Source organism: Nelumbo nucifera, chromosome 5, assembly GCF_055504915.1.
Source record: "Nelumbo nucifera cultivar China Antique chromosome 5, China Antique-T2T, whole genome shotgun sequence".
In the NCBI taxonomy this organism is placed as follows: Eukaryota; Viridiplantae; Streptophyta; class Magnoliopsida; order Proteales; family Nelumbonaceae; genus Nelumbo; species Nelumbo nucifera.
The window spans coordinates 62,491,833-62,563,921 of record NC_142653.1 but is presented as its reverse complement, the minus strand read 5'-3'; the positions used below and the strand labels follow the sequence as shown (position 1 = coordinate 62,563,921).

Sequence of the window (72,089 nt, the reverse complement as noted above, 5' to 3'; positions counted from 1 at the left end):
TCACCACCCTCCGGAATAGGCAACCCGACACATAAAGGCAGGGCATGTTGAACAGCCTCAGCATAGGGCTGCCAAGTGAATCCATCAAGAGATGCCAGCTTCATGTTGATCTCATCCAACTTGAAGTCTTTGTTCCTGGAAGCCTGAAGCCAGCGTTTCCCCCTATAGACTTCGAGTTGTTTCTCCTCGAACTCATCACCCTTCATAGTGGCAATGGCGTCTCGAAGAGGAGACAAGCGAAGGGCGTGATGCTAAGACTGAAGCGTTCGTAGCAAAACATCCAAAAGAAAAGGAGCGCAAATGTAACTTACATGCCTCTTACAGCCTGGTCCATTATCTGCTGAATAGTATCGTCCATCTGCTCATACAGGTAACCTAGGAACATGGAAGCCAATGGCAGCTGATGACCACTAGCAATTAAGACAGCAAGCGGGATCAGGACCGTTCGTAAACCGCAGTTAGGCAACCCAGGAAAAAGGAACGGAGAGGATATATACAAGATAAAGGCAGCAAGGTGGCATTGATAATTGGCACAATGCACCATAACATTTGCGCCACCATGAGATTCAAACCAAAACGCCACCCAAGCCTCCAATGGCATCTTACCACGGGCAGTGGTGCGATTGACCCGAACTTCAAAAGCCACAATTTCGCGCAAAAGCTCGTCAAAAAGCCACCTCATATTGGCGAGAATAGACTCAACATGTTAAAGGTGCGGAGCAGACACGGCACCCCCAACCGGTAACCCTAACAGGACAACCAAATCCTCTACCCTAATGGTAAACTCACCAAATGCGCCCACAAAAGTATGGGTACAACAACACCGGTGCTCTAGAAGACGAGGAACTTACTTCACCCCCTCCCTACCGACAAGATTCATATAGCAGTCCATACACCGAAGGAGACCGCAATCCTGCAACGTGCAACAATACATAGGGTTCCTTAATATATAGTAGACGACTTGGAGCTGGTGGTCTTAGGCTCCTGACACTTATAAGTAACGGAGCGGTCAGGACGACGGCAAAGGCACATTAGTTCAGATCCATGGATAGGATTGAATATGCCCTCCACACCCCTAAACACGGGCACTAGAGGCCAGAAACCCTCCCCACCATCAGCAACCAAGGTTGCCTCCCTTTCTGACAGTAACTCGGCTGTGTCAACTTCTCAGACAAAATCGAAAAAAGGACACTACCCGACAGGACTGTGGGCAGATGCAAGATTAACCCATCAGGTATTACCCTCAATGATTTTACACTTAACCTCTCAACCCAAAATGATCAAACACTGCCCAACAAGAGAGGATATCTCCCTCGGCTGCAAGGTATAATGCTAAACTCTCTACTCACATGGATCTTGGGAATTAAAACATTTTGCAAACATTTTGAAACCATAATATATATAAATATATCTCTATATAAATATATTTTGCAAAACAAATTTCAATGGCTGAAAACGACTACCAGCAATTTTGGTTTCCATCAGAAAGAGTGCATCCCCGATCATTCACTTTGTCCGACAAATGAGTTGATCATTTCACTATGATCACCCACTCAGATTAATTCTCATACTGTCCCAACATACCCAAGTTTTGACCCTCTCTAAGGATCTCACTGATTGGCATATCAAAAACAACCCAATCTAATACCTAGTGTAGTATCATAATCGAGTCTAGGGGTCAGGTGTAACATTCCAATTTTGCCCATCTATCTCCAAGGTCCAGGGCAATACTGGAATTCTGGTCTGGTTCAGGGTTTCAAGAAAACCCACACTGCATGTACCTCAAGTCTCACCCTAGCAGCTGAGACAAGCCACCCCAACCAACTTGGCGACACATCAGTGTCAGCCTTGGCAGGATAAATCTCCCCAGATCTATCCAACGGCTGTGAAGATTCTAAACTAACACGAGTCTCATATGGGTTCAGTTTAAGGGTATTCCACAGAAGCACACCATAATAACATGAATCAAATATGTACTCTATTCATTTACATTCTGATTGGAGCTAAGGGCACACTGTCTAACAACTCTCACTTGCACTTAGGTCCAATCGGGTATAAGTCAGAGTCCCAGACTTTCCACGTGTTTCTAAACCACTTTCTACGTTAGTGGCTTAGTCAATGGGTCTGCACATTCTCTGCTGATGCTACCTTTTAACATCAATCTCCCGTAGATCCAGTTTTGTAACATAACAGGGGAATGGGTGTGTTAGACAGTTTTGTATGCCCTTAGCTTCAATCAGAATGATGTACATTATGAGTTTATTGTAAATGAATAAAAGTACAAATTAGATTCATGTTCCCTTTGTATGTTTCTGTGTAATACCCTTAAACTAGACACTTTATGAGACTCGTGTTAGTTTAGAATGTTCACAACCAGTAGGTCGGTCTGGGGGGACCTATCCTGATAAGGCTGACACTAATGTGCCACCAAGTCGGTTAGGGTGGCCTATCTCAGCTGACAGGGTAAGACCCTAGGCATATGCAGTGTAGGATCAATTGAATCTTTGAACCGAACCAGATTTCCAGTATTGCTTTGGACCTTGGAGATTAATGGGCAAAACTGGAAAGTTACACCCGACCCCTAGACTCGATTATGATACTGCACTAGGTGTCAAATTGGGCTGTCTTTGATGTACCAATCAGTGAGATCCTTAGCGGGGGTCAAAACCTGGGTATATTGGGACAGTTTGAGAATTCATTTGAGTGGGTGATCATAGTGACAGGATCAGCCCCTTTGTCGAACAAAGGTAATGATCGGGGATGCACTCTCTTTGATGGAAACCAAGACTGCCGGCAGCCGATTTCAATCATTGAGATTTGCCTTGCAAAATATATATTTTATATGAGATATAAAAGTATATATACATTATGGTTTCTAAAATGTTTGCAAAAGGTTTTAATTCCTGGGATCCATAACATTAATGGGCCTAAAACCCATTTCGAACTGGGCTGTTTTAATTAGTTAAACATGGGGCGAATTCTGAGATGGATTAGCAGATAGATTAGGCTCTTAATCCTATCCACTTAGAGAGTCCAGATCTAAATGTGATTTGGATCTGAAAACCTCCTAATGAGATTAGGAGAAGGCTGATCTAATCTGTAGATAAGATAAGGGTTTATCCTTATCACCTAAAGAGATGTCTGATCCAAATAAGATTTGGATCAACAACTCCTAATGGGATTAGGAGCTGATCCTTTAGGGTTACAAAAGAAGGAAGAGACAGCAGCCTTTAGAACACAGATATTCACATCCTCTTTAGTGTTGAAATCACAAAAGAAAGAATCAAGCAACCCTGCAGAATTCTTTCTTGCCGCCTACATTGCCAGTTCGATCTCCAGTTTAGTGGGAGAAGTCAAGATTTGATCTTGATATCAGCTCTTGGTGAAAGGAATGATAGGAAGTTGTGCTCACGTGCCATCCTACTATTTCTTGTGGAGGAATAGGTTCTTGGAGAAGAACACTACTGATTCTGCTCCACCCTACACTGCGTCATCTTCAGTGGGAGCAGTCTTTGGATCCTTCCTTGGGCGTGAACGCCTCCATTGAGAGATATTACTTCTCCGTATCAAGTATAATTCTCTCCTACTGCTTTTGTTCAGATCTGGTTCAGTTTATGGTTCAAGATTGATCATTGAAAATATGATTCTCTAAATAGGGAATTTGATTCCTAGTTGAAAGGGAGAGAAATTTTTTTTTGAAATTCGCCCACCTTATTCAGCAAGATTTGGGCATCCATACGATGGATCTCTCATACCTTCAATGGTATTAGAGCCATGGTTCAAATCTTGAACCAATTTGTTTCAGATCTGAACCTGCACAAATGGGCAGAAGGCGTTCTACCCGATTTGCGTAGATAAAGGGTTTTGGTAATTGTCCCAAAATTTATGGGCCAATAATCTGAAATTAATTTTTACATAAATCTGATTATTGTTTAGAGTTGTTCTTTATGATTTTCTTGATTTATGGGTTGTTCGTACAAGAGGAGAACAAATTCTTGATTTGCGCAAGGAACCTGCGATTTTGCAGTTTATGGATTATTTTATTACATTTGGTTTGTAAAATAATTTTTTTTTATTTTTAGACTGAATGTATAGGTATTCGATCTGATGTAATTATTAATAGAAATTAGGATTTCTATTTATTTTTATTTTTGGATCGAAGATGGTGGCGCAGAGAAGGAGATCTCGTAGATGGGAGAATCGCAATCTGTGGTTTGCAGTTTATGAAACTGCAAACTGTGATCTAACCTCTGTTTTGCAGGATGGATTGTGCGAACAGCCTTGTTTAACTGATTCTTGATTTTCTTTTTATCAGTATTTAATTTCAGATTATTTTCTTGAATTAAAAATTTAATTAAAGATCAAACCCTAGACCCATTCGAACCAAGATTGGTTCAAATTGTTTGGACCGAATCTAGGGTTCGATCAAGGCTGAATGTCAGCTATAATTTTCCCACTAATGGGCCTGAGGATTGATATTTAATTAAATGCTTAATTCGGCCCAACCTGTAAAGCCCAGTTTTAAGTTGTTAAAATTGCTAAAAGCCCACTCTGCAGATAAAGCTATATGGGCCGAACCCATCAACCCTAATTCGGCCCATATACATGGATTATATTAATGGTTAATATTATGGATTGAAAATGGGCTTTACAGATAATTAATCGATTAGATCAATTTATCCTTGCATGTGATGTATAGATGTGTGATATGCAACGTACATGGACCATAAGTGCTTGGCCCATGCTCAATCGACAGTGGCTCTTGCACACACCATGGTTGAATGCACATCATTGCCATGGTGTCCCTTTTGGTCATTGGATGACCTCCCTCAGTGGTGGGCCCCACACCTCATGAAGAGGTTACGTGCGGGACCCTAGCGATATGGGCCCACCGAAATCTGGCTTTATGAAAGCCAGTGGGAACCACTTTGGTTTGACCTAGAACAAACTAGGGCGTAATTTACTGTTCCCTCCAGCTAATATGAGTGCATGTGATAGGGAGATTCATATGATGAACTCTCTAAAGGCCTTCCATCATTAGCATGAGGATGGGTCTTTCAGTAATGAGGAAATGCACCAGAAAATGGGCTATCCATTTGCTGTTGGGCTTATCTGAGTGTTTCATAAGATGATAGGGGCGTCATAGACCGATGTGGGAGGGGCTTCACCAGAAAATGGGAACTCTCTCACGGTACCTTGGCGTTCACGAATATGATGGGTAAACACTCACTGGATAGAAAGGTTTACCTGAAAACGACTCTGAACCTTGTCTGACAGAGGCCAAAGGGAAAGCTCATATGATGAGTGGATATGATCCTTCACAGAAAGGTGGTGGGGTTATGCAGCTGAAACAGTTGGCTCCATGCACCCTATGTGATTTCCCACATTTCCAGAGACAACTCGTAATCTTCGTCACTGAGAGAGGAGGGAAATCTCAGAGATGAATAAATGGGAATGGAACGTAGATTAAAATTCATATCTATGTAATGAACATGAATCAAATTAGGTTGTGGACTGATGTTTGCTCTTTTATCAGAAAATGAAAAACAGACAATTTGCAAAGCTGCTTGATGACAACAAGATGAAGGGCCCAAACTATGTCGACTGGTACAGGAACCTTATGTTGGTCTTAACCTCTGAAAAGTTGGATAAGGTATCCAAGAATCCTACCCCAAATCGTTCGGGAGATAGGGCTTCTGAGGCCCGGAGAAGAGAATACCAAGAATGGGAGGAGAAAAACTCCCTTGCCCGCTGCTATATCATTGCCTCCTTGGACAACCCAATACAAGGGTAGTTCGATCAGATCGAACTTGCCAATGATGTATTGGACAGTCTCAAGACAATGTACGAAGAGCAGAATCGTTCTACTCGGCAGAAGGTCTTGAAAACAGTTCATGACCGTGTAGATGTCCAAGGGCCAACAAGTTCACGATCATTGTCTTCGGATGATAGGATATATCGATGAGCTGGAGGCTCTTAGATCCGGGCTAGATCTAGTAACACAGATCGATGCTATTCTCAACTCTTTGCCTCCATCCTTTAATCCATTCATCATGAATTACAACATGAACAAGCTGAACGTCAATTTGCAAGAACTCAACAATATGTTGTAGAGGGTTGAAGAATTGATTAAAAAGGATGAGCCCATTGCCATGCTTGTTGAAGCTGGGAAACTGGGCAAGAAAATGAATGCAAAGAAAAAGCCCCAGAAAAAAGCTGCCAAACCCAAGAAGCAGAAGAAAGACAAAGCATCGGATGCCTGTCACTTCTGCAAGAAGACCAGCCACTGGAAAAGGAATTGTCCTGCCTACCTAGAATCCAAGAAAGGTAATTTCGAATCTTGTGTTATAGAAACCAACTTATTGGTAGCTTCTGCATCTTGGTGTATTGACTCCAGGGCTTCAACTCATGCGTGTAACTCACTGTAGGAGGTCAAGGTAAGCAGAAGGTTTAGTGAATGAGAAGTTACGCTCTACCTGTGGACTTCTGCAACTGTTGCAGTCGCGGCCATAGGAACCATGGAGTTAATTTTTAGAGAATGAATCATTGTACTGAAATATTGTCTTTATGTACAGAATTTAAGGAGAATTTTGATTTCTGTCTCAAAACTATGTGCGGATGGTAATTCTATCTTCTTTAGTAATATGATTACTGTTAAAAGAAATAACAGATTTATCGCATACGGGGAACTGGAGAACGGTCTCTATGTTCTACATCCTTCTCTAAAAACTAATATAACCGAAACTACATTGGCTGAAATCCCCAAGAAAAGAGTCTGTGATACAATTAATCCCACGTGCCTGTGGCATTACCGACTTGGCAACATCAGCATGGCATACATGATGCTCCCTACGGCTGAGGCATAAGGAACATCTTTCATGCCCTCAATCTCTTCATGTGTCTTGTGAGACTTACCCTTAGAGAGAGTGACTCCATGCCTGAAAGGAACATTTCCTTTCTTAGAGTTCTCCATGCTATATATCTTGATTATTTTTTCAATGTAACTAGATTGGGATAGTCCTATTATCATCTTCGATCTATCTCTATAGAGCCGAAGACCCAGTATGTAGGAGGCTTCTCCAAGATCTTTCATGGAGAATTGCTGTGAAAGCCACACTTTCGCCGTAGTCAACATTCCTACATCATTCCCAATGAGTAGAATGTCATCTACATACAGAACCAGGAACGTAACATTATCACCACTGGTTTTTCTGCAGACACAGGGTTCATTCGGATTTTTGCTCAAAGTCAAACGATTTGACAGCAGAGTCAAAACAGATGTTCCAACTCCTAGAAACTTGCTTAAGTCCATATATGGATACCATGTGTTCCTGACCCACGCTATGAAACCTTGCGGTTGCTGCATATAGATATCTTCACTAAGATCTCCATTCAGGAACGCAGTTTTGACATCCATTTGCCAAATCTCGTAATCATGGTACGCTGCTATAGCTAGCAGGATCCTAATGGATTTAAGCATGGCCACCGGCGAAAATGTTTTCTCATAATCGATTCATTCTTTCTGAGTGTACCCTTTCGCCACAAGATGAGCCTTGTAGGTCTCAACCTTACCATCAGGGCCCTTCTTCCTCTTATAGATCCATTTGCAACCAATTGCTTTTACCCCAGGGGCGGATCTACTAGAGTCCAAACTTCATTGGTCTCCATTGAGTCCATCTCAGCTTTCATGGCATCTACCGACTTCAAGGAATCTATGTCCAACATAGTTTCCGTAAAAGTTACGGGATCTTCTTCACTGGTCATGGCTTCCACCAAGTAACTTTCTTGGTCATAGCCGAAACGAACTAGAGGCCTAGAAACTCGGGTATATCTCCTAGGTTGGTCATTAACTGGAGCTTGTGGAACATCTCCCACTACCCTTGAGCTCTCCTCATCAAGAACAACTTCTTGACGATGATTGTTCAGGATGTAATTATCTTCCAAGAAATGAGCATTTCAATTACAGAATACCTTCTGTTCTCCTATGTCATAGAATAAGTAACCCACAGAGCCTTTGGGGTAGCCTATGAATAGGCAATGGCTGGTCTTGGATTCCAATTTGTTAGCACTCATTCTTTTAACATGTGCCTGACAACCCCAAATCTTTAAGTGTCTCACACTTGGTTTCTTACCGGTCCAAAGCTCATAGGGAGTAGTGATCGGACCATATCGAATAAAGTCTGGTTCCTCCTCTCTGACACACCGTTTATTTGTGGTGTAGTAGGAGGAGCTAGTTGTGATACTATCCCATTGTCCTTTAAGTAGTCCTTGAATTCGTCAGAGAGATACTCGCCACTTCGATCTGATCGAAGGGTCTTAGTTTCTCTCCCTAACTATTTCTCAACCTCTTGTCTGAATTCTATGAACTTTTCAAAAGATTCAGACTTATGTCTCATTAGGTACACGTAACCATACCGTGAGTAATCATTGGTAAATGTTATGAAGTAAACGTGCTGGTTACGTGTCCTAACATTCATGGGACCATATACATCATTATGTATAAGGTCAAATGTGCTTGTACATCTTTCAGGCTTACCGTTAAATGGCCGTTTCATCATCTTACCCTGAAGGCAAGGTTCACAGGTTGGAAGATCTTCTACAGTTAGAAAATCCAAAGGATCATCCTTTACCAACATTGTGATACGATCTATATTAATGTGGGCAAGTCGGTAATGCCACATGCACAATTTTGAGACAGAAATCAAATTTCTTCTTAAATTTGGTACGAAAAGACAATCTTTCAGTACAATAATTCCTTCTCTGAAAACTAATTCTACAGTTCCTATGGTTGTAGCTGCAACTGTTGTAGAAGTCCCCAAGTAGAGCGTCACTTCTCCGTCACTCACTCTTTTGCTTATCCTGAACCCCTGTAGTGTGTTACACGCATGAGTTGAAGCCCCAGAGTCAATACACCAGGAAGCAGAAGTTACAAACAAATTGGTTTCTATGACAAAGGATTCGAAATTAACTTGTTTCTTAGTCTCCAGGTACCGAGGACAGTTCCTCTTCCAGTGGCCGGCCTGCTTGCAGAAGTGACAAGCATCTGATGCTTTGTCCTTCCTCTGCCTTTCGGTCTTGCTAACCTTCCTCTGGGGCTTCTTCTTGCCTGATTTGCTAGCTTCAACAAGCATGGCAATGGGCCCATCCTTCTTTATCAGTTCCTCGGTCCTCTACAACATATTGCTGAGTTCCTGGATGCTAACATTTAGCTTGTTCATGTTGTAGTTCATGATGAACTGATTAAAGGAAGGAGGCAAAGAAATTTGGGATGGCATCCACATTGGTGACATGATCAAGCCCGGATCCAAGAGCCTCAAGTTCATTGATGTATCCCATCATCTTATGACAATGGAAATGAACTTGATGGTTCTTGAACATCTACGCGGTCATGAACTATTTCAAGACTTTCTAACGAGTAGAATGATTCTGCTCCTCATACATCATCCTCAGACTATCCAAGATATCCTTGGACAATTCAATCTGATCAAACTGTTGTTGTATCGGATTATCTAAGGAGGCTATGATGTAGCAGCAAGCAAGGGAATTTTTCTCTTCCCATTCTTGATAGTCCCTCCTACGGGCCTCAGAAACCCTATCACCCGAACGTTCTGGGGTAGGGTTTTTAGCTACCTTGTCCAATTTCTCGGACGTCACGACCAGCATAAGGTTACGATACCAGTCAGTGTAGTTTGGGCCCTTAAGTTTGTTGTCGTCCAACAATTTAGCGAATTGTCCGTTTTCCATTTCTGATAAAGGGCAAAACAAATATTAGTCCACAACCTTATTTGATTCATGTTATCTATATAGATATGGCTTTTAATCAATGTTCCATTTCCATTTATTCATTTATGATATTTCCCTCCTATCTCAGTGACGAAGACTGCGAATTATGTCTCTGGAAATGTGGAAAATCACATAGGGTGCATGGAGCCAACAGTTTCAGCTGCATAATCCCACCACCTTTCTGTGAAGGATCATATTCACTCATCTTATGAGCTTTCCCTTTGGCCTTTGTCAGACAAGATTCATTGCCATTTTAGGTTAAACCTTTTTGTCCAGTGAGTGCTCACCCATCATATTCATGAACGCCAATGTACCGTGAGAGAGTCTTCCATTTTAGGATAGGCCCCTCCCACATCAGTCTATGACGCCCCTATCATCTTATGAAACAATCTAACAGATCCAGCAGCAAATGGATAGCCCAATTTTATGGTGCGTTTCCTCATTACTGAATGACCCATCTTCATGTTAATGATGGAAGGCCTTTAGAGAGTTCATCATATGAATCTCCCTATCATATTTAATTTCAGATCAATCGCCCAAAATTTGGGAACAAATTTCCCAAAAAACGCTAATCTGCGCAAATCGGGTAGAACGCCTTCTACCCATTTGCGCAGACCCAGATCTGGTTAATTTTGGTTCAAGATTTGAATCTGGCTCTAATACCACTGAAGGGATGAGAGATCCATCATATGGATGGCCCGAACCCTACAGGAAGGTTGGGCAAATTTTCAAAAATTTCTCTCTCTCCCATGTGAGAATCACATTCCCTATTTTAGAAAACTGCATTTTCAATGATCAATCTTGAACCTAAACCAGACCTGATCTGAAACCAAAAGGGAGTGGAGGGATATACCTGATACAAAGTAATAATAACCTCCAATGAAGGTGTTCACGCCCAAGGAAAAATCCAAAACCTGCTTCCATCGAAGATGACACGGAGCAGGATGAAGCAGAATCAAGAGGATGGTTCTTTAGCAAGAATCTGATGGAGGGCTAGTGAGCACAACTTCAGATTACCTTTTCTGCCAAAAGGTAATATCAAGAATTCTTCTTGATCGCTCCCACAGGTGGAGATCGAACTAGTGTGGCAGCAAGAGCAGGAGAGAAGGAAACAGTGCAGTCAAATTGTGTTGTCTCTCTCTGGAATTCAGCAGTCAGTCTGATGATTTCTGTTGTTCTGATGGTTCACCCTGCTCTCCTATTTATAGCCTTAAAGAGAGGTTCTCATAATCTCATTATGAATTTCCTAATCCAAATCTTGTATTTGGATCTGAACTCTCTTTAAGAGGTAAGGATAATCCCTTATCTTATTTGCAGATAAAGATCAACCCTCCTAATCTAATTAGAAGTTTCCTGATCCAAATCATTATTTGGATCTGGACTCTCTGAGTGGATAGGGATAATCCCTTATCCTATCTTCTAATCTAAATCCGAGAACCGCCCCCTTTTAATTAATCTCATTAAGCCAGTTCGAATTGGGTTTTAGGCCCATTAAGTCCATCTGCTCACTTAGCCTCCTAACTGTTGCCTAGATGGTTATCCTTGTATGGCATGGAACCCAAACATTGATTTACACATCAGTCACATGGGCTCAGCCTAGCCTTTGTTACAAGGCCTGGCCAAATTCACTATAGGGGATAGTGAACCCCTGAGTCCATCACCATGGGCTCTTAATGGGCCCAACATTTACACTAAATGGTCTCTGGGTCAAGCCACCTTATAAAAACCTAAGGACTATGGGCAGATGCAAGATTAGCCCATCATGTATTACCCTCAATGGTATTACACTTAACCTCTCAACTCATAATGATCAAACACTGCCCGACAAGAGAAGACCTTTCCTTCAGCTGCAAGGTACAGTGCTGCACTCTCTACTCACATGGATTCCGAGAATTAAAATCTTTTGCAAACATTTTGAAACCATAATCTATATAAATATATTTTGCAAAACAAATTTCAACGGTTGAAATCGACTGCCGACAGTTTTGGTTTCCATCAGAGAGAGTGCATCCCCGATCATTCACTTTGTCTGACAAAAGGGTTGATCCTGTCACTATGATCACCCACTCAGATGAATTCTTAGACCATTCCAATATACCCAGGTTTTGACCCCCTCTAAGGATCTCACTGATTGGCATATTAAAGACAGCCCAATCCGACACTTAGTGTAGTATCATATCATAATCGAGTCTAGGGGTCAGGTGTAACAATCCAGTTTGACCCATCTATCTCCAAGGTCCAGGGCAATACTAGAATTCCAATCCGGTTCAGGGTTTCAAGAAACCCACACTACATGTAGCTCAAGTCTCACTCTGGCAGTTGAGACAAGCCACCCCAACCAACTTGGCAGCACATCAGTGTCAACCTTGGCAGGATAAATCTCCCCAGATCTATCCAACGGCTGTGAAGATTTTAAACTAACACGAGTCTCATATGTGTCCAATTTAAGGGTATTACACAAAAACACACCATAATAACATAAATCAAATATGTACTTTATTCATTTACATTAAAATGTCATAATGTACATCATTCTGATTGGAACTAAGGGCATACACTGTCTAATAGTATTGGTACTACATAGACACTCGTGACCGGTTTACAACCAACCCTCCCCTTGCGATGAACCTAAAGAGTGCACCGCAGGACTACGATAAATCTAGTGAGACACCACCGCCAAACGGTGACGTCACCTTCGCCATGTCAGTTAAGTGAGGCATGCACGAGGCAGTAGCACACACGCATTATGAGGACCTCTGAGTGAAAGGGAAGCTGATCCTTGGATAGAGACACGTGTTGAAGCCCCAATAGTGCCCTTAATGACTGACAACGAATACAATATTCCCTTTCCTAGTAGAAAATGAGCACCTCTGGCTCATTCCTTTCAGGATCTCGGGATCTTCCCTATAAATAGAGAACCTTCTCGCATGGGAGGACAATCATCCAATCATTGGTTAACCCTATCATCCAATTCCCTCTTTATCCTCTCCGCCTCGACTTTCTATTTGGTTGCTCTTCCCTAGCCTATTCTGTCCTTCAAGGAGACCATTACCCTCACCCCCCTCACCACTTCACTCACAATGGGCAAATACCAGAAATCAATAACCAAACTGGCAGAGAACAGAACACTTCAAACGTTCGGTAAATCGAGAAGCTTCTACCGATCGGTATACACAGGGGCCTCCAAAGGCCAAATCCTGGGAATGAAGGGGACTGATGAACAAATGGGGCCTTCAACGACAATTAAGCGCAAGGAGCCTCTAAGAATCCTTCCAACGGCCGCTAAACCTAGTAGCTTTGAGCTACCTTCCAACGGTGAACGAAGGGAGGGGGCCTCCAACGATCAAAGCCTGAAAATGAAGGAGACCAATGAACAAATGGGGCCTTCAATGACCGTTGAACACAGGGGGCCTCTAAGAATCCTTCCAATGGCCGCTAAACCCAGCTTTGAGCTTCCTTCCAATGGTTGGTGAATGAAGGGTGTCTTCAACGGCTAGTGAACGGTGAACACAAGAGGGCTCTAAGAATCCTTGCAACATTCAAAAACTTGGGAAGATGGAGAGCGAAGAAATTTCTTCTTCTTTTTGAATTCAGGGGTATAATGGGAAAACAACCAAATTTTTCGTTGACGTGTGAGACAGGTGGAGTCGCCCATAAATACTAATTTGTTAAGTGGTGTCGATGGGGGCTTCGAATGCTATACTGGGCTACTTGAGATTTCGTTTTCTAAGGTTGACTTGGTTGTAAAAACCCCTATATTTTTTAGGGTTATATTCGAAAATTGTTAATCGGGACAAAGTATGTGTTTGGTTCCTGGGCATTTATTAAATAAACATTTGTACTTAATTTGGTGTCAAAGCTGAGAAAAATGGTTGGTCCCTTTATTGACAACTAGTGCCCATTAGGCGCCACATTAGCGGAATAGTGAATAAACGCTTAATTGTTGGGTGAAGGAAACATTAAAACGAAGTTTCACCCAACGGTTGACGTACACATAAATCAAGATGAACTTTTATTAATACCATAAATGTTGGATAAATACTTAACTGGTGGAGGAAACATTAAAACAAAATTTTACCCAACTATTGACACATTCATAGTCGTTCGGTTTGATTGGTAGAAGTCCGATCCCTTGTGGAGATAAAAGGACTATATAGTCATTTAATAAAAAGAACAAGGGCAAGTGGGAATTTAACTGAAGTAAATCCAAAGAAAGTGATGGTGGCGTGACTGGCGTCAAAACAACAGACAAAATCCGGCGTCGTCGGGCGTCAAGCCTAACGTCAAACTTCAAAAGAGGGAAGAAAGATGAAAAATAAAAATTAAAAAAGGCCGACATGAAAGGTGGAAGAAAGACAATCAGCAGAGTTATCGAAAGGCGAAGCCAGAGAGACAGATTGTGAATAGCTATCAAATTACCATCTCAAAGCTCTATCCTTCTCTCCATCACACACACATCTTTGGATCCTTCTTCCTGTGTCGTACAATCTGGGGAGAAGCTACAATGCATCAATTCTTCTCGGATTCTCTCTTTAACTCTTTCCAGGTCGGTGAGACAAGATCTTCGAAGGATCTGCTTAGAATCTTCAACTATCTAGGGCTGTCTTTTGATCAAGACATTTCTGTTCTCTATCTATTGCCTATGAAACTAATTAGAACCAGAGAATTATAGATGAGTCTCAGTCTGTAATGCCAAATGATGGAATTATTTATTGTTGTTTTCAATTCTAGTTATGTGATTTCTTTGAAAAAATGCACCAATATCTTAACAATCTGATCGAGTAAGTTTAAATTTTTGCTGGAAGAATTAAAGCTTCTCTGGCTTTAGTTATGCTGTCAAAAGGAATTTCTTGTTTGGTGGTGCAAAAACATAGGCAATTTGTAAACATGGGAGGTCAGGCAGTTTGACAGAATTCCTCACTTTATGTTACAAGCTATGTAATATATTGCAAGTGGTCCTCTAAGAATTTAATTATCCTTGACAAATGCTATCTAATTGTTATGGGAGAGAGTCGTTACTTAAATTAGTTACATGTTTCTTTTTTTTATATGTATAAAATCTCCAGTTTGGTACTGTTAAGAGATTTATTGCGTTTCCTTTTAAATGTGTCAAAGATTTGGAAATTGGACGAGAAATTGGCAATGGAAGAAAATCAATAGGGTGTCTAAAGTTAATGGTTACAGTTCTCAGAAAAGCAGGATTTTATTTCCTCCTTGAGGGTAAGTGGTATTTGAAAGATAAACAAAAAGAAAGAATTTGACTTTGCCGTTTAATTGGGGCCTCAACAGTAAGTAAAACAAACTTCAAATTTATTATGAATGACATATATCTAAGTAAACTTGATACATAAAATATTTATAGTTCATTCTTAAAAGGAGCCCCACATCACTATGGAGTATGGCTCAACCCAAAGATCCACTGTTGGGGCCTCAGCAGTATCAAATTCTACATGTTTAAAAACTACAAACAGAAAAACCGGTTGCAGAATTAGCAAAAAGTCTCATTTCATGGTCCGGTGTGCTAGTGTGTACAAAGCATTATCAAAGGATTGGGCACAGAAATAGGACAACTTGTTTAGGAATATAAAGAATATTAAGCGCTCTAAGATGATACTTTAGAGTTCAGAGTAACTAACTAAGAAAGGTTATCAGAATTCATAATAAATATCAACTGAACTTGTTAGGATCTTATAACATTATTGTGATATTAATACAATTCTACTGTTTATTATTGAAAAAACCTGTTAAGATCTTATAGGCTATCGGATAGTGGGCTGGTCTGTTTCCCTGAATTGCCATTCTTCAAATAGTGCAGTGAATTGATCTTGTTGGGATTTTAATGACTTAAATTGGAAAAAAGTGAGAAAGCTTGTACAGTAGTTTAATCCATGGTGATGAGGCTTTTGTGGAAGGGCATTTTAAAGCTTGATGGGAATTTTTCTTGAGGTACTGCTTTTTAGGTAAGGAAAGTGAAAAAATTATAGGCTCAGTAGGAAATCTGTTAGTGTCCTTCATCTTAGCAATGGTATATCTGTATGTTTAGGCCAGACAAAGATGCAGATGTTGTAACTGCTACTGTACATGTTTGCTTGGGGTCAGATTTTAGGACAAAACTGATCATTGTGGTTGCTAATGTTTACATTTTTTTTTCCAGCTTGTTGTTTGTTCAGTTATGATTTTCTCTAAGTGAAATCTCTTCCCCTTTGTATCATTTATTTTTTCACTAATTTCACTACTATAAAGGCAATTTGTAGAGTTCTAAATGATAGGCGATTAGAATATATCCTTGAACTTTTTTTTTGTGGCTGGAAGAAGAGTCAGTGGACCCTAATACAAATGTTAATCAGAGTTGTAAATGGAATGAAGTGATGGCTCTTTCTCTCTTTTGATTGGTGATAGGAATCAGTGATTTAAAAGGCACGCCTAGGCACTCAGGCGAGGCACATTTTAAGGTATGTGCCTCGCCTAGGTCCTAGGCGCAGCACTTTCAAAAGGCGCTTTCCTAGTGCGCCTTTTTAATTTTTTTGCACCTTTTGTTCTTTTTTGAACCTAACGACTGGGCCTGCCCAAGCCCCTCGAGGCAAGCCCAAACAAATCCATGTTTGGGTCTTAAATTCTCAATCCTTACACAAAAATAAATGATTTTAATGTTGTTCATTCATTCATCCTAGTAAAATATCTTCTTAAAAGACAATTTATATTATAAAATAATTATTTTTGTGTAAGGATTGAGAATTTAAGACCCTAACATGGATTTGTTTGGGCTTGCCTAGAGGGGCTTGGGCAGCTTGTAGAATCAAGAATGCAAAATGTTTTACATCACATTATCTATTTGAAGTAATGCAATTGAGGAAAAAAAGAAATTGTGGGTTTTGCATGTTTGAAAATGTTTTGTATGTTTGATTTTATTTTTAAATTTTCTTTTGAATACACTTTACATTTTATGTTTATTTTTTTGAATTTTAGATAATAGTTTTTTTCAAATGTTTATTTTGAAATTAAAGTTTATATTTTTATTTATATTATGATTAGTATTTTTATTAATTTTTTGAATTTTTTGACATTTTTTTTATAGTTTTGCACCTTGCTTTGAAAAAGGTGCATGCCTCGCCTTCCCCTTCTGCTTTTTTTGCACCTTGTGCTCTTAAAACACTGATAGGAATGATGATTTCTTGGTTAAAGCATTCTTTGATTAGATCATGTATGACCATCCTTTGATTTTCCCTCAAGGAAGCAAGTTAGCAACTGCAAACATCTTCTAGACATTCAATATAGCACTTTATTTGGGATTAACTGATTATTGTAAAAAGTTACTACAATGTTTATTTGTTTGGTGTTAACTGATTGCTCTAAAAAAGTTAAAATACAATCTTTTCCTTTTTTTTTTCTCTTCCCTTAATAGTCCTTAAGCTCTTTGGCTTATTTGAGGTTTAGAATCATTTTGTAAGGTAGCTGTTTCTAGTTTAATATATTTTATAACTTGGTTAGAATCAGAAATTTAGATGCAGCAAGGTTTTTTGATATCTTGAAGTGTGATAATTCTCTTCCTAAGATTCTATAAATAAAAAGACACATATTGGCTACATATTCTATCTTTCCCATTGAGTCCTAATTTTTGTAGAATATGTCTTCAGATCTTTCTCAGTACCTTCGTCTAAATCATTTTGGGCCTGGATTTATTTCAGAGCATTTTCTGGACCAGAACTAATCCATTTATTCTACTTCTAGGAAAAAAAAAAGAAAACTGAAGACATTCACTATCTTCTAAATATTTCTTATTTATGTTGCCTTTTGTTTTTTGACTTTAGGATGCTATTGTCCCATCAGGAGGATTGTTGCCTGGACAATATGGAGTGAAGAATCATAAAGAATAATAAGAGTGTAGCAAATATTAGTGTCTGCTTACGAGGAGGCATATTTAATGGCGTCCACTGATCTAGGACATGGTGGTGTAGGCAGTTCAAGGGCAGCGAACAGCTTCAAGGGGTCATCTAGCTCAGTTGACTGGCTTGGGAGAGAGATGCTGGAGATGAGGCTGAGGGACAACAGGCTGGATCAGGATGATGATAAAGTAACATTCTGTTTCATAGTTAATTCTTCATGTAACTATTTAGATGGGTTCGACTATGATACCAAAAAGACATAATATCCAAAAAACTTATGACCAATCAACCAGTATCATAAACATGTTAATCAATCAGGTGGCATTTATCAAAATCCATAGGTGGTTTTTGATTTGTCAAAGCTCTTCTAGTACCATGTCTTTCTGGCATCATAGATTTTCCCCTATTTAGATATCTTGTGATTCTTTTTACATTTTTTTTTCTGGAATTTCTTTTGAGTGTGCAACCTACCTTTAATTTTTCCCTTGTTTAACATGGAAAACTTTATTTATTTGTGAGAAAGAATAGGTAATATTTACAAAAAAAGTAGTGCTTTGCACCACATATATTACATCAGGTATCCAACAATGTGATCCCTGTTGGCCCCTTGCTTTGTGAGAAACGGTTTGGAAACTTGGGTAATCGAAATGCAGGAGCCTTTCGCATTAGCTTGTTTACTTAATTATTGTCATTATTTCTGTTGCAGGATAGTGAACCAGATATAATTGATGGCAATGGTGCTGAGGCAGGACATGTAATAGCAACAACTATTGGTGGTCGAAGTGGTCAATCCAGGCAGGTTGAAAGCAAATTACCTTTGAAGAGATTTATTCTTTTGTTCAACACATGCCATGATGATCTTCCTTGATAAATATGCATTTTAGTGATGTCTCGACCTCATTGACAGACAATTAGTTACATAGCAGAACATGTGGTTGGAACAGGTTCTTTTGGTGTTGTTTTCCAGGTAAGCAGAATGGAAATTTAGTTTCTTCACATCCTTAAATTGTTTATTCTTTAGATAATTCATTACTACTGTGTGCAGGCAAAATGTAGAGAAACTGGAGAAATTGTTGCTATAAAGAAAGTTCTCCAAGACAAACGCTACAAGAATAGGGAATTGCAGATAATGCAAATGATGGATCACCCTAACATTGTTTCCCTCAAGCATTGTTTCTTTTCAACAACAGACAAGGAAGAACTCTACCTAAATCTTGTACTTGAATTTGTCCCTGAGACTGTTAACCGTATTGCAAGGCACTACAGTAGGATCAACCAGCGAATCCCTTTGATATATGTGAAGCTCTATACCTATCAGGTTGGTACATCCTTCCTGGTGCCATCCAACATCCCCCCACCCCCATCATTGGCTGCATGAATTCTGTTTTGCTGGAGATAACAGTAACTTCTTGTTTATTAATAAATCCTGTTGCAAATTCACCTTCTTTTAATGGTAAATGGTTGTTACTCATCTACTTAGTTCTTATAGCTCCTCCTTGTCAACATCCAAGTGTGCTAGTCTTGAATGAGGCAACCCCATCATGATAAAAAGTTATAAAAAAATTGTTAGAATCGACAGTACAAGGGTAGTTAAGTCTTTTGTCTATCTAATTAAGGTTAAGTTGTCTATTTTATCTGGGTTTAAGTTGTGTGTCCCAGACTTAATGAGGGACAACTCTATCTTTTGTAATCTAATACAAAGAGTATAAATACAAATTGGGTCGGCTGAAAGAGGTGACTTTTCTTCTTCTCAGACCGAACCCTTTCTCCTTCTCTCTCTCTCTCTCTCTCTCTTTTCTTCCTCTTCTTCTCTTCTTACTTACTTAAGACATAGAACTGAACTAGGGTTTAATCGAATTATTCACATGGTATCAGAGCCATAGGAAATCAGTTTAGAACTCAGTTTTATTTTCTCTCCCTTCGTCCTCTTGATATCGCCATATCAGAACTTCTCTTTGAAGTAACTTCTAAATGAATTGGAGGATCGATAAGGGACCAAAAAAGAGTGGTCGTTTTTCCTTTTTCGAGGTAAATATGATGCTTCCAGTTGCTGTGGTGGTGGCCATTGTGGTGGTTTGCTAGAAGCCCTTTACTCAATGACACGAAGGGAGCTGGTTGTGGACAGGTGTGAACAGAAATCTCTAGTCGACTAATAGTGGAGTGTGTTCTCTTCCTTTTGGGCTGGATTTCATCCATGTGGTAGTGTTGATTGGTAGATATGCATATGAACCTTTTTCTTTTCTCTGTTTATGTCTGGATACGTGTGGTGATAGTAGGGTTTTCAGGTGCTGAACCCATGACAGCAGCAGTGTGGTCATAACAGTACTGTATTGTGTGGTGTGTGGTGTAGTGCTGAATAGTGAAGGGCGATTTTTTGCTTATCATAGTTGAATTCTTTTATGGTGTGAGGTGATTTTGTTATGATAGCAACAACTGGAGAGGGTAGTGATAATAAGATAGGTGTTATGATTTCTCCCGGTTACCTGAATGTTCAAATGACCTCTATCAAATTAAATGGTGAGAACTATGTGCCTTGGGCTAAATCTATGGAAGTGTTTTTGAGAGCCAAGAAAAAGATGAAACATGTGAGAGGAGAAACCCTCTTCTGATTCTTGAGGGTTTAGTGAGTGGGAACAAGAGGATGCGTAGATTATGGCCTGGTTGTGGAATAGCATGGAACCTAAAATTAGTGTGAACTTTATGTTCTTGGATACAACTAAGGAAATCTGGGACCATGCTAAGAAACTCTATTTTGGCCAAGATAATACCACTAGAGTGTACCAACTTTACCAAAGAGTATTTTAACCTGAAGCAAGGTAATCAAAGCTTGGAAAAGTACTATGCAAGCATGAGAAACCTCCGTAATGAGCTTAATGTGTATCATCTTCTAACTCCAGATGTTCAAATTCAGTAGCAACAGTGAGAGCAACTTGATGTGACAAGGTTTTTTGTGGGTTTAAAACCTAAATATGAATGAACTTGCTCGAGCACAAATATTGGGTGGATCTGCTCTCCCCTCTCTTGAGGAAGTGTTTGCCCGACTTTGGAGGATTTTTATTGACCCTACAGAGTCTTCCTCTATCTTGGACAGGTCTGGTTTTGTGGTGACAAGAGGGGGGGGGGTCGTGGAAATAGAGGTGGTGGAGGTGGTCTTGGATTTCCAGGGACCCGAGGTGGTCTTATGTTTAATTGTATTGGTGGCTGCAATGGAGGTTGAGAGTTAGGGGGAGGTCGTGGTGTTATGGGCCCGCGAATAGGATCTCGTCACGGGTCGGTCCACGGGGAAAACCTCCTGTTTTCCCTTGTTCCTCCCTTTCCTTGAAGAACCTATCTTGCTGCCCTAAAGGTGATTTGTTCAAGAGATCACCAACTCTCCTTTGCTCTCTTTCTTGATTGAAATTTTCGATACCTTTATTGAATAATATCAGCTCCTTAAATAGGAGATTACAAGAGGTAGAATCCTACTTTTAGGAGGACTCCTTGCTAATCTACTACTCTATCCTATTAAACTGATAAGATAAGACTCCCTTAATCTATCCTACTGAACTGATAAGATAAGATATGATAAGACTCCCTTAATCTATCCTACTAAACTGATAAGATAAGATAAGACTCCCTACTAATCCATACTACTGAACTGATAAGATAAGAACACTGAATAGATAAGACTCCTACTAATCCCTGCTACTGAAAACAGATAAGGTAAGAATACTGAATAGATAAGATAGGATGAGAACACTAAATTGCTGCTGCTGAGAACACTAAATTACTATTGCTGCTGCACTAAATTACTGTTGTTGTTGCCGGCGCCCACATCACGTGGTAGAGAAAGAAGTACTAGTACTAGGAGATGCATATACTATGGATTAGAGGGACATACTGTTAACTTCTGTTATGACTTACATGGTCCACCCAACACTTGGGCTAATCATGTTGTGACTAGTAGTGGTGGTACTGCTAGTGAGAATTAGCAAGCTGATTAGACCCCCTCCACATCTATTGGTGCTTCTGGAAGGAAATGGTGAGTGTCCCATGTAAGGTATATGAGAAGTTTCTTCAGACATCCTCTCAGCAGAACACAACTACTCTTGCACTACTCTTGCACATTCAGGTATGGCTTGCTTGGCTTCCAAACCCTCATACTGGATCATTGACTCTAGAGCCTCTGATCATATATGATTGGGACCTCGAGTGTCTTTTCTTCACTTTCTCAGTCTTCTACATCCCAAACAGTTATTCTTGCTAATGGTTCTACCTCTCCCAATTGTGTTGTTGGTGATATTGATCTTACCTCCTTATCTTTACCCTCTGTCTTATATGTACCCAAGTTCCCTTTTAATCTTATGTCTATTAGTAGATTAACCAAGTCACTTAATTGTTCTATAACCTTTTATCCATCTTCTTGTGTGTTTCAGGATCTCAAGACGGGGATGAAGATTGGTGGAGGGCATGAGGCAGGTGGATTGTATTATCTTGATGGTGGTGGTCCGAAAGCAACTCTTTAGTCATCTTTTACTCCTCTCCAGTGGCACTGCAGACTTGGTCATTCGTCGCTCAAGGCTCTGAAGTTTTTGGTCCCGTTTTTAAGTCGTCTTCCACCGTTGGATTATGAGTTGTGTCAGTTTGGGAAACACCATAGAGTCTCTTTTAGTCCTAGAGTTGATAGTCGTGTTTTGAGTCATTTTTCTTTAGTCCATTCAGATGTTTGGAGTCCAAACAAAGTTGTGACATACAATGGTTATAAGCATTTTGTAATTTTTGTTGATGATTTTTCAAGGATGACATGTCTCTATCTTATGAAAGGCAGAAGTGAATTGTTCTCTATTTTTCAAAAATTTTATGCTGAAATTCGTACCCAATTTGGAGTTCATATTAAACTTCTTCACTTGGATAATGCAAAAGAGTACACCTCAACACCATTTCAGAAATACTTAGAGCACCATGGGATAATTCACCAAACTTCTTATTCTTATACCCCACAACAGAATGGCGTGGCTGAACAGAAAAACCAACACTTACTTGAAACTGCTTGGTCAATTATGCTTGATATGAATGTTGCAAAGCGTTTTTGGAGTGATGCTGTCCTTACATCAAGTTTTCTCATCAATCGGATGCCCATGTGCATCATTGGAAGTCAATCTCCTTTCTCAATCTTGTTCCCTACTCTTTCTCCTTTCTCTTACTCTTAAAGTCTTTGGTTGTGTTTGTTTTGTTCAGAATTTAGGGTCTGGACTAGACAAGTTAGATGCACGTGCTACAAAATGCATTTTCCTTGGTTACTCCAGAACCCAGAAAGGGTATAAGTATTATAACCCTAGCTCTCATTGGTTCATTGTGTGTTCTGATGTCACTTTCTTTGAGTCGGTCCCATTCTTCTCGAATGCTGATGTCCCTCCTTCTGCTCCTATGTTTCCACTTCCAGTCCCAGTTGAGGACCTTCTTCTTATGGTTCCTATTCTATCTTAGTCATCGTCTTCTCCAATGCAGGTTAATACTACAAGGCCACCAATCACACAAGTGTATACTCACAAAAGAGCACTAGCTCCTCCTCCAGTTCAGCCCTCGTTGACGGATCCTGTGGTTGCACCTCCTCCTTCTGGCCATGATCTTCCTATTGCATTGCAGAAAGGTAAACGTAGTTGTACATCTCATCCTATTTCTCATTATGTTTCTATTGTTCACCTTTTTGCTTCCCATCGACATTTTATATCCTTGTTATCATCTATTTCCATTCCTAAGACTGTCCAAGAAGCCATCACTTCTCCAGGGTGGCGGCAAGCAATGGAAGAGGAATTGTCTGCTTTGGCACACAACCACACATGGGAACTTACCACTCTCCCTCCCAGTAAATATGTTGTTGGATGTAAGTGGGTCTACAACGGTTGAAAGATAGGTTAGTGGCCAAAGGCTATTCTCAGTTATATGGTGTTGACTATACGAAGGCATTTTTTCTTGTGGCTAAATTGGTTTAGTTTAGGTGTTGATTTCTTTAGCAACAATTTATGATTGGCCTCTCTTTCAGCTTGACATAAAAAATGCCTTCTTACATGGTGATCTATTTGAGAAAGTATATATGGAGCAACAACCACTAGGGTTTGTTGCTTAGGGGGAGGATGGTAAAGTTTGCAGACTTAAGAAGCGATTTATGGACTGAAACAATCTCCACATGTGTGGTTTGGCAGATTCAGTGGAGTAGTGAAGAACTTTGGCATGAAACAGTGTCAAGTAGACCATTTTGTGTTCAATTGTGAATCAGAAGCTGGGAAAATCTTGTTAGTGGGGTATGTGGATGATATTGTCATAATTGGTAGTGACAACAATGAGATTGACAGGTTGAAAAACTTTCTACAGGATCACTTTCACCCAAAAGATCTAGGTAAGCTGAAATATTTCTTGGGAATAGAAGTTGCAAGGTCAAGGCATGGAATTAACTTGTGCCAAAGGAAGTATGTCCTTGATTTACTTGAAGAAACAAGGTTGTTGGGTTCCAAACCAGCTGAAACACCCATGGAACCGAATGTTGAGTATTGATGCAGGTGAAGAGTTTGATGATCCTAGAAGGTACAGGAGGTTGGTAGGAAAATTGAACTATTTGACTATTACTCGGCTAGATATATCATTTGCTGTAAGGATGGTGAGTCAGTTTATGCAACATCCTCGACTCCTGCATTGGGAAGCAGTTCTAAGAATAGTTAGGTACCTGAAGGGAGCTCCAGATCGTGGACTGTTATACAAAAATGGAGGAACTCTTGACATAGAGGGGTACACAGATGCTGACTGGGCCGGATCTATGTTTGATCGGAGATCCACTACAGGGTATTGTACATCTTCCTTGGTGGCAATTTGGTAACTTGGAAGAGCAAGAAACAAACAGTGGTGGGAAGAAGCAATGCAAAAGCTGAATACAGGGCTATGGCTCATACTACATGTGAATTAGTGTGGTTGAAAAATCTTTTGTAGGAAATGGGGTTCTCAATTGACAGGCCCATGAGATTGTACTGTGATAATCAAGTTGCTGTCCACATTTCTTCTAATCCAGTCTTTCATGAGAGAACAAAGCATATCGAAGTTGACTGCCACTTTGTAAGAGAGAAAGGTGATCAACGGAGTGATAAATACAACTCATGTGAGTTCAGGAAACCAGTGGGCAGATCTGTTTACAAAAGGGCTGAGTCGGGGAAGGGTGGATTACATATGTGACAAGCTGGGACTATATGATATATACTCTCCAGCTTGAGGGGGAGTGTTAGAATCGACAGTACGAGGGTAGTTAAGTCTTTTGTCTATCTAATTAAGGTTAAGTTGTCTATTTTGTCTGGATTTAAGTTGTGTGTCCCATACTTAATGAGGGACAACTCTGTCTTTTGTAATCTAATACAAAGAGAATAAATACAAAGTGGGTCGGCTAAGAGAGGTGACTTTTCTTCTTCTCAGACTGAACCTTTTCTCCTTCTTTTCTCTCTCTCTCTCTCTTCTTCTTGTTCTTTTTCTTCTTCCATTCTTACTTCAGACCTAGAACTGAACTAGGGTTAATTGAATTATTCACAAAAATGATGTAATCATTATCAACCAGTTTGTACGAGTGTAAATTTGGTTGGTTTAGTAAGGTGGAGGAGAGGAAGACTGGTAGTTTGATTGGATGTTAGGAAGGTGGGGGCAATGGAGGAGAGGATGAATGTCCTCCAGGCGAAGCTAGTTGGGAGACTTGTGGGAAATGAGCTGGGTGCTGAGAAGGTTGAATCTTGGGCAGTTTTGGAATGGGGAAAGGAAAGGGTGATGGGGGGTGAGGAGACTAAATGGTGGTCTCTTCTAGTTTATTTTCATAGTAGAGAAGTTGTGGACTGGGTTCTGGACACAAAAAGCAGAAATGCAGAGAGATTGATTTACGTTTGGGGAAGTGGTTCTTGCCATCAGGGATGGTAAGTGATAAAAAGAGAAGATGTGCAATGTGGCTTGGTGTGGTAGCATCCCTCTGCATGCATGGAGCATTCTCACCTGTCAGGAGATTAGGGAATGCTGTAGGAAATCCCCTGCATTTGATAGCAGAAATAGTGCTTAGGATAAGCTGGACATGGCAAGAATCCTGGTGGAGGTGAATGAGGTTTCCTGTATCCCAAGTGTGTTGACACTTAAGTTTGCAAGGGAATTGTATGACCTCAAAGTAGTGATGGGAGGGGAGGATGGTTCTTCATCTAGACCAGCTCGTATAAGTATGCCATCCCTCTTGTTACCACAACTTCTCCATCTACTGATGTTCCTACCTTATGCCGTCTTACTAGAGTTTCCAGATCACCTGACCGCTATGGTTTTCCCTCAGACCATAATTCTTTCTCTGATGTGTTTGTCTGTCACAAATATTCCCAGATCCTACCAGCAAGCCATTTTCTCACACACACTGGAGAGATGCAACAATGCCAGAAATAGGTGTAGCATCAACAGGAATAGAAACATTATTGGGCACAGGGGCCATACCTGTATCTCTATCAGCTCGACGTGGAATCTCAGATGAGCCAATGGGAAATGTAGGTTCCTCTACTAGATATGGGGCAACAGGTGGCGATTCCCTACTTTGGCTTTAGCGAACCAGTTGGAGCATCAAAGGTTGCTCGTCAGGCGGTAGAAAGAATTTCTGGATCTTTCTGGATTCTGGGTTCTATTAAAAAGCTCTCAAGGTGTTTTGTGAGGGGATACAAGAGAAGAATAGCTTGAATTTTCTTGGGAAGATAAAAAGAAAATAAGGTCTTCAGTGGCTGGACGTTAATGAAGGATGGAGGAGAGGTTTGGTTCTGGCTAATAGGTGGAAGAAGTTTTTTGTTGTGGAAAAGAAGAGATTCCTGTTAAAAGAGACAGGTGGTAGCTCGGCAATCAAAATCAGAGAAGACAGAAAATCTGTAGTGGTGTTAAGTGGGGAACCTTCAAGTTGGTTGAAAGGGTTCATCGATGGCACTTTATCTTCCATCACAGAGACTGGATGGAAAGGGGAACTATATCTGCAAATGAAAAAATTTATTGTGGAGAAGAGCAATGATGGGAGATTTCATTCAATTGACAGAAATGTTCAGACCTGGTAAGAAGCAGATAGTTTGTATTCCTTCTGGAAAAGAACAAGGGTGGCTGATGTTTGCGGAGGCCCTGGACATTTATGAACAGAGGATGTGGCTTCTGGAGAACTGAGCAGAACGCATGAAGGCTCCTATGGTAATCCCCAAGTTGAGACACTCGTCTGAGAATACCTACGGCGCGAAGAAACCGGTAGGAGGAGGAGGGATTTGTGGAAGTTCCATATGCTCGAAATTGATGGCTGAGGGGAGTATGGAGGAGTGAAGAAGAAGAAAGGTGGTTAGATTGGATAGAAAGGTGGCTGACTGGGGAGGAGTTTTGCAGGATATAATGTTCTTTGTTCCGGCAATAGAAGGGGCAGCCGATTTGAGAATCTGCTCAGAGCTGCCACTAGAGAGGGAATAGCAATGGTAGAAAATTGGAAACCCTCTTGCAACGAGGTGGAAGTAGAGTGCGACATCATTAGCCTGAAAATAGTGGGATCCCTCCTGCCAATAAAATTGTAATCTCTTTTCTATAACATTTGATTCATAAGATCTTGCTGTTGCATAGATGGTTGAAAACCTTTTTAAAGATACCAAATCAACCCAAACGTGAAAGTTTTAACCCATTGATAATAGGCATAAATAAAACTGGAAGAGATCAACTTCATTTTATCCAAAATTTAAAAACTCTCTATAATACTTTTTAACATGTTTTTTTTTATTCACTAGACTAGTTAAAGACACTTATAACAAGTTTAAAGTAGAAAAATACATAAAGAAAGGTCATTACCTAATGTTACAAATTAGAAAACTACACAGAAAAACCAAAATTGAGAAAATATAGAATATCCAAAAATTATAGAACTGTCATTGCTGACATTTTCCTGGGTTCTACTTCTTTCATATCCTAGTCCTGTATCACATATGCTTGTAGAAGAGGGCATAATTAGTCAAATGAAGTTAATTTTTGGTAGAAATGCTACAGTTGATCCTTTTCTTTAATTGGCAAAAACAAGAAAATATTCCTTTGTTATTAGTCTATGTCAGAAAAGAAAGGGAAAGCATAAAATGAGATCTTGAATGGTCTCTTGAGAATCCACTGAGTTATAGAATCAATCATGTCCAGCACAAATGTTCTTTTTATTTGGTAGAGTTGATCTGATACTGGCGTGAATACATTCTTACCTTTTTCATTGATATACAGGCTTCAGTTCTCTCAGTGCTATTCTTTTTCCCATTTTGGTTTTGGTGCAGATCTGCAGGGCACTTGCTTACATACATAACTGTGTTGGTATTTGTCACCGTGATATTAAGCCCCAGAACTTACTGGTATGGTGCTTCCTACTGCACTGAGTAAAATTGTTGCTTTTCACTACCATGTGTGTATACTTGAGTGATGCAATTTCTTTTGAATTGGTCCACATTTCATTGGTTTGGTGGCTATATTTTATTTTAAATTTCCTTCTAATTTCAAATTTAATGCCTTAAGCAGTGCGGCTCCTGTCATTATCGAAAATTGGAATTGGGTGTTTAACTCTTAAGAGTGCAAGTCAATGTGCTATATTTACTTACGAATGCAAGTCGATTTGTTGCATCTTTGCATGGTAATGTAATGTTGGGAGTGAAATGACTTTATTTATATTCAGAATGGAAACCTTGAATCAAGGTGGCGTGTGATGAAGGTTATAACCTAAAGATGGAATATGCAATTAAATCAAAGTCCTTATTCTGTATGCAAATTGCCATGTACTGAATGCTTTTGTTTCCATTGAAAATTGAAACCATTTTGAAGAATATGATAGTGGAGAATTTGGACTTATCATTAATTTCAGGATGAAGAATATGATCTTTCCTTCTCTTTTGGTTACAACTTAGAATGCTCTGGGTTGGATGTTTCAATCTTTTCCATAAAGAAATCCTTGTAGGGATGACACATAGGGAGGGCAATTTTCTTTTAATCTTTTTCTGGTGGGTCATTTTATTAAATCCACCAGAAGAAAGAAGATGAATGGGTTTCTAAAGAATGGATTATTGTGACACTGGTAAAGGTCAGAAATTTAGGTGGAGGTTTGTTTATTTTCATTTTTTCTTGCAGGGAAGAAGTGATGCAGAGCATCAACCCTGCTACCCCAAAATAATCGATTGCAGCCCATTCAACCTCCATCAGACCCTGAGGAGGCCACAAGTCAGTTCTTTAAACAACGGGACCACCCCACGGGGGCTAAATTGCATTCTCAAAGGGGGCAATGCCTGCCCTGAGGCGTACTTGTTAGTTCAACCAAGTGGACCTATGTCATCTTCGGTTTCATTTTTGAAAAGGCCCTTTTAGGTGCCAACTTATGGTTCTCATTATAAGAGTTATTTGTCAAGTTATTATTCCTATCATAAGAGTTATTTTCAGTTTCGGAGTCTTATAAGAGTTATTTGTCAGTCTATGATTCTTATCATAAGAGTTATTTTCAGTTTAGGAGTCTTTCTAATTGTTTTCTAAGTCTGAATTATTTTCAGCTTAGTAGTCTTTCTAATATTGATTTCCTAGTTGTTTTCCAAGTCCAAGTATGGTAGGGTCTACTTAAGACAGCTAGAACAGATTGTAAGGCAGTTTTTTTTTTTTTTTTTTTTTTTTTTTTTCTGGAAGGAATAAATACAGTTTATTTATTTATTTTTGCTCTTCTCTTCTCTATTTTCCTGCACAAAACCACAGGATATCAACCCTGGTTTCTGTCAGATTCTTCATATATTAGCAGTTTGGACACTGCTAGAACTCAGCCCCTTCTTCCCTAAGCAAGTAGCTTAGGGATTGCTTGGTGGATTGTATAGCAGGGCTACTCTCTTGATGGCTGCATTAAGAAGCAGGGCTACCCTGCTTGTTATACCATAAGCAGTAGCTACATCTTGATTACTGCATTAAGAAGCCTGTAAAATTTTGTATGGGGAGTTGAAGCAATATTGCATGCCTGAACTTAGAATTAAAAAGTGTGAGAGGAATTTCTAAAGAAAGTGCTGAAAATTGGTTTTCAAAATTTTAATACAAAGAAAAATCTATTTGCTCTTATGAAGAGCAAATCTCCATACACGAGGGATGTTTTCTCTAGGACTAGAACTTCTTTAAGCAGCAGAATCCCCAACCCAAATTACAGCAATCAATTCAAGTTATAACTTATGGAAGAATACTTTTTATGAAGCTCTACAAGTGCAAAGACTTCCAGTGGTGTTCACACTCAGTCTAGCTTTAAATGTGTTGAGATTGTCATCAGATTATTATGCTTTTTTGTTTCTATGCTTTTTCCTTGCTAGCCATATGCTGTTTATGTCAGTATGATATTTATTTTGTTTTGTTTCTTATGTTTTGCTGCCTTGGGGCATTTATGTCTTTTCACCTGTAACTGAAGCTCAAAAACAAAATGCAGAAAGGCAGTAAGAAGAGTACTTTTTTCAATAAAGTTCAGAGTAAGATTAAGAAGAGTAAGGTGAAAACGAGTTCTAGTTCTCAAGATGAAGGTTTGTGTATGGATGCAGAAGAAGAGAAGAAAGAGAGTGAGATTGGGGAAAAGGATGATAAGAGTCAAGAGGAAACGCGGTGATTTTTGATAGAGTGAGGGAGGTAGAGAAGAATGATGATTTGGAAAAAGTCGTTGAAGAAGAGGTCCAAGTAAGTAAATTGTTAGGGCAGAATTTTGTGGGAGGGGAGGCAGTTGCAAGGAAATTGTTTAAGGAACTGGAAAGGGAATATCCTGTTGAATACTTATTCACTAGAGAAGTTCATATTTTTTCTTTCTGCATCTAGGGGAAGGCCTTGATTTTTGGGAGTTGGATGTGAATTTTGAATTGGGGAGTAGTCGTGGGAGGCTTGTGGGCAGACTTATTTTTCTTTTGAAACATCTGGGCAAGGGCTCAATTTTGTACTTTGAAAGTTGTTTTGGTGGGTGGTGAGCTTGTTGTTTTTTCTTTTGGTGATATCTTATCACCTCTTTCTGTACTCCTTTCTCTTTTAAATGGATAAATTTTCTTTTTAATTTATTACCAAAAAAACTATATGGTAATGACCTGACTTTGTAATTCAAACATCCTCACATTAGTAGGAATTGTCCATAGATGTAGACAGCCAAAGAAGCTTAGGATAATGTCACAAAGACTTATTCTCAGGCTCTAAATGTTTCAAGGGCCTACTAGTGAAGTACTGAAGTGAATAATTTGAAATAGGCAGAGGAACCTTAATTGGTTCACTTTTCTATACTGAACTCTTTTTGCAGGAGATTTATCTCTTAGAGACTGTTTTGTGGGAATGTAAAAAAATGCAGCTACAGACAGGAAGTTACTGGAAAGGAATGAAGCCTTTGAGTTTTTGTCTGGACTTAATGTATTGTGTCGTATTGTCAGGTAGGAAATTATTACTTGTGACAATATGACTTAGGGGTTGTTCTTTTGGTCTGTTTTACATGTCTGAAGTCTGAAAAATATTATTTTTTTTTCGGACTTCAGACTGTTCTTTAAAGAGGTCTTAGCACTTAAGTTTAGACAACAGACATGACAACATTCTTATTTTTTATCCCCAAAATGCTCTTCATACATTTTATTCATACTTTATTATTAGTAATACACTCTGAGGAGAATAGGTGATGGCTCATGTTGCAAACCCCTTTTGTTAATTCTACAGCTCGTGCTACACAGCTATAGTGAAACCTAAGGCTCCCAGTTAAAGGAAAAGGAGAGCAAATGGGAAGATAACAAGGAAGTTGTATGTGACTACTCAAAGAAACTAATACATACTAGGGACACTTGTTGGAAGTTATATTCTCATTGGTACCAAAGAGACTCTAGAACATGAAGGGGAATGCTATTCCTGCAGTTACTTCAGATTCTTCCCCTGGAGACATTAGCAGCAGTTAGAGCAGAGGTAGAGGGATATGTAGAGAGATTGGGCCAAATGGGCCTTAGTTTGGTGGCCGAATGGGCCTTGCTTTAGTTCAGCTGTTTATTGTTTTATTTCTACTGTAATTGGCTATCTTTATGGGCCCTTAACACATCAGTTCTTATGTTTATTGGGTCAGCTGCCTAACCAAGGGCACCTATGTAATTTTTCCTTTAAATTAGTCCGGCACATATATAAAGAGACTAAGGGAGTGAGAGAGGGATGTTTTTTCTTCTCTTCTCTTCTTTTCTCCAACTTCTTCTTCTTTGTCTTGAACAACTCTCTCTCTCTCTTCTTCCTTCTTATTTTTCTTGTTATACAAGTAGGAAATTCTTGGACTGGTTTTCTTCTTGGTACCAGAGCAAGTTCCCACTTATTGCTTTTCTTCTCTTAGGCCCATATACAATGTGTATGGAGAAGTAAGATGCTGATTGATTGAAGATCGGTGCTGCCTAGTTAGGGGAGATTTCTGGAGAAGATTTATCATTTAAATTGAGGCCCAAGGCAGGTTCTTGGAGATTTTTCCCAGAAACCCTAGCTGATTGGAGAAATCAGACTAAGGGGTTTAGAGATAGTTTGAAGCTGGCGCTTGGGGCTTAAAAGGGAGTTTACTGACCCATTTGGAGAAGTTTCTAGAGTCCCTGGTAGGAGTGGCCACAAATTCCCTCTCTTGTCCATTTTCTCCCATTCTGCCGGGTGCTGTGAAACCCTAGTTTTCTACTACATAAAATCTCATGTTAGTGTTTTTTGATTAGTAGTATCTTATTTTGATATTCGTTTGCCTCTGTTTGATCAATGGAGCATACTAGAAGTGAGACAAAATACCCTACAGACTCCGGATGTGGTCAGGGGTTTGTAGAGAATCTTTGTGGGGCAATGACTACTATGAAGCTAGATGGCACAAACTATTTGGCATGGTCTCAATCAATAAAAATTCATGTTTGTAGTAGAGGAAAATGGGGGTATATCACTATGAGTAAGACAAAACCCAAGGAGGATGATCCTACCCATTAGAAGTGGGTGCAGGATAATTACACTGTTTTAGGATGGTTGGTGAACTCTATGCAACCTCATATTAGTCAACACTACTTGTGGTTAGAGACTGCTAAGGAGGTATGGGATATTGTTAAGGAGACCTATTCATAGAAGTTAAACGTTGTTAGGGCCTACAAATTTAAGAATGATATGAATAATTTGAGATAGGGGGAGAAGCCATTAGTTGTGTATTTCTCAATATTGAGGTCTATGTGGTAGGAAATTGATTTGATGGAGACAATTCAATGGGGATGCACAAAAGATGTTGAAACTCATAGGAAATTACTGGAGAGGAATCAGTTTTTGAGTTCCTAACCGGAGTCAATCCTGAGTATGGTATAGTTAGAAAAAATGTGTTAGCTGAGGATGAGGTGACCCTTTCTTAGGCTTATTCTATGGTTAGTACTAAGGAGAGCAAGAGACAGGTTCAGATTGTGGAGGCCCCAATGGAACACTTTGCTAAATGCTAGGACGAAGCAAAAGAGTGGCACCAAGAGAAAGGAGGTTGTGTGTGAATACTGCAGAAGCCAAAGCACACAAAAGATACCTGTTGGGAGTTACATCCAGAGTTCCTACCCCCCAAATTCAAGAATAATAATAACAATGATAGAAAGAGTGGGAATGGGAAAGGAGGCAAGGCTGATGTAGCCACCTCCTGTAATGCTGAGAAGGGGCAATGTGATGAGAAGTCTATAGGGCTGAATATGAGAAATATGGCTGCATCATCAGTCATCTGGAGTCTACTTCAGCTTCCGCTCCACCCAGTAACAACTCCCCCCTCTACCAATGATCACTTAGGTATTCGTGCTACTATGAATCATGCCTCCATCTCAGGTAATCGTAGGATCCCCTAGATAATAGATTCTGGTGCTTCTGTCCATATGACTAGTGCTTCCACTTTATTCACTACTTACCAACTCTTATATGGTTGTGACAAAATATCCCTTGCTGATGGTTCTCTTGCCCTATCTCAGGAAAGGGGGGACATTAGAACCTCAGACTTCCTTACTTTGACTTTTGTGCTTCATGTACCTAAACTTAATACCAACCTACTTTCAGTTAGTAATTTGACCAAGTCTCTGAACTGTAGTGTAACTTTCTCTCCTTATTGTGTTTTTTAGGACATGAAATCTCAGAAGGTGATTGGGAGTGGCCTTGAGGCGAATGGGATATACCTATTGGAAATGCATGAATAGAGCCAAATACTACCTCAAAAATCAGCTTTTGGATCTACAGTTTCAGAGTTAGTTATGTCATGTTATATCATCGCTTGGGTCATCTATCTTTTTCTTCTTTAAAGATTTTGTTTCCTCACTGTTTGAAGGAGTCAGTATATTGAGTCCACATTGTGAGTCCTGTGAGTTTTCAAAACATTGTAGAAACTCTTATCTAACAAGTAATAAAAGATCCATTTTTCCTTTTAACATTGTTCACTTGAATTTGCTAGGGCCTTACCATTTACCTTGCATAGGAGGCTACAAAAAATTTGGTTGTATCTTATGGGTTCTCTCATTACACTTGGTTGTATCTTATGTGTTCACGTGCTGAAGTGCCTAAACTTGTTCAATAGTTTCATGAATTTGTGCTTACCCAATTTGACATCCAGATCAAAATATTCCGATCAGACAATGCTAAGGAGTATTTTAAGAAGGATCTTGCCTCTTATTTTGAGAAGTTTGGAGTTGTTCACCAAAGCTCTTGTGCCCACACTCCAAAACAAAATGGGGTAGCGGAGAGAAAGAATCGACACATTGTGGAAGTTGCTAGAAGCATCTTTTTTGCTTCCCATGTCCCTGTAAGGTTTTGGGTGATGTAGTGATGACAACTACATATCGTATTAACCGTATGCCTTCCTGAGTTTTGGGGTTCAAGTCTTCCTTAAGTGTTCTCTTTCTAGACAGTTGTAAATCAGTCCTCTAAATCTGATGTAAACTTGGGAAAATTAGAGAAAAAAGAGGAAGAAAAGAAGAGAACAGCAGTACAAGAGAAGGAAGATGGAGAAAAGAGGAGGAAGAAGAAGAAGAGTTCGAATGTTTCTTCCCTCCCTTTTCTAATCCTTTTACTAAACTTCAATCTTAACATAATTACAAGTATACCTTTAAGTGGGCGGCCAGCTAGGCAGTAACATAAAGAGAACTGGCAAAAGAAATAACAGGCCCATTAAGATAGGCCGATTAGCTAACAAATAAATAAAACATACTACAAGAAAAGATACTAGGTCCCATTCAGCCCAGTCTCTTTACACTCCCCTTCAAGCTGAGCATAGATGTCAATCATGCCCAACTTGCTTATAATGTGTCAGCTTCCCTCTCAGAACTCCCTTGGTCAAAATATTAGCCAGCTGCTCTTCTGAGGTGATGAATGGCAAACAAACTTCTCCTGAGGAAACTCTTTCCCGTATAAAGTGTCTATCAACCTCAATGTGCTTAGATCTATCATGTTGAACAGGATTATATGCAATATTGATAGCTGTTTGGTTGTCACAGTAGAGCATCATTGGCTTCTCATAGTCAACTCCCAATTCTTTTAAAAGGGATTGTAGCCACAATAATTCTGACACACCATGTGCCATAGCCCTATATTCGGCTTCAGTAGAGGATATGACAACTATAGACAATTTCTTACTCCTCCATGAAACAATATTCCTTGCCACCAAAGTACAATAACCTGAGGTGGATCTCCTATCATCAATACATCCTGCCCAATCAGCATCAGTGTATGCTTCCCGCTTCATTTGTCCATGTTTGGCAAATAGAATATCTTTCCCTGGAATACCTTTCAAGTAACACAGAACTCTTTCTACAACAGCTATATGAGTATCTCTAGGAGAACGCATAAATTGACTAATAATACTCACTGTATAGGAAATGTCCGGCCGAGTCATGCAAAGATATAACAACTTCCCAAGCAGTATCTGAAACACTCCCTTATCAGATAAAAGTTCACCATCTGTAGTAGAAAGCTTGTGATTAGGATCAATAGGAGTGGAGGCTGGTTTAACACCAAATTTGCTAGTCTCAACAAGGAGGTCAAGGACATATTTGCGTTGAGAAATGAAGATACCATCTTTAGATCGAGCAACTTCAATGCCCAGAAAATATCGGAGATCTCCTAAATTCTTGATCTCAAATTCAGAGTTAAGAAATCTTTTGAGTTTACTGACCTCTTGTCATTACCCGTGACCACAATATCATCAACATAGACTATCAAAAAGGTCACCAGAGAGCCACTTCTTTTCAAGAACAAGGTATGATCCGATTGAGTTTGTGTGTAACCAAATGAGACAAGAGCAGCCCTGGACGTCTCAAACCAAGCCCGAGGAGACTGTTTGAGACCGTAAAGAGATTTCTGCAGTTTACACACCTTCCCCTACATTTCCTTTCCATACATCCCTGGAGGCAAAGACATATAGACCTCTTCATGTAGATCGCCATTCAAGAAGGCATTTTTAACATCAAACTGGTGGAGAGGCCAATCAAAAGTAGTAGTTAGAGATAACAAAACCCGGACTAAGGTCATCTTAGCCACAAGAGCAAATGTCTCAAGATAGTCAATACCATACATTTGAGTGTAGCCTTTAGCAACCAACCTGGCCTTAAACCTCTCAACAGAGCCATCAGAGTGATATTTAATGGCAAATCTGGTTCCTTCCCTTCAGGCAAGTCAACAATATCCTAGGTATGGTTCTTATGCAAAGTATCCAGTTCAGCCATCATAGCATCCCTTCATTTAGGTTTAGATAAGGCTTCTGGTACAGACCTGGGTATCACATGGGAAGAAACAAAAGCAAGAAAAGAGTAGTAGGTAGGAGATAGAAGGTTATAAGATAGGTGTTTGGAGATTCAATGGGCTGTACACTTCCGCTTGCCCTTGCGGAGAGCAATAGGAAGATCAAGGTCTGGGAAGGATGTAGCTGGGTCAGAGGAAGGCTGATCTATTACCCTGTTACCTCAGTAATGATGGGAGGAGCAAGAGGCTCTTCTGTAGGAGTGGAAACAACTTGCCCATGTCTGAATTTGTGCCTTTGGTACCACCTTTGAAGTACGGGATGAGGAGGAATTACAGGAGGATGAGGTGGAGGAGGAGGGACAGGAATATTGGAGGTTGGCCCAGTGAGAGAAGTGGACACCTCATGAGATGACTCAAAAGGAACAAGAAGAGGAACTGCTAGAGACATAGCAAAGGGTTCCTCAGATTTCTCCCCCTCAGGAGGAATACTAAAGAAAGGAGTAGTCTCAGCAAATGTGACATCACGAGATACAAAACGAGTGCCATTAACTGGATCAAAACAGCAATATCCCTTCTGTGTGGGGGCATATCCCAGAAAAATACATTTACGAGCCTTAGGTTCAAATTTGTGCCTTTGATGGCTGTGAACATGCACATAGCAAGTGCACCCAAAAACACGGAGAGGAAGAGAGAAGAGATCCTCATCTGGAAAGAGAAGGCTAAAGGGGGTTTTGAAGCCAAGAACCCAGGAAGGCATACGGTTAATCAAAAAGGTAGCAGTAAGGACAACATCTTCCCAAAATTTTATAGGAACATGGGATGCAAAAAGGAGGGATCTGGCAACTTCAACCACATGTCGGTTCTTCCTTTCCGCCACTCCATTCTGTTGTGGAGTGTAGGAACAAGAACTTTGATGAATAATACCAAAAGTTTCAAGATAGGCTGAGAGGGTTTTCTCAAAATACTCTCTAGCATTATCAAAATGGAATATTTTGATCCAGGTGTTAAACTGGGTAAGAATGAGTTCATGAAATTTTTGCACAATCGTTGATACTTCATTCCTGGATTTCATGAGATAAATCCAAGTGTAACGAGAGTAATCATCAATAAAAAGGATAAAGTACTTGTAAGCCCCCATAGTAGGCAAATGATATGGCCCCCACACATCAGAGTGAACAATATGAAAAGGAGAAATAGATCTTTTATTGCTTACTGAATAAGATTGTCTACAATGCTTTGCTGGTTCACACGACTCACAATGAAGACTTGATAAAGACACCCCCTTAAACATATCTCTGGAAATAAATGACTCAAAGCAGAAAAAGACAAATGACCAAACCAAAAGTGACATGACATGATTTTGTCAATAGACTCTAACAAGACTGACTCCAAGGCAACTCCATGAGGTGGTCCAAGAGCACTATGAGGTATGTTCAGCAAGTATATTCCGTTCGCCTCATGGCCACTCCCAATCGTCCTCTGAGACTATAGGTCCCGAAAAACACAATGAGTGGGAAAGAAAGTTATGCTACAGTTCATGGATTTTGTCAGGCTACTAATAGATGAAAGATTTGTATTAAGTTTAGGGACATGAGAGACAGATGATAAATAAAGGGTGTCAAAGGTTTTTATATCCCCTTTGCTAGAAATGGGAGCAAGGGATATTTTCTCTTTACCAGAGAGAAGGTGGTACGAATAGAAAAGGTTAGACAAGCTGTTCATATGGTCTGATGCACCAGAACCAAGTGGTATGAACAGAAAAGGTTAGACAAGCTGCTCATATGGTCTGATGCACTAGAGCCATTTATGATTCCCTGAAACTGAAGCATGGTTTGCAGAAGCACGAATGCCTGAGTGAGCAAATGCTGATGATGATGATGTGTTGCTTGAAGATGTAGAAATAGTAGCCTCCAAGTGACATAACAGCCTACCATACTTTTCAAAGTCTGCCTTCATTGCTGCCAACTGTTCAATGGACTTCTCTTCACTCTCCTTACTTTCTCCTTCCGGTACTGTGGCAACATTAGCTGTCTTTGGCTTTCCTATCTGATTGCCCTTCTTAAAATTGTTGTTATTCTTAAACTGGTCAGGAAGAAGATCAGGATGAAGCTTCCAGCAAGTGTCCTTTGTATGCCTCGGTTTCTTGCAATATTCACATACTTGCTCCTTCTTCTTAGTTGGACCCTTCGACTTTATTCCCGCATGTGCAAAGTGTTCCGTAGGTGGACTCTGTAACTGAACTTGCCGCCTACTCTCCTCACTGCTCACCATAGCATATGCCTGGGCAAGAGTAACATCATCTTTGGCTAGAATATTCTGCCTAATGATGTCAAACTCAGGGTTGAGTCTAGTAAGAAATTTAAACACCCTGTTTCTTTCCACCAACTTCCTAAACATTTTTGAATCATTCTTAGTCTCCTATGCAACTGTCTCCATAACATCAATTTCCTGCCATAAGGATTTTAGTATAGAATAGTAGATTGCCACACTCTTCTCCCCTTGTCTTAGGTTCTTCACATCACTTTTCAGCTTGTAGACTCTAGCCACATTTAACTTTTGTGAATAAGTTTCAGTAAAACTGTCCCAGATCTCCTTGGCAGAGGACATCCAGAGATAATGCTGACTTATATGAAGCTGCATAGAATTGACTAACCATCCTATGACAGTATAGTTCTCCTGCATCCATTTCTATATTTAGGGTCTGTCTCTTCGGGTTTCACTTTACTGCCTGTGAGGTACCCTAATTTTCCTCTACTACAGACATAAATCCTTATAGATTGTGCCCAAGCAAAATAATTTGTCCCATCTAGCTTGATTGTTGTCACACCAGTCAAAACGGAATCTACCGAGCCAAGCCCGGAAATCGGCACCTGCTTGAACTCACTTCCGTATTGCTCCATTAATGAAATGAAAATAAAAAAAGCCAGAAATTTGGTCCTTATAAACTTACTTGAAGTCAAACCAGTACCCAGATGCTTGAAAACTAGGGTTTCACTGCGTCCGACTGTTGGGGAGAAAGATAGAAGATGCAACCACTCCTACTAGAGCTTCCCAATCTCTTCCAAACCTGAACCGTCCTCTTTTAGAAGTCAAAAGACACCTCCCAAGCACAGAGCGCCACACCCAAAGCTTTACTTTTACTTGTAACTTCGAAAATCTCTAATCGGCTAGGGTTTTGGGCAGAAACAGTACAACACCACTTCTTGGCAATATCCGGCCAGATTTACACTCTCCAAACCCTCTACCAACTAGGCCAAAGATCCTCCGAACTATAGAGAACCTATCTCTCCATACACTTTTTTAATCGAAGGGTGTATGGGAAAAGAGGAAGAAGAAAAGAAGAAAGAAAGAAACCTACTCTGATACCAAGTTGTAAATCAGTCCTCTAAATCTGATGTAAACTTGGGAAAATTAGAGAAAAAAGAGGAAGAAAAGAAGAGAACAACAATGAGTGACTTATCATTATGGACCCTTTCAAGTGATCCACACAAGTCTTTCTTCTTCCATGTGGTTTCATAGGTTGAACCTGGTTGTATTTGCCCCTACTTACTAGGTCTCAACATAATAGGCCTATAACCAGATAGGCAGATAGACAATGGTAAAGGGCTTCTGACTGACTTATAGGAAGAAAGAATTCCAATCCAATTCTGTTGACTATCTATCCAACCTGTAAGAAGATGTGATTTGTTGCAAGTTGAAAGGGGCTAGAAGGGAAAGGGGTAGAGAAGGACATGAGTAGAAGTAGTAAGAAATGATTTAAGTGCCAATAATTTAACAAAGGATATTGCAATAAACAAAACTGGCTGGTGAAAAAGGATTCATGTAGCTGACCCCATATAGTTGGGATGAGGCTTGGATGATGATGTTGATTCTCCCAATTATTGACTACATGAGGCAAATACCTTTTTAAATGGTTTGATTAACTCCTTTCTAATTGAGTTAGTGAAGAGTATGCTTGCAACAGAGATTCTCTCACATTAGTTGTCATTTTGGAGGGTCTGGGAGGGGGTGCTTTAGAGAGAAGTGTGTTCTATTGTGGCTAAACCCTTCCAGATTAGCTTCTTCAGTTTGCTGGGATGGGGTAGTTGGCTAGCTGGTTTATTTCAACTTGAATTGGGAGGTTTTGATTTTTATTGTACCCTCTTCTATCTATTTGCTTTCTTAACAACATTCTTTGATCTTGATATCTTGTTCTCAGTAGACTTATTTCAAAAGAAAAAAAAGAAAAAAAGAAAAATCTTGTTATCAGTACAGTAGAAAACATAAATCTCCTATACCTACCACCTAATTTCTTACTTAGTGAAAGCTAAATTACTGTAGCCGAAGTAGCAGAAAAGAGAAGAAGAAGAAGAAGAGATGCTGGAATGTCGAACTGCTCTACTCAGTCGACAGTACTATTATTTATATTATGGTGTAGTACAATGATACAGGAAGTTACTAGAATGCCCCTGATTAGTGATGGGACACCCAGACAACTTAAAACATTAAACAGGATTAGGCCCATTAACAAAGGCTCAGTACAGGACAACTTAAACTCAAGTATAGGCTAATAAGAACTCTTATCAGCCGAATACTCATACATACAAAGACTTCAATCCAACACTCCCCCTCAAGCTAAGCATGGATATCAATCATGTTTAGCTTGCCAAGCATGTCCCTAAACTTTGCTGCTGCTAGCCCTTTAGTCAGTACATCCGCAATTTGCATCTCAGATGGAGTATAAGGCACATAGAGTTCACCCAAGACAATTCTTTCTCTAACAAAGTGCCGATCAATCTCAATATGTTTTGTCCTGTCATGCTGCACGGGATTGTTGGCAATGTTGATGGCAGCTTTATTGTCACAATACAGCCTGAGAGGACCTTCAGCCTTAATGCCAAGTTCATTAAGAAGAGTTCTGAGCCATAAGAGTTCAGCAACCCCGTGGGCCATAGCTCGATACTCTGCTTCTGCACTTGATCTAGCCACTACATTCTGCTTCTTACTGCGCCATGTGACCAGGTTTCCTCCCACAAATGTACAGTAACCCGAAGTTGACTTTCTGTTTCCAACAGACCCAGCCCAATCTGCATCAGTGTAGGCTTCAATTTCAATTCTATTGTTTTTCCTGAAGAGAATTCCCTTCCCTGGGCAAGTCTTCAAGTACCTGAGAATCCTTTCAACTGATTTCATATGAGGAATCTTTGGAGAGTGCATAAATTGACTGACAACATGCACAGCATAAGCAATATCTGGCCGAGTGAGGGATAAGTATATCAGCTTCCCTACCAATTTTTGGTATCTCTCTTTATCACAATAGTCCTCCCCTACTGATTCCTGCAGGCCATGGTTCTGTTCCATTGGAGTATCTGCTGGCCTGCACCCCATCATGCCTGTTTCCTCTAGGAGGTCAAGAACATACTTCCGCTGACATATGTAGATTCCCTCTCTTGACCTGACAACTTCAATCCCAAGAAAATATCTCAAATGACCAAAGTCTTTGATCTCAAATTCAGAAGCTAGAAACTCCTTCAGTCTTTTTATCTCTTCCAAGTCATTCCCGGTAATTACCATATCATCCACATAAACAATGAGTGCAGTAAGTTTGCTATCCTGTATCCTTATGAACAAGGTATGGTCTGCACCACTCTGAGTGTACCCCACTTTCTTCATGGCCCCACAGAGCCTCTCAAACCATGCACGGGGAGATTGCTTCAACCCATATAATGCTTTCCTCAGTTTGCACACCTTTCTACTAAAGTCATAGTCTGGTGGAGGTTCCATAAATACCTCTTCATGAAGGTCACCATTTAAGAAGGCATTCTTCACATCCAGCTGATGAAGTTCCCATGAAAAATTTGCTGCTAGTGACAATAGAACCTAAATTGTGTTGAGCTTTGCTACCGGGGCAAAGGTTTCTTTGTAGTCAATCCCTTCTTTCTGAGTAAACCCCTTTGCCACAAATCTGGCCTTGTACCTTTCAATGGACCCGTCCTCCCTGTGCTTTAAAGTAAACACCCACTTGCACCCAACAAGTGGTCTTCCCCTCTAGCAGATCCACTAATTCGCAAGTTCTTGCTTTCATTAGGGCTTTCATCTCTTCATTCATAGCTTCTTTCCACCTTGGATCAGACACAGCCTCTGAGTACCTAGAAGGAACACGCACAGAGGAAAGAGCAGACACAAAGGAGTGATAGGCAGGAGATAAATGTGAGTAAGAAACAAAATCAGCAATGGGGTGCCGGGTGGTGCAAGAGCGGATAGGCTTACGGAGAGCAATAGGAAGATCCAAATCAGAAGTATGAGAGTTGAAATTACCTTGGATTGTAGAGACAGATTGATCCGAGTCCAACTGGTTGCTGTCATGAGGTTGAGGACCCCTTTTTCTTCTGTTGTATGTAAGTATCTCTTTTTGTTGCCTACTGGAGCCTTCAAGAACATCTGCAGCATCAGGAGAGGTAACCGGCACAGTGGGAGCCTCATTGGGTTGACCCGGAATGTCACAACAAGGAGTAGGAGGAGAGGATGGAAGACCCGAGGCAGATAGGGGAACAAAAAAGGAGGGAGAATGAGAATCCTCTTCCATCCCACTAGTCTCCCCCTGAAGAGGATTCTGAGAAGACTGAAAATAGGGTTGAGACTCAAAGAACACCACATCTCTGGTGACATACTTTCTCTTGGAGACAGGGTCATAACACTTGTAACCCTTTTGTGTAGGAGAGTACCCCAAGAATATTTCCTTTGTAGCCTTAGGATCCAGCTTAGTCTTCTTTGGATCCTTTACATGTATGAAACATATACAGCCAAAGACCCGAGGAGGAAGGGGAAAGTCTGGAAGAGTGAGGCACAAAACAGAGAAAGGGGTTTTCATACCCAACACCTTAGATGGCATCCAGTTTATCAGATATGATGTAGAAAGTACAGCATGAGACCAGTATTGCTTGGGGACTTTGTGTTGGAATAGTAAGGCTCGAGCTGTCTCCAATAGATGTCTATTCTTGTGCTCAGCAACCCCATTCTGCTGAGGAGTATAAGTACAGGATGACTGATGTAGTATGCCAGCATCTTCGAGGAATAAGTTCAAGGATTTTTCAAAGTATTTAGCAGCATTGTCTGACCTGAATTGCTTAATCTTCTTATTAAACTGTGTTTCAATCATCTTGCAAAATGCCATGGTTATCCGTGGTACTTCATCCCGTCCTTTTAACAGGTAGATCCATGTACAACGAGAGTAGTGGTCAATAAAACTGATAAAGTACTGGAAGCCATCAAAGGAAACAATGGGTGAAGGGCCCCAGACATCAGAATGAACCAAATCAAAAGGAGCACAAATTTCATTGCTGGAAATTGGATACACAGTTCTACATTGTTTTGACATTTGACATACTTCACAGGTTAGACTCTGACTTGGAATGCCCTTAAACAATTCGGGAAACAACATTTCTAATGAGGAGAAAGACACATGACCTAGCCTAGCATGCCAAAGATGCAGCTTAGCTATTGACTCCACACTTTCCGGATTACTAGCAGCAGATGCTTGTAAGGCTGAGCCGATGTCATCAAGGTAGTAGAGGCCTCCATACTCATGACCGCACCCAATCGTTCTCCTTGTCAATCTGTCCTGGAAGACACAATGAGTAGGAAAAAAGGTTATACTACAGTTCAAATTTTTGGTAAGTTTTGAAACAAACAAGAGATTTGAGGTAAGACTGGGAACATGTAAAACTGATTTAAGAGAGGTCCTTGCTTAGGTCAACAATTCCCTTTCCAGAGATAGTGGAGAAAGACCCGTCAGCAACTCTCATCTTATCCTGACCAGACAACAAATGATATGAAGAGAATAGGGAAGACATGTGTCATATGGTCAGTAGCACCGGAATCAATAACCCAAGAAGTAGAGTCAATAGAGCCAGTGGCACTGAAGGCAGAGGCTGTACCTGATCTAGCAAGAGATGTAGAAGCAAAAGAATTATTTCTTAGACGGGCTAATGCCCTACTAAGGATCTCAACCTCACTAGCAGTGAAGCCCAATGTACCAGTTCCAGAGGAATCAGCAACCTGTCCCATAGGAGAAGAAGACACTGTTGGTGTATTTTGTGAGTTGTCATCATTGTTGCTGGCGACAAAATTCCCACTTGCCGCAGGCCTGTTATCTCTAGAAGAAACATCTCTGGGTATTGAAGACATCTTGACTGCAGCCACTGTGTAGGTGACACTGATTAAGACTAGCCGAAGCAGTTCTGAAGGTTCTGAACCAGTTCTGGAGCAGATCTGATTAGTTGAAATGATCACAGCAGGTTCTGACAGCACTCGACACAGTTTCAGACTTGCTGAGACTGTCACAGTTCTGAAACAGTTCAGTTACAACAGCAAGCAAGGAGTTCTGGGCTGGTAACCGACCTGAAGCTAAGGGTTCTCAACTATTGTGCTATGCAGACTCCACTTGAACTTTGAGTACTGCAACTGTAAAAAGAGTGCCCTTCCTTGCGGCCAATACTAGGACTGCTGACATCAGTCCTCAACTAGGGTTCACAGTGCTGAACAATCTGGAGCTGGCAGCTCCCTAGGTAATCTCACAGCAGTGGTGAGGGGTTTCGGACTGATAACCACCCTGAACTTGGAGCTGTTTGCCACATTGCTATGATGGTAGAAGTGTTCACAGTGCTGGTAGAACACTAGATAGACTTCACTTGGGCTGAACCAAAAACTGCAACAGTTCGGGTACAGTAGTGAGTGAACAGTTCGAGGCTGCAACAGTAGCAAGTGAACAGTGGGCTCTGTAGAAGAAGCAAAGTCTGTGCGAGTCTTGCTGGAGCACCGAAGCTGCAACTGTAGAAGTAGCTAAGCCCCTTTCGGCTAGTGCTAGGACTGCTGAAATCAGTCCTCAACTAGGTCTGTCCTACACAGACCTCTCTTAGTAGCCAAATAGCTACTATTTGCTGGAAATAACCTAGTAGGACATCTACTTCTGGGTCTTACTTCCCTTGAGTCCTACAACCAAGAGAAACCCTAGGTTCGAACTTGCTTTACTCTCTTACACCCCTAGGTCTTCACTACAGCAACCCAGAAAAGGAAGAGAGAAGATGAAAAGACAGCAAGAGAAGAGAGTGTGTGCCGGCTGAAACCAGGAAGAAGCTAATGCTTTGATACCATGAAAGCTAAATTACTGTAGCCGAAGTAGTAGAAAAGAGAAGAAGAAGAAGAAGAGATGCTGGAATGTCGAACTGCTCTACTCAGTCGACAGTACTATTATTTATATTATGGTGTAGTACAATGATACAGGAAGTTACTAGAATGCCCCTGATTAGTGATGGGACACCCAGACAACTTAAAACATTAAACAGGATTAGGCCCATTAACAAAGGCTCAGTACAGGACAACTTAAACTCAAGTATAGGCTAATAAGAACTCTTATCAGCCGAATACTCATACATACAAAGACTTCAATCCAACACAGGATCCTAAATACATTATATCCCCTTGCCAACTAAAAGAAAATGAAAAGAAATAAAAAAGCAAGAGAACCAAAAAAAGAACTAAGGAAGATCCCACCTACGATGGATAAAGAGAGAAATAAGATAGTAGCTAAACCTACAATTATGGTCCCTTTAGAGGATTTCTGCTCCTGGGGTTTAATCTGTTTTTTTTTTTTTTTTGCATTTGAGTGTTTTTTACTGTTCTACTGCTTAAACTTAGCTGGTTAATCCCACTTTATTAGAATTTATTAGAATTCTTACATAGATGGTTTTTTCAGTTGATTTCTGGATGTCACTTGTGTTCTGAAGCACATGACAAGATTTCTACTCCTGAAGTTACATTTGTTTCATGAATTTGGGTTCTTTTTATTTCTCTACTCCTTTAAGCATAGCAGGTTTATCCCAAATTGGAATATATTATGTTTCTTACATGAATGGTCTTTTTGCTCTATTTTTGGATGCCACTTGACTTATTAAACACATTCAGGTGAACCCACATACACATCTGCTGAAATTATGTGATTTTGGGAGTGCGAAAGTATTAGTAAGCTTTCGTATCCAATGTTTTACAAGCCATTAATTTTGACATTTTACTTGGCTGAGGTTGATTCTGTCTTAATTTTTACCTAGGTGAAAGGAGAACCTAATATTTCTTACATTTGTTCAAGATATTATCGTGCCCCTGAGCTCATTTTTGGTGCTACTGAATACACAACTGCAATAGATATGTGGTCTACAGGTTGTGTGATGGCAGAACTACTCCTTGGGCAGGTAGTCTTTTACCCTCGAAAATTTTGACTTCATATTTAGTGTCCTGTTTAATGCATCCTTTGTTTAAAGCAGCCTTTGTTTCCTGGTGAAAGTGGAGTCGATCAACTAGTTGAAATCATCAAGGTGATATTATTTACCAACCATGACATCTTAGGGGGTGTTTGATGATAGCTGAATTGGCTGAATTGAATTTACCTTTTTCTTTGTCTTTTAGTAAGTTGTTAAGGAGGTTGTAACCTCTTTAATAGCTGAAACTGAACTGGATTGCTTACTATACCCTTAAATGTTTTGTTATTTAATTATTTATCCAAAAAAAGACAAAACAATAAACAATTCAGTTCAGCCAGTTCAGCTGTTATCAAATGGCCCCTAAATGGGTTTCATGGTTCTAAATTTTGAACTTATTATGTGTTTAATAACTTTTATGCAGGTTTTAGGTACACCTACCAGGGAGGAGATCAAATGCATGAATCCAAACTATACAGAATTTAAGTTCCCACAGATTAAGGCTCATCCATGGCATAAGGTATGCTCATAATTTTCATCAATGCATAGCACATTAATTCATAATTCTAATATAATTTAATTCTAGTTCTTTCTAATTTCCAAAGAACTAGCTATTTTACATGGGTGTCAGGGCAAAACGAGTTAACTTGCTGCTTTTGGGTTCAAATCCCAAAATTTAATTATGGGAATTAGTGTGAAGAAAATCTAACTTGGAGTTATTTCTACTATAGATTTTTTTTGATAAGTATAATTGTATTACGATCATGAAAAGGAGGGCAAGCAACCCTTAAGATCATGTACAAAAAGAGCCTTTATAAGTGTATCTTGTGAAGGCTTTAAAAGAATGAGCAGGAACTAGTGCAAATTTTAGGTAAGCATAGGCAAAAAAATGAAGGTTAGGTTATGGAGGACTATGGAATTACAAAAACTTATAGAAAAATTTGGGCACACCGCTTATATTATATATTAATCATATTAAACAAAAATTAATTTTATTAATGATGTAAATGATATAAAAAAATTAAAACCAATTGAAAAACAAAATTGTTTTTTTGTCTAGGTGGCTGGTCAAGGGTTGAACCTTTTGGGTCAAATGGGTCAACCCATGATGTCATAATTAAATATAAAAATTTAATAATAGACTAAAATATAAAGGTATAAAAATGTAGAAAATTTGTAAAGAAATTTAGATACATCTCCAATATTATATATTCATCATATTAAAAAAACAAGTGTAATATATAAGAATTATTTTTATTAGTGATGATGAAAACGGAATTCTCCATCAGAAGAAAAAGAGAATTCATGTCTAACTTGTGACCCCATTGATTGGGTCAACAATTCAATGGCTCAATTAGCTAAGTCAACATGTTGTTGACCAAGTAAATAATTTTTTATAGGCAAGTAGTTTCATGGTAAATAGACCCACAATCTTGGTTGATGGGTTGACTGGTTTTAATAGTTGATTTGACCATGGGATATAAGACACTAATAGAAAACCAATATTCTAAAAATCAATTGGAACTTCATTTCCCTTTCAATCAAACAAGTTAACTTGTGATGTGATAAATTAAATAATAAAAAAAATTGAATGTGTCTTCAATATTACATATTTGTCATATTAAACAAAAATGTGTGAAAACTGAGAATTTTTGTTGTTAATGATGGAAACGGCTAAGAATACCAAAAAGCAAAAAAGGAGAATAAAGTCTTATCCATGGTCCATTGACCTGGTTACATAGGTTAGCAGTTCAACCAGAATGGTCATTTGGTTGTTGACAAAGCTGATTATTTTTATTTTTTTTTTTTGCAAATAAGTGGTTAATCAATCCAAGTGAGTGGTTCAACTACAAGTTCAAAATGTTGATAAAACTACAAGTAAGATGATCTGAAGCTAGATTTTTATTCTTTAGGTTGAAAGGCAAAAAATCCACCAGTACAACAGCGCACTTACTAGTTGTATTCAAGGATTAAAGTTTCAGTATTGGGTATCATATGGGATAGTTTGGATACGGATACATTTGGAAATGTATGGATACGGACAATTGGCATGGAAATGCTTGGATGTGCTAGGGAAATGCATACAAATCACATAAATTTATTAATAACACTGAATCTTGTTACATTCAGCCTTGAAGGAAGAAGATAAGAGAATAAGAGTTTGAATGAAATGGGTGGCACACCCTACAACAGCCCCCAACATTTTTTTTATATTAGGGCATTAAGGAAGAAATGCAATGACCAATCTGTCTCTAATTAGTATGTAGGAAGAAACTTAATGAAAACAAAATAAACCCAGGCCCATTAAGCGTAGTAAGAAAGAAACAAAGATAACTAACATAACATAACATAAATGGGTCCAAGCCCATAATGCTAGGCTACACAAAACTCCCCTTCAAGCTGAGCATAGATGTCTATCTGGACTTGATGTTAGGTTTCCTATTTGGATTTTTAAAATTGTATCCTAAATTGTTTCTCTTAGCTTTATGAATATGGAGATACCTTGCCCAACATCCATCCAATAGAAATCCAACCACCAGGAATTTATCACTGCCTCTGGTATGTTATTCTTGAGGGATTTACTAAACATCCCTGATGTCCAGGCCCAAAGTTCTGTTTTCATGGAACCAAATGACCATATTAGGGATATGACACATGTATCCAGATATCATGGTGTGGGAATCCAGTTTATTGGGAGATGCTTTGCCTCTCTATCTTTATTAAATGTTTTTACACATTGTGATAGTATACATTTTGGGGATCTATGCACTTTCAGTGTTTGAATCTAAACTGCTATTTCCCTTCTGCCTATTTTGTCAATATGCATGTCTATATTTGTCATTTATGCATCCATTTATATTTTCTATGGTTGGAGATATTCTGTGGAGTGAGACCTTTTGTTACTCTATTTTTCTTCATCAGGTTTTTCAGAAACTTTTACCCCCAGAAGCAGTTGACCTTGTCTCCAGGTTCCTGCAGTACTCTCCTAATCTACGATGTACAGCTGTAAGTTTAACTTAAATATAATTTTCCTGGCATGTTTGATCCTATCATTTGGAGTCAATTGTTTATGTGTTGAAGTTTTATTAATCTTTTACCTGTGACAATATGGCAGTTGGAAGCTTGCATTCATCCCTTCTTTGATGAATTAAGAGATCCAAATACTCGCCTTCCTAATGGTCGCCCTCTCCCTCCACTCTTCAATTTCAAACCACAGGGTAAGGAAACTTTTGATGCTTATGATTCTTCTGTAAGTGAAATTTATGCCTGTTGTTGGAGCACTAGTGTCTAAGAAGGATGATTTGAAGTGGTGTAGACATGGAAAGCATGGAAAATCCTTCGAGAAATATGCTATTTTTCCCATTTCCTTACCATGTGGCAATTTCATAATCTTCGGTAATTTGAATTTTTGGTATTCTGAGATTTCTGAAATTTATTTTCTAGTCTGTTGGTAGGAATATGGTCAATTGTCATAAAGGGCAATAGTAGCATTATCCTTATGTGTGAATAGAAAGCACAAGAAGAAATAGGAAGTGTTATACACCTTCAAAAGTTTAAGAAATGTGGTTGGAGAATATGCTAATGTATTAGTAGTCAAGGAAACTAAGATATAGTCACCTATGATACTCTTTGTACAAGGGTGTCATCTCGTCTTGGATACTAAACTTTCTTGTGTAAGTTCCATATCCAACACCATCTTCAGGTGTGTCCTTGCTGTATCTGGGTAAATAGGTAGCCACAACGTAACTTGCTCTGGTTTACTCAAATGAATTAGAGTTCCACACATTTACAGAAGACAAAATCTTAATTACATTAACACATTTAAACATATCAGGGGACTTTTGACATATTTAAAATAAAAGATCTCCATTAAAACTTACCTTCCAAACTCTAGATTTAGAATTTACGAAAGGTAAAGGAGGTTAAAAGCAAAGTAGATAGGTAAAGGGAAAAAAGTCACTGGAAACAAACTTCAACTATTGTTTATTAGTTAAACAATGTGCTGACAACGTATAACCAATATGAGGGGTGAAAATATGATGTAAAAAAAGAATAGGATTATGATAGGGTGCATGGAGGACATGGTCAGATAAAGAAATGAGGTCGGGAATGCATACTTTAAGAAGAAAAGATAAACTTTTAATTACTTTAAAAAGTAGATTCACTTACTCATAATAAACTATTTTCTATTTGGAAGAATAAAACAATTGATATATAAGAAAATTGCAAGGCTATTAATGCAATAAAACTCCTCAAAACAACAATCTAGTATTGGCAAAATTTAGTCACCAGTATTCTCTGGAAGGACAAGAGCCGGTGAATAATACTCTGTTGTTGTTGGATATGGAAAAAATATGTAGAACTTCCAACATTTCTTGATTGAATCAGAAAGGTGAGCAACAACAATAAGTTCAATAATGCGTGAACAGTGCTGGATGTCAGTGTTATGAGAGGAAAAACAGCAATAGTATAATCTGAAATAATCAAGAAAAAGAAAGAACGCAAATAAATAGAAATCAAACCAAGAGTAGAGAAGAGGAGAAAAAGAATGGGAGAAAGGGATAAGGAGATGAGAAATTCAAGTAATCTCATCACATCCCCTAATTAGCTTTTATTAGCACTAATTAGAAATTTTGGTACATTTACAAGAGTGCCCTTAAGGGGGCGGATACTTAAATAGACAATAAAAGGTGCTAATAGGTCCATAGCATAAGATAAATTATGGCCTATCTGGCCCAATATTGCTACACTCCCCCTCAAGCTGAGCATAGATTACAATCATGCCCAACTTGCTTATATATTATTGCAACTTAGACTTGGGAGCTCCTTAGTAAGTATGTTGGCTAATTTCTCTTCAGAAGCAATGGAAGGTCAACACACTTCTCCAGATGCCACTCTCTCCCTGATGAAATATCTATCCACCTCAATATGTTTTGTTCGATCATACTGCATAGGGTTATGTGCAATATTAATGGCAGCTGGATTATCACAATACAATATTATTGATCATAACCAATGCCCATTTCATCCATTAGAGACCGCAACCATAATAATTCTAGCATACCATGGGATATAGCCCTAACATCTACTTAGCTGAAGACCTCTAGCAACTATTGACTGTTTCTTGCTTCTCTAAGAAACCAAATTTCCTCCTACCACAGTGCAATATTTAGATGTGGAGTGCCTATCATCTATATAGGCTTCCCATTTCATGTGGCCATGTTTTGCAAACAAAATACCCTTTCCTAGTGTACCCTTCAAATAGAACAAAATCCTCTTTGTTGTAGCCATATGTGTATCCCCAGGAGCACATGAATTGATTGATAACACTAACCACATAGGAATTATTAGGGTGAGTCACTCAGAGATAACAACTTTCCAAGTAACCTCTAAAACACTCCCCTGTCATCCAACAATTCCCCATCAGAAGTAGATAGTTTATGATTCAAATCAATGGGTGTAGCAGCCAGAGGTGCAATCAAATTGAACTTTAATCAAATAGTTTGAGTTCAAGTTCAATTAGGCTTGACTCAATTTGTCTCTTTGGAGACATCCGATAAAATTGGAATGATACAAAGAAGATTAGCATGGCCCCTGCGTAAGGATGACACACAAATCGAGAAACAATTAGGCTCAATTCGAGTTCAACAAATAAAAAGTTCTACTCGAAAGCATGCGAGCTTGGCTTGATTTATAATTTTGAATAAATTTGAATATATTTATATAATAAATATACATATATATATATATTACAATTAGTATATATATTTTTGATTGACGAAATTTATGATATATTAAATTAAAATAAGTGAAAAAGCATTGCTGTCTATCTACCCCTTGTTTAGCAAGGGAGTCAGCTAGCCCATTTGCGCTTCTTCTAACCCACTTGAATTCAGCATTCAGCTCTCTTGCAGCCCTTTCTATTTCCTTGAAAGCATTCTTGAGAGTCCAGGGAATATGTCTGTTATTTTTTTCCCAAGAGATGATAACTTTGGCGTCCCCTTCCTCCTCCACTTGTCTGAGGCCCAACTGCTTAACAATTCTGAGACCTTGTAGGCTTGTAGTAGAGCCAATAATTCAACTTTAATGGAGTTGGCCACACCAATTGACCCATAATAAAGGGCCAGCAATCTGCCCTTCGAATTTCTAATTGCCCCACCAATTCCTGCCATGCCAGGATCGCCATCGAGATTCCATCAAATTTCAGTTTAACTTTACTACCTTTTGGGGTTTCCAGTCCATTACCATGCTGTCTTTGTTGCAGCACATCACAAGTGTTAACCTTTTCAAGGAAAGATTTCCAGCAGAAAGCTTGAACCTTAGGTGGGATAGGCTTTGACCAGACTTCTTTCACAAGGAAGTTCACCCCTTGTGAAGTAGTTGAAGTTGGGGATTTGAAAAAAGAGGCACAAGTGAAAAGTCCATCTGGTGAGGGAACCCAGATTCTAGGGTCATCCGAAAATGGACCCAAAAAAGTATTCTCTAGGATATTAAGAAGGTTAATCAAAGATGCACACTCTCTCTTAAACCTCTTCTAAAGCCCAGGTCCCAGATCCTAGAATCATTCGAAAGTGGGTCCAAAAAGGTATTCTCCATGATATGAAGATGCCATCTTTGGACTGAGCAACCTCATCCCCAGAAGTTCCTTAGTTCCCTTGAGTTCTTAATCTCAATTTCAGTATTGAGAAATCTCCTAAGACTTTCCACCTCCTACACATCATCACTAGCAATTACAACTATCATCTACATAAACAATAAAAAATATAGCCAAAGTAGCTCTCCTCTTTATAAAGAGAGTGTGATATGGATATAACCAAAGCAAACAAGAGCTGCCTTGAACATCTTAAACCATGCTCTTGGTGACTATTTAATGCCATAAAGTGACTTCTTCAGCTTACAGACTGTTCCAACTTCAATAAAGAAAAGTAGTGTGGAAGAGAAAGAGAAAAAGAAGGTAGGGAGAGAAAGAGAAGAAAAGAGGGAAGACAAGCAAGGAGAAATCTCACTCAACTCTCCTTACTGTCGACCCAGTTTGTACTAACGTTTAACTAAAGCTGAAATGACAACAATGCCCTTAGATAAGTTACAACAGATATAAGAGAGAAAAATAATAAGGAAAAGACAAGAATGTCCTTGTCAACTAATTCTAATGATTCTAACACTCCCCTTCAAGCTGGAGCATCTCTGATTCTCTCTCAGAATTGCATTCTCGACTCTGTAATTGTGGATATCAAGAAGAAAATCGAATTGCAGGTTACTGGATTGTCTCTGATGCCATATCAAATAACCTGCAATCGGTCATAAACCAGAACAGAGAGAGAAAAACAGAAGATAGAGAAATGAAGAAAGGAGAGAAGAGGGGAAAAAGAGAGAATTTTAGAAATTTCTCAAGTTTTTTTCCTGTACTTTTTCTCTAGAAATTTTAGAAAATATTATTGACTCAAACATCAATAATATATGCATAATAAAGATCTGAAATTCTTGCTCTAACAGACCTTAGGTTGTGCTTTTCAGACCTAGCAGGCTCACTACATGCCTGTTGATATCAGGTGGTTCTTTTGTTCACCCAGTCTGCAGGAACATAAGGGGAAGAATAAAAAGAATAGGTCCCTTAGCCCTTCACTATTATTTTTGCAAAAACTGTCAAACATACAAAATACCCACCATATGGTACTCAACGACAAGTTTTGATATTATTCATTTTTTGTGGCGGATGCTTTTTTTCATTAATTTATTTTATCTTTTGAACAGAGCTCTCAGGCATTCCCCCAGAGATTCTTGGAAAACTTATTCCAGCGCATGCAAGAAAGCAGAACTTATTCATGGCGTTACACGTCTAGCAACTTTTGGAGAATGCTACAACTTGATCGCACCTCCCCATTCCATCAGCAATCTGATCCAGCATGGAGAAATGTATAAATTTTCTGTTTTCTTACTTCCCTTTCATTACCACTCCCCAAAGCTTTATTTTCTATTTTCTGCATTTTGTTTGTGTTATTTTCTCCATTTTGTTTGTGTTACAAAGAAAATTCCAGAACAATTTGTGCAGTAGCGATAGAGTTGGAAACGTAATGGAATAGTTGAGCTTCCAATGAGACAAATGCTGTTGTGCATAATAATTAGTGACCTCATAAATGAGGAATTAAGGAACACCTCATATCTCAGTTTGAGGATTTAAAACATTTTTCTATCCCGGTTCAGGGTTCGGAATTTTCTGAATTTTCTTTTTCTATCTGTGCTTGTGCTGTAGATGCACAAATGCAAGGTTCAAAGTATTGGCCTTGCAAAGTGTGGTACACATTGAAACACTAAAAAAACTCTTTAAATCCCATAGATACATAACTCTAAATCTATGGTCTAATAACTAACCATGAATAAAGTACAAAGACAGGACATTTTGAAAGTTCATATAAGAAATACAACATTTTTTAGCACTTTCATGGAATGCAGGACCTTCCGTTGTGATAATTGTGTTATCTGTGATGTTTCTCCGTGGAGTGAAAGCATTTTGAAATGGGGAGATCAACATTGGCAAGATTGACTCCAATCTATTAGTAATTATTATAGTAATGATTTTATATAAAACATTGCTTAAACCAATGGGCAGAGAGTCTTTATGTCCCTCTGCCACCTCCATTTTGGAAATCTAACAAATGAATGTAGCATTTACCTTTCTAATTGCAGGGGGCTCTGAAAAATTCTATGTACCCATGGTATAATGTTACCTTTCACAATGCGCACTCTGATTCATCTGGAGTGCGCATTAATACTATATTCTCCTCTGAAACATTATAGACAAGATCAGGAATTGTGAAATTTCGGGTTTGAAGAGGTAAAAAGATCTTGATAATAATCTACTAGGATGTTCGAGATTTCAAACTCGTTTGATGTCCAGGTGCCATCAGCTTTCCCTAAACAATGACTGCCATTTCGTCTTCACCAAGTTAAAGGCAGTGAGATGAAAAAATTTTGTGCATCTATCACCTTCCAAATTCCAATTAATGTGAGCCTGTTGTTTTTGGTATCCTTCCTCTCAAAACAACAGTGTATAACTTATTCTTGAGCGTAGCACACATGTTGAATTCCCATTGGGTCTGTTTCGGTGCAAGAACGATCATAGAAAAATACAGTTTTTCTGAAAGTAGGGAATGTGATTCTCGGAAGTGAGAAATAAATTTTTGAAATTTCGTCCAACCATCTAGCATGGTTCGGCTATCCATATGATGGATCTCACAATCCTTCAGATCTATCTCCTCTCAATACCAGACTAAATCCCCAAAATGATCGATTGTTTCTGAGTCATCACAAGCTTCTACTCATACCCATCGATAATTATAGAAGATTCGAAGAGTGAGTAAGGCGATATGGTTCTTGATTCCCCTATTTCGTCAATTGATTACAGGTCGAAATCCCCAACCAGGTAAGTGTTACCTTCATTTATCTTTTTTTCTTATGCTTATCATGGAATAACCAACATCTGACTGGGATTTAGTAGGCAAAACTGGTGAAGAGGCTTCCTCTGAACCAGCCTTGATAAAGAACCCAATGCTAACCTTCTCCTTCCTTCTTTCCTATCAATTTCCTTTTTGCTTGATTGATTTTATTCCCAGGTGATTAACATTTCTAGATTGTCGTCATGGTCAATATTAGATTGCTATTTCATTTGTTATATTAATGGATAATTGTTGATAAGTTTGGATTATGTTTTTTCATTTTGGTTAAGTAATTATTTGCTTTGTTTTGTTGATAAAAGTAGCTTGAATTAAGTCATTTGACATGTATGTCACAGATAAGGGGGAATCCAAATAAATGAATGTTACTGGTGGAAGGGTTATGTATGATAAGAAAGAAAGGGGAAAAGAGGGATTATTTCCAAGAGAGTGATAGTGGATAAGAGGTGATTCAAGAAGGAAGAGAAAGGAGTTCGGTTACAGTAGTGGGGATTGAAATAAAAATATATATAATAAATAAAAAACAATAAAAGAGATAATGAAAAAAGTAATGATAATAAAAAAATCTTTGTTGATGGGACTGATTTTTTTCTAGGTTAGTAGTTAGGAAATATTAGTAGGTCGGGAGAGTTAGAAGGGAGGGAGTAGGTTGATGGATAATTAGTGACTAAATATATAAATAGGGCTTCATGAGTTTGTAGCTAAAAATAAATAAATAAATAATTGATAAAAAAGGAAATAACAGTAAAAAAATTAGAAAATACAAAAAGAATAAAATAGAAAATACAAATAAAATGAATAAAAATAGGAAATATTTTGCTTTTGGCTTGTTCTTGTGATTTACTTTCTTTACCTTTCTTTCACCTTATTAATTGTTTTTTTATGTTGATGCTTACTCTGTTTGAGATACCATGTGGACCCAACCTATTGGACTCGGGAGATGAGTGGTTAGTGCCTGTGCGTTGGAGTCACTATTGAAACAAAATGCTTTCTAATGTATATCTCGGAGGTCCCATCACCTCCATTCCTTAATTGATGGGTGGCGACTCCATTCCCAGCCCAAGTGAGCCATTTTTTTATGCTCACAATAACCCTTTCAATGAAACACAACTCCTAAAGTGGTGTAATACACCCAAGCGTTCAACGAAAATTGATTTCCAAGCTAAAGATGGCATAGTCCAAGACTAGAGAGATCAATCCTAGTCAATTGTGAAATTCGATGTGCACTTCAAGTCTCCAATTGAATGTAGATTGTCTAGGGCATACATTACCTAACTGCTTCTAGTTAAACTCAGGTCCAATCAAGTACAATCCATAGTCCCATACTATTCACATGTTTCTTAAACACTTATTGTGTGAGTGGCTTAGTTAATGGATTTTCTATGTTATCCGCTAATGTTATCTTCCATATATGAAAGACGAAGATGGTGCAAGTTCAAAATTGGGATTAGAGTATTGAGGGTGGACTTAGTTTTCCGAAGGAAATGCCAAGGAATTTTGGTAAGAAGATCTTGGGGTTCTAGTGTCGTCCCCCGTGATTTGTCTCCTACTTTTTATAGAGGTGATCTCAAGGCTATAAAGAGAATTTTCCAAAAGAAGACTTTTCTCATTAAGGAAGTGAATCTTAACTCTTTTATCTATCGCCAAGTAAACTCCATTGGGGTTTCGTCATGTGTCTAGATAGATGCTTCAAGAACAAGATTTCCTTTTCTCCAAGTTCTTGCATAGCACATGTTGGCTATGTCCCTTCGTGAGTTTTCCTGTGGCCACATGTCAGGAGTAAGATCCCTAAATGGTTGACGTGTTTAGATAGCTTAAACATTGTCCTTGAAATGCCCCATTGAAATTTGTTGTGATCATCAGAAATGTTCATCAATTGCGGAGGAGAGTTTGTATGCTCGTCATAGGTTGTAAAATGATACCTTGTGTTCATCGTAGGCCAGGAATGATATTTTATGCTCACCGCATGCCCTTGATGATCCTTTATGCTTATCACAAGCCTTGGATGATGTTTTATGTTCATCGTAGGTGTGTGTGACCTACATTGCCTCCATAGAATAGAATGCTATCATGCTATTACAAAGGTTTACTCCTCATTTTGATACATTGTTTTGCTTATTTTGACAATTGCATTCATCACTACTAGGATTTCTTCATGCAATTCTTATTTTTTGTTGATATCATAAATTCCAATTATAGTAAACTACATATACATACAATTAGCCCCCTACTTATTAATAAGAGAATTCTTATCAATAAGTATAGCTTGTGACTTCCTCTACTTATCTTACAACGTGTCTTCACAATTAGAGCGCTGAAAGTGAAGGAGTTAACTACTGTATTCTGAGTCATGGAGTTATAAATATCACACAAAAATGATCCTAGTGATTTTATGTTTTAATGAAATATTGGTTGAATTCCTTGTTTTTATTGGTATCGACAGTTTGGCTTGTACTATCTTACAAATGTTGGAAGTTAGGATCCATCATATGGATGGATGAACCATGCTAGATGGCTGGGTGAAATTTTAAAAATTTCCTAATCCTTCTGGGAATCGAATTCCCTATGTTTAGAAAAACTACATTTTTCAAGATCGGTCTTGCACTGAACCAGATCAGATTTATAACCAAACAAAGAGAGAGATTTATACCTGATACGGATACCACAAACATAGATCCCAGGGTGGAAATTCACACCCAAATCCATCCTAAAATCAACTTCTATTGAAGATGATGCAGTGTATAGGTGAAGTTGATTCGTTAACATGGTTTTCAACAAAACTGCAACTCAACTGCTTGGATTGAACTGAGGAAGGTGAGCCTAAATTTCCTCTGATTTTTCTTGCAAAAAATAGAAGAAAACTGATCACTATCAATCCTTGAAAACCTAGGACATGATAGGGTTTCTTGGGAGACGGTGCGCCCAGGATGCATTGTCAAACACCCATGGTACCAGTTTAGAGATTTGTAAATTTTTCCAATCCTCACATAACCTTAAACAATGTAGTACGTGGTGAGGAAGGGGTTGAACCCACAAGGAAGTGATAACTCTGTAGTTTGATGCCTTAAGGGCATCATTTTAGGGGTATTTTAGGGCTTTAGAATAGTCAAAATGTCCCCTTTTCTCAGTTAAATTCAAGATTGTGACCTCTGAGGGTCTCCGTGTAAATCCTGGGAAAACTGGGGAAGTTTCAAGGTTAAAATGCAGTTTTTGGGAAGCTGGTGTGAATTCCAATTGAGAGAGGGGGTGTTTTTGTGAAAAACTGAGCACAGGAGGGCGTCTCATATCTGCTAAACCCAGAATGGTGCCCCTTCTACTATATTAGCATACTCCCCTATCCCTAGCAAACTCTAGGGCACCTCTCCATTCATTCTTTTCATCTCTAACAAACCCTAGCCACCCCTAACTACTAAATCCTCACCTTCCATCCCTTCATAACCTTTAATCTTAACCCTCTATTCCAGGGTACCCTCTTTTGAGTGCATTCCAACCCTAGGGCACCACCTAACTTCTAATCCTCACCATTTAACCTTTAGCCAATAGCTCTTAGCCCTCTATTTCACTCTCTATCTCAGCCATTCACCCTAGGGTGCCACTCACTCCTTTTAATCTCCACCTTTCAGCCCTAGGCACCTAAATCTCAACTTTCCAATTTTGGGCGCCCAAATCTCAGCCCTACATAATATTGGGTGCCCTCTCCTTTTCTTTTCAGCCTTAGGATTACCTTAGAACAATCATAACTCTCCATTCTAAACTCTAGGGCGCCCATATGTCTGCAAAAACCCAGCTGTTGCCCCCCTCTTTCTCTCTAATCCCAGTTTTATCCACCATTCTCTATAAAAAGGACCCCAGGGGCCCCAGAGAAAGGGTTGGTCAATTCACCCAGTTCACAAGGCTAAGGTTTTTTGAGGAATTCAAAGGTTGTAGAAGGGAAGGATGCCCAACTCTTGTCAGGAGGGGTTCCTGTAAGTAGTCTAGCCAATCTGTAGCTACCACCACTGGATCTGATAAACCATCCTTTTATTTTCTTTATTTTCTTTATTTTCTTTCATGTTATTTTTATTTCAGCAACCTTTTAGATTTAATTTATGTTCGTAGGTGTGTTTTTCAGATTTGAATTTGTCTGGTTCAAGGCTAAGGTGTCTCGAGGGGTTCGAGGGCTGAAGAAGGGAAGGATTCCCAAATCTTGTCAAGAGGAGTTCCTGCAAGCCGTCCAACCAATCTTTAGCTACCGCCACTGGATCTAAATTTTGGAATCACTTTTATTTATTTCTTTGATTTTAGTGTTCTTTTACTTTTGAATTTTGATTATTGTCTTGTTTAATTCTGAACCTTTATTTTTAGCATTAATCAATTTTATTTTCTTATTTTCTGCAATCCCTAGTTCCATTTTCTTTTTTTATTTGTCCAGAATGAGAAAATAATAATTTTTTCTTCGTTTCCCTATGTGTTCGACCCCTTACTCACCACGTACTACGCTGTTTAAGGTTACATGAGGATTGGAAAAAATTATAAATCTCTAAACTGGTGTTCTAATTAACGGCACACTTTCGGATACACCAGGAAGCAAGAATAAAAATTATTATTTTTGTTTCGGACAAATAAAAAGAGGGAGCCACAATTGGCCCCATAAAAAGTGATGCTCTCGGCAGATGTTAGTGCGGTTCCCCTATGCCAACTTCCCCAAAAAGTGAAAAACCCTAGTGCTCCTCTCATAAGTTGTGTCATCTCTCAAATCACTTTCGATCGGGCCCTATTGAATCTTAGGGCCAGTGTAAATCTGCTTCCCTCTATTATTTACAACAGGTTCATGATTGGCGAGTTAAAACCTACCCTGATAATTCTGCAACTCGCTGATCGGTCAATCAAGACTCCTCGAGGTGTTATTGAGGACGTCATTGTTAGGATAAAGGATTGTTACTTCCTAGTGGATTTTGTAGTCCTAAACATGACTCCAACCGAGGAATTGAACCATAACCTAATAATCTTAGGATGTCCGTTTCTAGTAATGGCCAATGCAAACATCAACTGAAAATCGGGGGAAATGGACATTTCATTTGGGGAGCAGAAAGTCCAGCCAATCTGTAAGTAGTCCAAGCCAATCTGTAGCTACCGCTACTGGATCTGATAAACCATCCTTTTATTTTCTTTATTTTCTTTCATGTTATTTTTATTTCAGCAACCTTTTAGATTTAATTTCTGTTCATTGGTGTGTTTTGCAAATATGAATTTGTCTGGTTCAAGGCTAAGGTGTCTCGAGGGGTTCGAGGGCTGAAGAAGATAAGGACACCCAAATTTTGTCTGAAGGGGTTCTTGCAAGCCATCCATCCAATCTACAGCTACCGCCACTGGATCCAAATTTTGGGGTCAATTTTATTTATTTCTTTTGTTGATTTCAATGTTATTTTATTTCTGAATTTTGATTATTGTCTTGTTAATTATGTACCATTAATTTCAGCATTAATCAATTTTATTTTCTTATTTTCTGCAATTCCCAGTTCCATTTTCTTTTTTAATTTGTCCGGAACGAGAAAATAATAATTTTTCCCTTGCTTCCCAATGGGTTCGACCCCTTCCTCACCACATACTATGTTGTTTAAGGTTATGTGAGGATTGGAAAAATTTATAAATCTCTAACTTGGTGTTCTGAAGTGGTTAACGACATGACACGCTTCCGGATATACCGGGAAGCAAGAATAAAAATTACTATTTTTGTTCTGGACAAATAAAAGGAAAATAGAACTGGGATTTGCAGAAAATAAGAACATAAAATATATTAATGCTGAAATTAAATGTTCTGAATTGAACAAGGCAATAATTAAAATTTCAGAAATTAAAGAACACTAAATTCAACAAAAAATAAATAAAAATGATCCAAAATTCGGATCTAGTGCCGGTAGCTGTCCCAGAAGATGAAATACATGCTTTCTCCTTCCGTTTAGCCCTCGAACCCCTTGAGACACCTTATCCTTGAATTAGACAAATTCAGATCTACAAAACATACAAAAAAAACAAAAATTAAATCTAAAAGATTTCCAGAATAAAAATAACATAAAAAAAAACGAAAGGGATGGTTGATCAAATCCAGTGGCGGTAGTTGCAGATTGGCTAGATTGCTTGTAGGAACCCCTCTTGACAAGATCTGAGCGTGCTTCCCTTCTACAACACTTGACCTCCTCAAGAAACCTTAGCCTTGTGAAATAGGTGAATTGACCAACCCCTTCTTAAGGGCCCTTGGGGTCCTTTTTATAGAGAAGGGTGGACAAAACTGGGATTAGAGAGAAAGAAAGGGGTGGCTAGTAGGTTTATGCAAAAAAATGGGCACCCCTAGGGTTTAGGAATGGAGGGCTGGGATTTAAGCTCCAAGGTTTGAATGGTGGAGATTTGGGGGTGCCTAGGGTTAGAATGCCAAAGAGATGGTGCCCTACAATGGAGGGTGGAGATTGCAAGGTGAAGATCTAAGGGTATGGGAGGTTGCTAAGGCTTGGATGGTTGAGATTAGATGTTAGGGAGGAGTGGAAGGTGAAGATTTAGTAGTTAGGGGCGACTAGGGTTTGTTAGAGGTGAAAAGAATGAGTGGGGAGGCGCCCTAGGGTTTGCTAAGGAGAGGGGAGTATGCTAATACAATAGAAGGGGTGCCTTTCTAGGTTTAGCAGATAGGAGGTGCCCTCTTGTGCTCAGTTTTTCACAGAAACACCCCCTTTCTCAGTTGGAATCCTCACTAGCTTCCCAAAATCTGTAGAAAACTCTGTAAATTTCTCAGTTTTTACCCATAATTTGCACAGGGACCCTCAGAGGTCATAGCATTGAATTTAACCAGAAAAATGGTACTGATTAGTCAGCCTAAGGTCTAAAATACCCCTAAAATGACGCCTTTAAGGTATAAAAATACAAAGTTAACACCCCCCAACTTAACCATTACTAGTCCCTTAGCAATGCAACATTAAAAGTACACTGAGTAAAGAGATCATTCCCATTGCAAGATCACCCCTAACAAAATTAGCCAAGTATCCTGATTCCATAATTCTCAAACTTTGTAAAGATCAGTATTGGGTTTAAGGGGTAAAATCGTCCTGCTTTGAACGTTACAGAAAATTGGCTTAAAATTCTTATATACCCTTCCATTTGCAAACTCTCTCCATAAGCTGAGATTGATTTTTAAAATCAAGCAGGTATTCTTCTTATCATTTCTGATAGTGGATTTCTACCCCTGAACTTAATATGCATACACATTTTTATTTCTACTTTCCACCGTTTAACGGGAATCTTGACACTTGACTTAGGTGAAGTGACCTAGTTACTAAGTGTTAGGTAAGTGTCTTTGGCATTCCCTTTCCCTTTGACGCGAATCTCGACACTTAACTTAGGTGAAGAGACACGGTTACTAAGTTTAGAGTGTCCATTGACCTTTTTTTTTTTCTTTGTGTAAAATTCAACACTGTTCGGGGTCGTCCACTATCTCTATTAATTTGTAGAATTTTTCGTCTGATTTCTCAATCTTTCTCTTCTTATCTTTATAGGGGCAAACTTGGGAGTATTTTCAATTTCTAAACGATTTCGACAACATTCAAAGAAGACCAATTTAACTCCTATCACTTGCTACCAATCTCTACAAAATTCAATATTCTTTTATCAGTTTCCTTAACTTTTTCTGTTTGGGAATCTCTTTTAATGGAAAAATATTAAATTTTTTAGTGAAATTTTAATTCTACATATTTAAAGGCTTAGCTTCTCAATTTTTTTTAATTTTTCTCTCAATTTTTCAAAAATTTCTCTCTTTCCTCACCCCCCAACTTAAATGCCATTGTCCCTAATGGCAATGAATAGAATAATGCAAAAGGGACTTGGACCAAAGGGAACTATCAATAGGTATTCAATAGGGGTTCAGGATTTGCGAACTGAACTCTGGAATTTATTCAAAAGAAAAGACAAACTCTAACAAGACAACTAAAATAAAACTTCGTTGGGTTGCCTCCCAACAAGCGCTAAGTTTAACGTCTTCAGTTAGACGCATTCAGTCACTTCTCACATCTACACTTCAAACTCGCTTTCTTCTTTACACAGGCAGGGCTCAGATTTGGCTAATCAAAGGGTAGACAGGGCATCTACAAGGTCGTCCACTACATCTACCTTGAACTCCTCTTCCCCTAGGTTTGGATACTTAGTGGCACTAAATACATTTAATCAGACTTTCTGCTCCCCAAATGAAATGTCCATTTCTCCCGATTTATAGTTGATATTTGCATTGGCAGTTGCTAGAAATGGACGTCCTAAGATTATCGAGTTATGGTTCAGTTCCTTGGTTGGGGTCATGTCTAGGACAATAAAATCCACTAGGAAGTAACAATCCTCTACTCTGAGATGACACTGATCCTGAACCTTTCATAAATAATAAAGGGGAGCAGATTTACATTGGACCCAAGATCCAATAGGGACCGATTGAAAGTGATTCTAAAGATGACACAACTTATTAGATGAGCACCAGGGTCTTTTATTTTCCGGGGGAGTTGGTTTAGGAGAACCGCACTAACATCTGCCGAGAGCATCACTTTTTGTGGGGCCGATTGTGGCTCCATCTTTTGAGTACACAACTCTTTCAAGAATTTGGCGTAGGCTGGGACATGTTGGATTGTGTTGAGGAGAGGGATGTTAATATGGACTTGCTTGAATAACTCCCTGATCTCCGCATTGCAAGCCTCTTTCGTCTTTCGCAATGACGCGGCTGTGAGTGCGGTTGGAAAGGGAACTACAGGTCGGTTCACTATAGGTTATTCTTCTAAATTTTCCTTTCCTTTTTCTTCCCCCCTAACTTATGGTCTTCTTGTTCCTTTTCTTCTTCACTAATATTCTCAATTTTTTTTCTCATACAGGTCCTCTAAAATCTTCCCACTCCTTAAGGTCATAATAGCCTTGGCATTTTCAAACTGAGGGTTCTTATGAGGTGGTTGACTTTGCTATGGAGGAAAACCCGGTGGCTGATTTCTAGGATTCGTAACCAGTTGACTTAGTAGTTGTCCTACTTCTCTCCTCACATTGGCTTCGGATAGCTGCCCTATTTGGCTCTCTAATATAGCGATGGACTGCTGCTGAGTTAGAGTTAGCTACTGAAGCTGCATGAATTTGTGATCAACCGTACTGGTTTAAGGAGGTTTTGGGTAAACCTGATAAGGTTGGATCGGTTGGTTCTTACGGTAAGTTTGTTGGAATTGGCTCTACACTTGTGGCCTCTGAAATTGTTGGGCTATGGATTTAGATGGATGGTACTGCTGGGGCTGTGTGTTAGGTTGACATGTCCTCCAAGAAAAGTTAGGGTGATTTCTCCACCCAGGGTTGTAAGTATTTGAAAATGGGTCATTATTAGGCCTCGAGAAACTCTGGGCTGCTTGAACCTGTTCTTGGATAAATGGCAGAAATTGGGCCGCCGTTGGACAATCATGAATTTGGTGGGCCGGGCTGGCACAGATGGAACATGTTGGGTAGGATGACAAGGTTGGGTATGGGCCAATTTGTTGACGAAATGCAAGGACTTGATCAAGTCTTTAGGCCATCCCATTAATCTTATCCAGTTGTTGAGACACATGGTTCCAATTTATTTGTGGCTTAGGTTGGAAGTAGTTTCTAATTCTACAAACTCCGGCTTTTGAATTCATTTTATTTTGTTTTAATTTTTTTTATTAAGCACAAGCAAGTAAAACACACGACCTAGGGGCTAAACTAAGGTTTCCTAAACTAGTGGTTCAACCAATGTGAATCCTCTTAGGTTCACTTGGAATTACACCACTTCCTTTGTTTAGCCAGGTAAGAGGTGGGGATGTGGGAGGCTACCCTTGCTTTCGCAAGGACCTAATTAAGTAACCACAAAACCCGCTTAGGCTTAGCCGGCTAACCTCTTTCATTAGACACCAACTGCCAGTTAGGGAAAATAATTACAAGCTTCCCTAAACTTCAGCACACTTTTGAACCAAAAGTGTGGGGCCTCCTAAAGGATCTTGCTATCCAAATTTTAAATTAAGGTTTACGCTGAACCGCACGTGAAAGGGTGGTGGTTTTGGGCCAAGGAAGGGTGATGAAATCCCCACCTTATCTTATTTAAATTGGATTGCGCTTAAATGGATTAACAAAAAGACACAATAAACAAAACAAATGCAACTAATTACAATGCATGAACAGTTATCTCTAATATGCAATTCATCGATAAAATAATAAAATAAATTAATTCAGCAAAGAGAGCAATTAAAAAAATGAAAAACCCTAACACATCAACAACTAACAAAATGATTTCAGCAATTAAAAAATCCTATATGATGCATGCTCTAGAACATACCAAACCCTAAATGTTGGAACGAAAATGCAAAAATTTTTAAAATATTATTTTTTTTTGAAATTCGAAATTTGAATTTTAAATTCAAATTCAAATTCAAATTCAAATTCAAATTTTGAATTCAAATTTTGAAATTTAAACTCAAATTCAAAATTTTTAATAATTTCCTAATTAACAATTAATTAGGAAATTAAATAACTAATTAGATCTAAAGATGAAACAAAAGAGAAAAATAATCCTAAAAAATATAGCCGAATCTATTAATAAATAAAAATAAAAATAAATAACCAAAGATTCGAAAACACTAATTTACCAAGATAAATTAAAACAAAAAGAAAAATCAGAAATAAGTTAGGACGACCACACCTCAGTCGCTACCCAATATTTCTCTTTTTTTCTTTGTGCGTAGTTCGACAGTGTTCTAGCACCCCACCTTCGGCTACTACGTCCTGCGAAAATAAAGATAAATTATGAGAGTTTTATTTCCAAAGATCAGAAAAATAATGAAATAAAAAAAATAATGTAAACAGATCCGAAACAAAGAAATAAAAGTTTTCAAAACATTGCTTTCTTGGCAACGACGCCAAAAACTTGGTGAGCCCGGGATGCGTTGTCAAACACCCGTGGCACCAATTTAGAGATTTGTAAATTTTTCCAATCCTTACGTAACCTTAAACAACCTAGTACGTGGTGAGGAAGGGGTCGAACCCACAAGGAAGCAAGAATAAAAAATATTATTTTGGTTTCGGACAAATAAAAGGAAAATAGATATGAGATTTGCAAAAAATAAGAACATTAAATTTATTAATGCTGAAATTAAATGTTCTGAATTGAACAAGGCAGTAATTAAAATTCAGAAATTAAAGAACACTAAAATCAACAAAAAAAATAAAAATGATCCAAAATTCAGATCTAGTGGCGGTAGTTGTCCGGGAAGACGAATTACACGCTTTCTCCCTCCGTTCAGCACTCAAACCCCTCGAGATACCTTAGACTTGAACCGGATGAATTTAGATCTGCAAAACAATCAAACAAACGGAAATTAAATCTAAAAGATTGCCAAAATAAAAATAACATAAAAGAAAATAAAGAAAACGGAAGGGATGGCTGATCAAATCCAATGGTTGTAGTTGCAGATTGGCTGGATTGCTTGTAGGAACCCCTCCTGACAAGATCTGGGCGTCCTTCCTTTCTACAACCCTTGAACTCCTCAAGAAACCTTAGCCTTGTGAACTGGGTGAATTGACCAACCCCTTCTCTAGGGCCCTTGGGGTCTTTTTTATAGAGAAGGGTGGACAACACTGGGATTAGAGAGAAAGAGAGTGGTGACTAGTGGATTTATACAGAAAAATGGGCGCTCTTAGGGTTTAGGAATGGAGGGCTAGGAGCCTTGTGAACTGGGTGAATTGACCAACTCCTTTTCCTTGGGGTCTTTTTTATAGAGAAGGGTGGACAAAACTGGGATTAGAGACAAAGAGAGTGGTGACTAGTATATTTATATAGAAAAATGGGCGCCCGTAGGGTTTAGGAATGGAGGGCTAGGAGCCTTGTGAACTGGGTGAATTGACCAACCCCTTTTCCTTGGGGTCTTTTTTATAGAGAAGGGTGGACAAAACTGGGATTAGAGAGAAAGAGAGTGGTGACTAGTGGATTTATACAGAAAAATGGGCGCCCATAAGGTTTAGGAATGGAGGGCTAGGATTTAAGCTCTTAGGATTGAATGGTGGAGATTTGGGTGCCTAGGGTGAGAATGCTAAAGAGATGGTGCCCTACAATGGAGGGTGGGGATTGCAATGTGAAGATCTAAGGGTATGAGTGGTTGCTAAGGCTTGGATGGTTGAGATTAGATGTTAGGGAGGAGTGGAAGGTGAAGACTTAGCAGTTAGGGGTGGCTAGGGTTTGTTAGAGGTGAAAAGAATGAGTAGGGAGGCGCCCTAGGGTTTGCTAAGGAGAGGGGAATATGCTAATATAATAGGAGGGGCGCCTTTCTAGGTTTAGCAGATAGGAGGCGCCCTCCTGTGCTTAGTTTTTCACAGAAACACCCCCTCTCTCAACTGGAATTCTCACAAGCTTCCCAAAATCTGCAGAAAACTATGTAAATTTCCCAATTTTTACCCAGAATTTGCACAAGGACCCTCAGAGGTCACAACATTGAATTTAACCGGAATAATGGTACAAATTAGTCAGTCTAAGGTCTAAAATACCCCTAAAATGATGCGCTTAAGGCATTAAAATACAGAGTTATCAGAAGACAAAAGAGAACAAGAGAGAGTGGTCTGCTAGTTTGGTTCACCCTCTTATTCTTTTCTCCTTATGGAGCACTCTCTTAATATAATTAGGAGATTATCCAAATCTAATTTGGATCTGGACTCTATTAAGAGTTAAGCCCTATCCGCTTAAGAGGTTGGGTGCTCTATACCCATTTCCAAACTCAGATTTGACCCAACTTACTTAATTTGTCATGTGACAGTTTACTTAATCTTATTAATTATGGGCCTTAGGCCCATTTCCTTTAAAGGTTCACAACCCAAGATGTTGTATGGCCAAATTAGGCCTAGTTTGTATAGTGTTGAACCCCACAATGACCTCACATAAGTCGACATGGGTTCAGCCCAGCCTCTATGAAAAGGTTTAGCCAAATTTACTGCTAAATGCAGTGAACCCCCTGAGCACATCACTATGGGCTCAATATGGACCAACATTTACACCTAAAGTTCAGTTTGGAAGGAGTACAAATACAAAATACATAGTTTTGCACTCTGCATATTTGCATTTGTACTACTTCCAAGCTGAGCCAAATGATCATTGAATTTAGCCATCCTATGTAGACCCAAGGATAATGTACTTAAATAAGATAAACAGGCGAGCTGTTGTGGTTCATCGCGGTAGGCGGAAGAGCGTTCTTTGTTCATCACTATTTTAAGTGACTATGGGCAGTGACCTTAGCTCATCGCAAGTTGGATGATTCATTTTAATGTTCTGAGGCATTTTACATTCATCCAGAAGTTCTTCAATAGCTTTTGCTTTGGTAAACTATTAGTCATTATAACATTTGCCACAATTACAATAGTGATTAATTTTTGCGTTATCTCAACTCTCATCGTAAGGTGTAACCTTCGTATTCTTACCAATCAAGGTTCTCATTACATCCTTGTTTTCAATCGGAAATGGGTCTAATAATTTTGCATGTATCTCTACCTTTTGTAGTTGTCAATTTGCTGTAGGCTCTTCTCCTGGAGTGGTATGTAAGAGGATAGTTTGTTATGCAGGGCTATTGCTTTTAGGTCAAGTTATCGGTTTTGTGCATCATGTTAGTTCTTTTGTTAATGGACCTACTAAGCGGCATAGGACGAATGAATTTTGTGTACTGTCGTTCTTCACATTCTCTGTTGATTAGCCCCCTGCTTATTGATGGAAGATATTTTGTCAATAAGCAATTTTAATTTTAATTAATAGGTTATTTATCATGTGATGATGTCGTTATTTGATTAGAGCATGAACGGATTAAGTTGGTGTATTACTCACCAAAACATTTGGTTGAGTATCCACTCTGTGTTTAGCCGTTTAGGGATCTGATGTGGTGGTGGCCATGACAACTTTTATATTGCCGCTGAGGGTGTGAATGATTATGTGAGGGGGTATGCTTGTAATTTGAAAGAGTGGAGTTTTGAACTATTCGTGTTTCTTCAACTTTTGAGAGAAAATGAACCATTGTGTGGGTTCCTTCGCAGCCCTGTTATGCGATGTTTGACAGAAGTGATATGATGTTAAAAGGCATGGGTGGGGTGGTAACCCCCCATTTTCAGAGAGTTTACTAACTTGGTAAGCATCATCCTACGATTGTGTCTAACTATTGGGGATGTATGTATTGGAGAATGGACTCTTGCATTCTGTCGTTTTGTTGAGGTTGGTAGAGATTGTTTTATGGGTCTTCCAAGTTGAGAGGGTGTGGATTTCATGGAGCCACTAATTGCGCACTTGTGTTGCCAGACCCATACGTTTGTTGGGTTGTTTGGTGAGTTTTGGATTCCTAATGCTACATGTTCGAGGAGTTGTGTCAGCTTTCCATATTCAGCATCCAGAGTCTCTTCCTCATGAATTGCTTGGGATTTATGCAGATTTGATGACCGAACTATAGAGTTTTAAAGCCAATGTGGATATGACATCAGCCCAAGGAAAATGACACTAGATGGTTGGATTTAGAACTGGTTTGAATGAAAAAAATAAAGTTGATGTCTTGGTCAGGAATGGGGATGTTAAATGTCATCTGGTTGTGTTTATCCTCTACGTTGTCTGAGTTTGTCTTCCCTGGGAGCCCTGACTAATGGCCTACAGATTTCTTTAGCTCTACTTGTTATGGCCTCCGCCGGTTACAAGCTTCCGCTGGCGTCCACGTTTTTTGGGTATCTGCATGATCAACTGGACTTAACTGTTTACCAATTAATGGACCCGAGTGATAGGAGGGTATATTTTTACGTTTTTACTCATCTTTTTATGTTCTTTTGTTAACGGTTCCAACTATCTGTCACTCCACGCGACTTGGAGCCTCTGGAGATCCACATAGCTATTGTTGATGGTTTAGACATTTGCTGGGGAAAGAGGTAGTCCAATGGAAGGCAAAAGGACTTTGGAGTAAATGAGATTGAGAAATAGATTGCTGGAATTGGCGTCTTCAACTACCTTCCATAAGTAGAGGCTGTGTCGCATGCAGGTGCAGCCCCTTTCTACTTGGGCAAGGACGTGGAGGAGGGCGGTAATCAGCAATGCCAATATAATGGTCCTTCCACAAAGTCCAGAGGTCCTTCCATAAAGTCTAGAGGTACAGGCAGACGAGCCCTAAGAACCGAGTGTTCCTCCCGTTATGCCCCAGGGGCCACTCATAGACATCCAAGTTGTTAATGTCAATCCTTGTGGTAATCAGCCAATGCCAAGCAAGTGGTAGAAGAAATTGGCCTGGTGTGTCGTTCCCGAGACAAGCCTGCAAAGGGCTCTAAATTGGTGAGCTTTTGTCTTAGCGATTAAATCTGCTCTTTTCTCATTTCTTATGCTAAGAGGCTAAGTGTGTTCATTTGTTGTGGACATTTGCAAGTGTTTTGTTTGCATCGCACCGACGGATGTGGTGATTTCATTGGTTCGCATCTGTCTTACGATCAAACTGGTTTAGAGAAGGTATTACAATTTATTTGACTTTTTCTTTATTAGTGTCTAATTCATATGTTATCGTGTTGTGCAGGTTGCCTCGTCTTGTTCTTCAAATGTCAATGTCATTGTATTACCTGACATCCTCGGCAGTTTCATGATTGACTTAAGGCAACTAGCTGAAACAAGACGAGCAATAGACGGAGTAGTAGACCATTGCCCATCTAATGTACAAGGTACCAAAGTGTTGGATCAAGTAGATGATTGTCATTCTTATTAGACAGTGTATGCCCTTAGCTCCAATCAGATTGATGTACAGATACATTTATTGTAAATGAATAAAAGTAAATTATTGTTTCATATTGACATTGGTATGTTTCTATGAAATTATCCATTAAACTAGACACTTATGAGACTCGTGTTAGTTTAGAATATTCTCAGCCGTTGAATAGACTTGGGGAGTGTTAGACAGTGTATGCCCTTAGCTCCAATCAGATTGATGTACTTTTTGACATTTATTGTAAATGAATAAAGTGTGTTGATTCATGTTATTATGGTG

The 72,089-nt window shown here is 39.1% G+C and overlaps 1 protein-coding gene and 1 non-coding gene across 7 annotated transcripts; both read left to right on the top strand.

Moving 5' to 3' along the window:
- Positions 1-17,620: 17,620 nt before the first annotated feature.
- LOC104589033 (shaggy-related protein kinase kappa) lies at positions 17,621-54,801 on the top strand. Of its 6 annotated transcripts, none has more exons than XM_010247211.3 (12): positions 17,621-17,854; positions 18,373-18,465; positions 18,574-18,633; positions 18,712-18,984; positions 27,965-28,039; positions 46,329-46,385; positions 46,472-46,612; positions 46,685-46,735; positions 47,043-47,138; positions 49,541-49,624; positions 49,734-49,836; positions 54,371-54,801. In XM_010247211.3, the coding sequence occupies exons 1-12, from the start codon at positions 17,705-17,707 to the stop codon at positions 54,457-54,459; spliced, it is 1,272 nt and encodes a 423-aa protein (XP_010245513.1). In that variant the 5' UTR covers positions 17,621-17,704; the 3' UTR covers positions 54,460-54,801. The 6 variants fall into 6 exon arrangements, with proteins under 6 accessions (XP_010245513.1, XP_010245512.1, XP_088744956.1 ...); XM_010247210.3 differs by having other exon boundaries at positions 46,682-46,735; XM_088888830.1 differs by lacking the exon at positions 46,329-46,385.
- On the top strand, positions 52,157-52,259 carry LOC148791683 (U6 spliceosomal RNA). The gene has a single exon (XR_016077020.1). It is a non-coding gene; the product is annotated as a U6 spliceosomal RNA (small nuclear RNA).
- Positions 54,802-72,089: the final 17,288 nt, after the last annotated feature.

Excerpts from the sequence above, each read along its gene's own strand:
- LOC104589033 (XM_010247210.3), top strand. The coding sequence starts at position 17,705 with ATGGCGTCCACTGATCTAGGACATGGTGGTGTAGGCAGTTCAAGGGCA. Across the intron at positions 18,985-27,964 it reads TGAAGCTCTATACCTATCAG|ATCTGCAGGGCACTTGCTTA; the intron begins GTTGGTACATCC and ends GTTTTGGTGCAG. Across the intron at positions 47,139-49,540 it reads AGGCTCATCCATGGCATAAG|GTTTTTCAGAAACTTTTACC; the intron begins GTATGCTCATAA and ends TTTCTTCATCAG.